The sequence below is a fragment of the Leptinotarsa decemlineata genome, unplaced genomic scaffold, assembly GCF_025532065.1.
Source record: "Leptinotarsa decemlineata unplaced genomic scaffold, Ldec_3_MD MMD2_tig00000008_RagTag_RagTag, whole genome shotgun sequence".
In the NCBI taxonomy this organism is placed as follows: Eukaryota; Metazoa; Arthropoda; class Insecta; order Coleoptera; family Chrysomelidae; genus Leptinotarsa; species Leptinotarsa decemlineata.
In genome coordinates, this window is record NW_027412537.1 from 15,991,678 (window position 1) to 16,063,766 (window position 72,089).

General features: G+C 35.4%; 1 protein-coding gene across 1 annotated transcript; it reads right to left on the bottom strand.

Moving 5' to 3' along the window:
- Window positions 1-1,093: 1,093 nt before the first annotated feature.
- On the bottom strand, window positions 1,094-37,073 carry LOC111510819 (T-box transcription factor TBX20-like). The gene is made up of 3 exons (XM_074171159.1): window positions 36,781-37,073; window positions 14,965-15,200; window positions 1,094-2,771 (listed from the first exon to the last, which is right to left on the bottom strand). Exons 1-3 carry the CDS (start codon window positions 37,048-37,050, stop codon window positions 2,210-2,212), a joined length of 1,068 nt encoding a protein of 355 aa, XP_074027260.1. The 5' UTR covers window positions 37,051-37,073; the 3' UTR covers window positions 1,094-2,209.
- Between the last annotated feature and the right edge of the window lie 35,016 nt (window positions 37,074-72,089).

The window sequence follows — 72,089 nt, forward strand, 5'->3', positions numbered from 1 at the left end:
CCAAATGGGCACCTCCTGCTTCCATGCAAAAATAGAGATTCTGCTGGAAACGTTCGCGAACATTGTGGAGCATTTCTGGAGTGATTTGGCGCCATTCATTTTTGATTCGTTGCCGTAAATCTTCGAGTGATGCAGTTAATTCTGCTTTTCAAATGACCCCACAGAAAGAAATCTAACGGCGAAAGGTCTGGTGATCGTGGTGGCCATTCGATGGTGCCACGCCTCCCAATCCGGTGGTCCGGAAGAGTCTGCCGAACAGGCAGATCATAGTGCGGAAGAGCCCCATCTTGTTGAAATATTAACAGATCCTCCCGATAATTGTGGTCGTTTTCAATAATATCGGTGAAAAGGGGATTAATAGTATCTTCCAGAAGCTCCAGATTCATTTGTTTTCATTTGTTCGGTTAAATTGCCTTCTAAAAACAATGGGCTTACAATACGGTCACCAAAAATACCAGCCCATGCATTTAATTTTTGTGTAAGTTGAGTATGCACTTCATGGAAAATGTGAGGATTTGAATCAGCCCGATAGCGACAATTATGGCGATTAACTGTACCATTTAAAAAAAAGAACATTCATCACTGAATCCTCCAAGTCAAGTTTTCAATGGCCCACCCTGTATATATACATATACACTAAACCGTTATTTTTAACACTTCGACACGTGTTCCGATCACCAGAGGATCATCTTTAAGAGGAAGATTAAACTGTTCATCAGTTATTTTTTTATAGTTTGTTATTCGTTAAGTTCATCATTTATGAATGAATCATTTATATAATAACTATTAAGCAGTTATCCTTTGAGACATGTAGATTATATATCAAGTTACGGCTCGAAAACAAAAAAATCTTGATGTCGAGTAGTAGTGTATTTTATGAATTCAGACAAAGGATACAGAACTTATGGAAAAAATACTTTTGGCAAAAATTCTTTCGGATGATTTGATTAGATATACGTACTTAATTTCAGCTTTGTATATCGTTTTGTTGAATGATGGGTTCATTCAGTATGATTGTTTACATACGTTCAAATTTGAAGCAGGAAACGCAAAATGTATTCAAGGTTTCAAAATAAAAATACTTCGAGTATGAATAGTTTAGTTTATTTACTACATTTTTATTTCACAATCCACGTAGATATATACACAACAACAATTATTTCCAACATAAATAAAGATTAAACATTCTAATGAAGATTGTAAGCCACTTCACAAGTCAATTTACGTAAATAATTTTGTCACACAGTCAAAATTTGAAAAAATCTGTGAATTGAATGGTAACATGAAAATTTGAAAAGTGGGCATTTATAAAATATCAGAAAGGAATCTCAAACTCGGGAATTGCATAGTTATATCTCCTAAACTAATATTGTATTGAACTTGATTTATAGACCATGTATTTATTAATTTCAATGTATATTTTAATATATAAAATTAATTTATGCATGAAAAAATTACAAATTAGGAATTTTAACAATTTAATTTTTGACTGATTTATATTTTTCATGTGGAACCATTAATAACATTTTTGTAGTAGGCAAGTCAAATTACGAGCAACTACATAGTTTATAACTGTTACTACAAAACAGAATATTTTCCATTTATGATTGTCTTCTACCTGAGAAAATTTATGATTTTTATATATAAACACTTTTGAGATGTCTTCATTTTATAGATTTTATGCAAACATCCAAGAAATCACAAAAAAAACAATGAGTTTCTTGAGGATTTCCACAAATACATCTTGTGATACCATTTAAATATTTTATAAAGTAGGTACTTGACCTAGTTTTCCAAAAATTTTCATGTTGCCAAATAATTATCGTTATATGGAATTTTCGATGACTATACCATCAATTCGGTTACGAAAAACAAAATCAGTTATAGGTATATATTACATTTTCCACTTTTCCAGTAAATCTATCATAATCTGTTATCTATAATTACATTTCAACTATTGAAAAAGGAACATCGCTAGTTCTCGTACTTGAGAACCATGAAACACCGATAATGAATATTTACAATCCCGATAATACTGCTCTCGTACAAAATTCTATTAATTACAAGTACATACAAATACATAGCACCCCCCCTCCCTTGTCAATAACTTACTCCCACCATAAATATATATTTACAAGAAAATTACTTTAACGTCTCGTGCGACTCTTTGGTTACTCAAGACGGCAATACCGCCTTTCATGACTCCCCATCAATGATTACCCCTCGAAGGGGGGCTAACAGACGAGCCCGTCGGCCGCCCCATCGAAGCATAGGGGCTAAACCGGTGATGCAAAGCCGAAGGAAACATTGCCTTAGGCAGCCTCAGGTCGGAGGAAGTGCTGATCGACGTGGGGGAGGGGGAGCCCGAAGAACTGGGGGTAGAAGACGGCGGGGGAGTGAGCTGGTGTCTGTGGGCATTGGGAGGCCCCAGCAGACCGGGAGGCAGACCTGCGTGGATACTGGACGGCCACGAGGATCCGCTCTGGGGCCACAGCTGGCCAGGAATGCCCAAGGGCATTGAATGTCGTTGTCCCAGGTACACTTGCTGACTGGGGGAGGTGGTGTTGAGGAGGAAAGCGTGTAGCTCGCTGGGGTTGTACACCGCCCCCGCACGACCCCACATCTGGATCTGGGCTCTAGCTTTTTCTACCATCGCCGACGAGAAAAAGGAGTTAGCGTTGTTATTCTCTGCGTCCAGAGGGTCTCCAGAGTACAGGCGGAGGGAGGATCGGAGGAAGTGTTGGTCCATGAAAAGGCCGTCCATGGGTTCCCTGTAACAGAAGAGAACGGGGTTATTCAATTGTTTGTTTATTGCAACAGTTCATCTACAGTAGAAATTATATCTGCAGGTTGTGATTTAGGATTTTCTAACGAAGAAGGTTAAAGAAGCCTTCGAGGAGGAATTCTGACCTATGTTTGTGCGTGATCAAAGTTAGGAATTACATTTCGAAGGGAATTTATGTTCACTTGGGTGTCCCTCAAAGATCTCACTGTGAGCCAATATCGTTCAACTTCGTGAACGACATATCTGCCATAACGCTGAAGCTGAATTTCTTCTTTTCATTGATGTGTCAAAGTCGGTGATATGCAAAAAATCTTGACTCTACAAACTGATGTCATCAACAATTTATATTACTGAACCACTAACAATCTTCTGGGATCTAAATTCACTTTATAAAACTGGCAACACTGTACTAAATTGTTAGTTGTTCATAATACTAAATTTAAATTCTCTTCAATAATATCTAAGTTCAAATAAACAGTTTTTTTCAAACGGGAATGAATAAAATACTTATTTAAAAGAAACCGCCTTCATTTTATACAAATTACTAGTTATCTCCAGTCGATCATAATATAGGTCGAAGACAAGCCAAAAAGTCTAACGCCAAAGCTTCCCGATATTATTTCTTAACCCAAATTCAAGAACACTACAAATCTTTAGATGCTTCTTCAGAAGAATAATTCTGTGGAATAATATCTGTCATATTCCACTCAAAATTCTGAAAAATCTAAATTAAAGTTTCATGTACTTTCAGTTCGATAAAAATGCTCGTAATTCTCACATACATCATCAGCGTTGGTTATTTTCATCCGCAACCATTTCTAAATGACCCCCGACCACAAAACAGTATCGAAGCTAAAACAATAAATCTAACAGTCAATAATGAAAACGGTGAAACATAATTAAAGTATAGACACGGACGAAAAAACTCCCTGATGCATTCCAAACAAAGAGCAACTTCGCATTAAAATCGTTGTTCTATAATTTGTCCACGACAATTCCTAATTTGTTTCACACCGCAGCGGCAAAGATAATCACAAGGTATTAGACAAACAAATTTGTTTTTATCTCTGACGTATCTGTCGGTCTCGTAGATCAATCGGCCAGCGGCTAGCATTGATCCTCGGAGGACCATTGCCCAAAGAAATGGACCTCGTACAGGACCGTAGTTAGGTTTCGGGCATTGTAAGGGGCGTCGAACAATTTTGAAGTTCCCAGAAACACAAATGACAATAAGTGGTCAATCGGCTTTTAGTATTTCTCTAAATCTATTGAAAAAAGCATCAATTACTTCATTTCTTTGAGGAAGTGGCCAAAATGATTCATAACCCACACCTTCTAACCAACATTGACCAGATTCATGACCCACTACATCTGGAAAAGTCACAGATAAGCAAATGCATAACTTTACAGTTGTCTCATTTGCATGATGTTTCTACATAGGTTACCAAACCATAACATATGTTTCGGCTTCTTCGGATAGGTACTGTGTTAGAGTGGCCTCATTTGGCGTCTCAGGTTTCTATGGTTATTTCTCAGGTTATTTTTTGATCAGTTTGAGAAAAAACATCATATGATCATATGTCACGATGGCCTCAACTCTCAATCTATCAAGTACCAAAGTTTTGAGCATTTTTTTACTATAACTTTGGTACGATCTCAGATATTCATGCATTCAGATGTTTGTTCAGGATTTGGATTTGAGGATTTCAAAGAGAATAGTGACTTGCCACTGTTTTTCAAGTGGAAATTACTCCTGAAATTTTCTGTAAACGAAATAATTTCTTCATTTTTTTCCGGCGTACGATTTTCTAGTTCAAAAAGGAAATTTATTCATTGAGTCTTGCGAAAAAAACAAATCATGTTTGTACACAAATTTTTATATTGTCCTTCAAATTTTTTTCAAATAAGGTTCAAATAACCAAAATTAATTGGAATAAACTGATCCGCATGATATTTTGCTCATGAAGGAGTAAATATGAACTGAGAACCTTTATGGTTTCTTTTTTTCTGAAAGAATGCCTTATTTATAAAAAGGAAAAAAAATCAGTCTCGGATTGATGATATTTGGTAAACGAACATAAATTGGTAAATAACAACGTTTTCGGAAAGACTGTGGAGAAATGATGAATTTTTGAATTTTTTCCGAAAAAATTCACTGAATAACAGTTAATGAAGAATGTTCGTGATATTTTTGACCTCATTCTTAGCACACACATATAAGTCTAATGATTATTGAAGAAAATCCATATGTTGTCGATTTTTAGCATAAACCCTTATCCAATTGAGTACTTTGAATACATTGTAAATGTAATTTGAATGAATATTTTTGAATATATGACAGATTTAAAATTCCGCGGGGTCGGTACCACTGCAGCGATCGCACGCGTTTATATGTATATTCAGTATCAGCATTGCACCCGTGTGGAGCTGGGACGGCTCTCTAGTTTTATATAAGACATCCAGAAATCTCAAACCATACTCAAAACTTATTCCCATAAAAAGACATTTTTAATTTGAATAGATATTTTATTCTGAATCTCAATGAAATCAAAAAGAATACGCGATGTTCTTGTGGCTTTCAAGGAACGATAGATTTGAACAATGAAATGATATTATTGACACAAATACGACTTTGGTCATTTACGTACTCTGTTCAATATATTCCAACAATCAATAATTGTTCTTGCAAACAAATTTCCGTATTTTTTTATTCAGGAAATAAAACTAATTCAATGTGAGCTGAATGCCTAATCATTTGTACTAGTTTGGACTACCATTGTATGAGTGTGAAAACAGGTTTGATTGCCAAGAGAATTAATGAATTAATGTTAATTATAAAAGTATAACATTATTCAGAAGAAGAAAAACACTAACTAGTCAGCACTGAAATTATTTGGAGAGACTGGACTGTATAAGTGAATATAAGTGAGTCACACTTGATTGACTCACAAAGAAAGAAGAAAAGACTGATGGCATTTGAAGTCTGCGACTAAATTGAAGGATAACAGCCCTGAAACTGTTCCTTGTGGTACACATTTCAAAAGAATTCACGTGTGCCACACACCATAAACTTTCGAAACAACCCGTCTCATACTCCCCCTCGTTACAGCCGGTCCTGCTTTGATGTAGATCCAAACGGAGGCAGAAGACAAATCACAGAGCGGATTGATCTGCCGGTTGGCCCGGCGAAAACAATCAATAATATTGAGACGGGCCGAAGTCGCGCGCTGAGGTGATAATGAGAGCGAGATGCCCCGCCTCCCGACTATCGAGCCCCCTCCCCCCGTCTTCCTAATTAGCGGGTAAGAAGGAGAAAATAACTGGGAAAACACGACACAACCTACCTGAGGTGTGAGAAAATGCGGCGGCTTCATTATATCATCAAAGCGGCTCCGAAGACAACGATTGTGTGAAATTACAGGGCGGCGGATTGATGCACGACCTCCGGCAATACTGCCAACGTTTTGAAACACGTAAATTAAATTCTATCACAACAGGAATGAGACTGGTTTGCGGTCGGAGGGACCAGCGGCTTCCTCGAATGTTTGAAAAAATTGAGGAGGGCACTTTGAGACGAATACAACTGTTATCTTCAGCTCCCTGTGGTGATAAATTTGGATTTTACTGTCTGACTTTCAGTGTTAAACGACAAACTGTCAGCTGTCACTCAACAACATCAAGATACGTGCTGAAAGACTAGGAGTACAGTCGAATCCTGGAAATCAAGCCGGAAGTACCTCAAGGATCAACAGTAGGCCCCTTGCTCTTCTTTATTAATTCAAATGATTTTATCAACTATATACTTGCATAGTATTTGGTACATTAATCTCGAACGGTAAATAGAAAGTATTATCTTGAAATTGGGCGCCGCTTTCCGAAAACAATACGATGGAAAAGTCCGGTATTGAACGTGAAAGATTCTTGTCATAATAAAAATACTAATGTTAGTATAGTGCAGGTATGAAGAATCATTTGTAGCATTTCTTAAGTCACAATAGTCTTCAATATTCGATTTCATTAGTTCAATTTGATGTAGGACAGTGATAGCGATTAAAATTGTAAGAATGATGCATATTAGGCCCTGAAAGTCATGGCTGTCAGTTTTATCCGTGTAAAAATCTGTTTTCGTGGTCAAGCCTTCAATGTTTTCATCATTTTATTCGTCTGAAGGAAATAATTGAAGATAAATATTAATGATTCACAGGTGTATTTTGAACTTTGATGATTCAAAAATATAATGTTTACTTTTCTGCAATCTGTGACCGAAAAAGACTCGTCTAGACCCTTATTGTATCGTATAGTGCCGCCACTGTAGTAAAGCCTCAAGATCCGCCGGATTATTACTTATCACTTTCACTACGTGTGTGCGTGCTCAACTCTGAATCATAGAAGGCCTTTCATTATTTTCTTCCCGGCCGTAGCCATCCTTGATTGTTGATGCGGTGTCGACGAAACTTAATGACTTTCAACGTAATTGCTTCATCGGGGTTAGTCGTATTCGATGTGGTTAGGTTTGTCAAACATACATCAAAATCAATATCGATAATAAAGCCAAAGAAATAATAAATGACGTATGCCAAAAACAAACTGTAAGAAGAATATTTTCTATTGTGGAAACTTTCCCGAAAATTTTGGAAGTTGTTCAGGTGATTTCCTTTCTCGTAAAAAACTGCAGACCTCACACAAAACTATGAGGAAAGTTCTGAATATTCAGAGTGTTCAACTCTGTGGATCCAATAATACGGAGTCCGAGGTATACAAGCCTGAAATAGATATCAATCTTCATCAATAATCGTCATAGTATATTCCTTGTTAGGTTGCGGAGTTTCGCAGGGTTCTGTCCTTAGACCCGTCTCATTTTTATTCTAGTTACATAAACTTCATCTGTGGAGCATACTATTGGATTACAGAGACAGGCTTGTAAAAAAACACTCATGAGTCAAGCAGGCTACTCTGGAACCGCCCTCGGGCATTACTTCGGAATAGCAGGCTGTAGTGATGGTTCAGGGCTCTTCCTTTTTCTTCAGTACTCCATTATGATTCAACTTGTTCTTTTATTTTCTTTGTCAGGGTGGTCTTGGAGAGTTTACTAACGGCTCCCCAGTTTTCTATACTTTTGAGCATCTTCCCTATCATGTTCTCTGGTGTTAATTCTCCTGTCGTCATTTCTGCGTTTCGTCTCTGTTCTTCCCAACGTATGAATTCAAAGATTGTATGTTCAACCGTATCTATCATTCCGCAATACTTGCACTCTTCTGTGTCACTCACTTTAAACCTAAATAGATACGCCTGAAAACACCCATGCCCCATTAGTACTTGTGTGAGAAAGTAATTCACCTCTCCCCATTTTCTGTTCATGCATGGTTCTATGTCTCTTATCAGTCTCCTTATCCAGTTGGCCTTTCCATCGTCTATCTCCCAAGATTGTTGCCATTTTTCTATAATTTATAACCTTGCTAGCTCTTTTGATACGTTGTTTTGTACTATTGTTCTCTCTTCCGCCAGCAGATCTATTGGTGGAGGGGTTCTTGCAATCATCATCAGAGCTTTAGTTGATGTTGTTTTATATACACACACTATTTTTATGGCTGCTTTCCGTTGAACACTGAGAATATATTCCTGTATACCTTTTTTTCTATGGCTTTTTCCAAATCGTTGCGCCATATAGCATGATCGACTGGGCGACTGAGCATAGAATTCTTCTGCTACCTTCTCGAGGACCCCCAACGTTGTGCATTATTCTGCTTATGTTGTTTATGGCTTTTCCTGCTTTTTTTGCTATTTTTCTAACATGAGCTCCCATTTTCATATTTCGATCCATGTGGATTCCCAGGTATTTAGTAGATTCTTGGCTACGGATGTTCGTTTCCTCCAATTCAATTGTACTACTTTTCAGTTTTCTGCCTGCTGCAGCCTCTGATTTGTGGGAGGCAAGCTTGATTTGTTTCGCTGTCATCCACTCGGCTATATCCCACAGTTCTATTGGAAGTTCTTACCTGACTTTTTTCATTTTTCCCCACCACCACTACGGCTAGGTCATCTGCGTAGCCTATTAGGTAAACTTCCTTAGGGACCTTAGGATTTAGTACCCCATCATAGTACATGTTCCACAATGTGGGACCAATTATGGAGCCTTGTGAAACACCACAGGTGATGTTCATTTTTCTCTTGTGTGCTACTATTAACTCTCTCTCTCTCTCTCTTTAAGGTAGCTGCCAACCATATTGTACAGTTATGCAGGTACATATCTTCTTTTGATTTCGTTCAAGATCCCTTCCTATGGCACGGAGTTGAAAGCGTTTTGTACATCTAACGTTATCATGGCGCACCTTTTCTCCAAAGTCCTTTAGTTTGCTTGATCTGCGATGTTTTGTACCTTGGCCAGTGCATCTGTTGTTGACCTACCTTTTGGAAACCAAACTGATTTTCATTTAGCTAACAGGCTTTTAAGCTATCAGTGGTGCCATTCGTACCACATCGTCAGGGGTGGTACGAATGGCAGTCTATCCAGATCCAAGATAGAGTAAAACAAAACAAAACCGAAGCGTGATGTTCACGTGATCGCCCAGTGTCAGATGGAAAGGGCAGCGTTCATTGGTGAATTCGCCTTCTTGGTACGAGTTCGGTACCAGCACAGGGTTGTAATCAGTCGTTTGCGTGTTTGTGTGGCGTGCGTTATAGTATATTGTTTAAAATTGTTTTCCAAGATGTCCAGTACAGACACTGCTGATGACACTGTGAGCTATCCTCTGAGTCCAGCCAGGAAACGATCCAAAAAAAGACATTTGAGTGTTGAGATGAAAGAAGTGATTTTAAATGTGTTCAAGAAAGAGATGGAAGAAATTGAGACATCGACTGTCGACGAAGTCGTATCGAAAGTTTCCGATAAAATTGGAGTGTGTTGCGCTTCGATTTACAATGTTTTACGGAAATATAAACAAAATCATACATTTTCCAAACCGAATACAAATCAGAATCGTCAAACCATTATAAAATCAATAGATGATGCTGATAAACATGCAATCAGGAGGAAAGTGCATGAGTACTTTTCCAGAAATGAAATACCCACGATAGGCAAAGTACTCACAGAAATAAATGAAGATGTTTTATTGCCAAGTTTTAAGCGGTCAACATTCCATAAAGTATTGAAACATTTGAATTTTGTATGGGAAAAACGAGGGCGCAATAGTCTATTATTGGATAGAGGGGAAATTGTGCTATGGAGGAGAGAGTATTTGACCAAAATTCAATATTATAGGGAACAACAGAGAACAATTTATTATATGGATGAAACCTGAGTTAATGCTGGTCATACTACCCCTAAAGTATGGGTCGATGAAACTGTGACCTCATCTAGGAGGGCCTTTCTAGATGGACTATCCACCGGATTAACAAATCCATCATGTAAACTTATATCAAGACCTGCCTCAATCTCAATATATAAAAAGTTACCCTCGTATTTGTTTTATTTACTTACATACCTCTCCATAATCACAGGTAAAGGAAAACGGCTCATTATTTGTCACATCGACAATGAGAATGGGTTTGTTGCTGAAGGGCTATGGTGTTTCGAGTCATAGAAAACTGAAGATTATCACGAAGAAATGAACGGTGAATCTTTCGAACAGTGGTTTTCCAAAAGTTCTACCCCATCTGGAGGATAATGCTGTGATTGTAATGGACAATGCACGTTATCATTCGCGACGGTTAGAGAAGATTCCGACAACGTCTTCAAAAAAGGTTGAAATCCAAAATTGGCTGCGATCAAAGAATATTAGCTTTGAAGACTCAATGCTAAGAGTACAGCTACTAAAAATTGTCAAGGAGCGCAAGCTTGAATACAAAAAATATACAGTCGATGAGATGGCAACAGGCCAAAACAAAATTTTCCTTCGCCTGCCTCCATACCACTGCGAGCTCAACCCCATCGAGTTAATATGGGCGGATGCGAAGAATTTTGTAGCTCAGCATAACACCACGTTCAAATTTGCAGATCTCAAAGTACTTTTTGATGAGGCTTTGAAAAGAGTCACAGCGGAGAAATAGGAGAAGTGTGTTCGGCATGTGATATCGGAAGTCGAGACAAAGATGTGGAAGCTTGATAACATAATAGAGGCACAAATCGAGCCACTGATAATTCAGATTGGTGAGGATGACACTACTGATGAAGACACAAATTCATCCAGTTGAATAATTTTGATTAATATTCCTTTTGATTTTACATAAAATAAAAATTATCAATAAAGAAATGATTACGTCTCTTTTCATATAATGCTTGAGTGCGCTGTGAAAAATACAATGAAAATTTTTTATATTACACATATTATCTGCATTTTTCCCGTTAAACTGCAAAACTTGTGCATTTCACTCATTATTATAAAAAAGTTTTCCTAAGTATGACATAGCATTTGCGATCAACAAGATGTTCTGAATACGACCCTGGCCAATTCTTGGGACTTTCAATATCACGTGCGTAGGGCATGTCAATGTTTATATCCACTCTATCTTGGATTTGAATTTGCTTTAGATCTACCTTCTTTACACATTTTTCTGGAGAGAGAGGCTAGATGGACTGCATATAAACAATGACCTCTGACTTTATGCCTCCAACTGTCAACTACGAACTTCCTTATAAAATACTGTTCCCGAGTAGAGAGAATTGGATCCTACGGGAGTTGTTGATTCACAGATGGATCAAAAACACCTTCAGGTTCTGGAGCAGGTGTTTTTAGTCGCAGACCCAGGACAAAGATATCAATCTGCCTGGGAACCTATGCGATTTGAAGAAAACGTACATTTTGATGTTGAATTATGCAGCTTCACGTTGATGTCGCCTTTATTTCCAAAGAGTCACATCCAGGGCTATCCATCGTAATTTTTATAACCCCGGCTACGGCAAACAAACTTAACATTCAGCCTGAGTAAAAAGTAATATCAGCTCGGAACCGGGAAAAAGTAATAAGCAAAATTTACTGTCTGTTTTAATGTCGGTGGATGTTTTTCCCGCACTATAACGTCTATTATCCATCGTCAGACCACAATACCTTAATTAGATTTGGTGAACGCGGTTCGCAACGGCATCGTTAAAAAGATTTTTTCTGACTCTAATTATCTTATTGTTATTAGCGGTTTTTATAACGTCGTAAATGTGCACGGTAGCTGATGATCAAAAGCATCTGTTCGTATGCCGGAAAATGGCAGGTTTTTCGATAAAAATTTCACCGCCTCTTCTGTAGACTGGGTAGATTTAATTATTTTGTTTCATTTGCCCGACTGTCAGGTGTTGAAAGAAAAATTTCAAATATCAGTTTGAGTTGAGGTTTCATTGTTGAAGTTATAGAGTCAAATTTTGTTTGAAACTTGTACTCAACGGATCTGGATTTTCTCATCACAAAAACCAACGAAAAAACTCTAGATCTTTTAAATTCGGGAACCAACAATATTCTGAGTGAAAATAACTGTTTCTGTTGAACACGCAAAATTTGTATGGTAGTTCAACAATTAAATCCTTTTTTACATTACACGCTTCATATTTAAAATCTAATTGGATTATTTGAAAGCAACCCAGAATATGGATTTTAACAATGAAAATTTTATCGTAAATTGTACACCTAAAAAATTCAGTTACTCAAATATTTCAAAAAATCGAAAAATTAGAATTAAGGTGCTTGACATACATATCAAATCAAAAGATTGATTTGTAAAATAAAATTATTCACTAAAAAATATTTTTAGTCCATTAATATTTTGAATGAAACTCCAAATCAAAACATCACGACGGAATTGTTTTTTGAAATTATCACTGCAAATTTTCTCTTTACTTCGAAACAAATTTTACAACTGTCCGCCCTCTGTTGGAGACTTACTGCATCTCAGTATTACTATAGAATTTGAGACCTCAAACTTTATTATGTTGTTTGAGAGGAATTTTACAGTCGTGCGCCGTCTGTTAAAGATTTATGATACTAGTGACTAGAACTTAAAAAAAATATTTTTGACAGTAAATTGGACTGAAAAGTGAAAAATAAATATAGTTTAAAAAAACTAAAAAACACGCTTTTAAAGAACATCGAACTAAAAAGTTAATTTTTTTTTATATTTTCAACTTTTTAATTAATTAAATATATTTTTTTAATAGAACTCTCGTCCTAGTAGAGGAGAAGTAGATCACCCCGTACTCTTCCTGATACCTGGGTAACTACAGTCCACTGGGACCACTCTGTAGAAGATAAAGGTTGTACCACCCTGTAGAAGGTTGCACCACCCTGTAGCATAGGTCAGAAACTAACAGTCTAGCACTCAAAGTCCACTCTGTAAGTACTGCACACTTCCAGTAACTTTCAGAACCAAGGAAAATGGGGAACGAGGAAAAAAATCCCTGGCTGAAAAGGGGTTTTCTCCTCGAACACGACAGTACTAGAGTTGAGAAGAACGATGCAAATAGCCGATCTGCCCTGCGAGAAGATTTTCAGCCTTATTGAACCTGATGGGACTCTATGGAATCGACAATGAACATCACCACAATGGATGAGATCGATGTGGTGTTCAGTTTTCCAAATCCTCCGTAGAGTTCAAGTTCTGATAAATACCGAAACTACACACAAAAGCAACACCAATCTATCATGAACTTGTTGAATTAGGTTCCAAAATATATTCCCAGTAAAGGATGATTTAAGAATCATAAAATTTCACCAACCAAAACCTCAACAGACATCATACAACCTTTCTTATCTACACTTCTCCCCCGCTGCTTACCCTCTTCTTCCAGACTGTTAAAACTCAAATTTGTTGAGTTGCCCAGAGATGTCACTGACATAATCATCAACCGAATCAGAATTGATTTCAATGCTTTGCTAACACGACCTAAATCTCCACTGATGTTAAATAACTTGCCAAATACACATTACCAGCTCAGGAAATACATTATCTTACCAGAAATCATCAAGAAACATCGCGTTCTGCTAAACATTTCCCTCGCATGCCTGGCAATGTCGCATACTTTCGACAGCCGAAACGATTGCGCATCGTCCAAGGTCTTGTTTCTGTCAACCGGCGAACACCAGAATGTAAACAACAAGTAACAAATCAAACCTAGAATCCAATTGGGACAACGGAAATTCTAGATTAAGGGGAAAATACATCAAGATAAGCGATAAGAAGATAATAATATAAGTCGATTTTTGATCGAGACCCAATTGTCGTGAAATTTGAGCATACAGATTGTGTGTACCCAATAATAATGTTGCATAATATTCTTTTTCCAGGTGGAGACGTGGAAAGTCTTTCATGTACCTTACGCTCGGGATTGTTAACTATTGGAACTTCACCCTGGCAAAAGATGGATTGATCTAAAGTAGCGGTGATAAGCATCAGCTGCTTGAAGTTTGATATACGGGGACAAGTAATGTAACCTTCTGACTATTTTTCTATCGGCTAGATCTATCAGAAAGGTCCATTTGGATGTTGGTGTGATACTGTGAATATGTTGGACTTCCACAAGATTACGACTAAAGTTTCACCTCTCTTGATTGAATATAGTGATTTGTAAGTTTACATCGTGAAGTGTAATCATTGTGAGTGAAATAAAGAGTCATAGAAATTTGTTATACCATACGTATATCGACAATTCTTTATAACATGTTTATATATCTGAAGCTAAAATTGAACGCTACAATATGAGCTTTATAAAGCATCAAAAAGTTGTTGAGATGTGTACCGTTTTCTTGTTCGGAACAGTATTCCAAGCTTCTGCGAAGCAGCCATCGATATGATTGTGCCAGATTTATGTAAAGCGCCAATTTTATCTTCTGTTGAATTTGTTGAAAACTCTGGTTCGATAGAGAGTTATGTTTTTTCTGAAACAGAGCTGCAAAATCTCTTGATACATGTATTTTTTCAACCAGTTTCAGTTAATCGTAGGAGTGCTGTCTTCTGCAAAATGAAACTCCTTTCTATAGAGAACCGCGAATCCCATTTCCCGTCTCGCAAATGATTATAGAAGGACTTTTAGATCACATTGTTTATTCGACTAATGAAAAATGTTTTTACTGTCGGATTTATATCACAAAGCCCCCCTTCCTTTCTCTCAACCGACACCTCCATTAAATCACAACCGGCCTATATAACTCTCTAAGATAGAAACTCTAGTCTGGAAGTTGTAAATCGTCAGAAATCCATACCTGTCAAAGTCGGTGAGTCGCGAAGAATCCCTGAAGCCTTTAGCGAAGGGGTTCGAATCGATTTTCAGTTTGGTGATGAGCTGATTTTGATAGGCAGTAACTGCCGTGAAAACGGTCTCTGGAAAAATGAAGGTTCGGTATTGCTCTTGTTCCAGGTCGGTGATAGGGCCGGAGTGCTCTTTCCACTTCACCAGATGGATTCTCGGTTGGTATCTGTGCATTGAGTTCAGGACGATCTGAAACAAAATTGTAGATTAGGTGCTGTGTGAAATACTGACATTATCATAAATCAAAAATATACCGCAAGAAATATTTGACAGAAAAAAGTTGGAGAATAGTTTTTCTCAAAACCAGAAACTGAAACACTACTGGATGTACAATCTAATTTAGTTTACAAAGTGAGCTGTGGAAACTGTCTCAGAAGTTATGTTGGCCAAGTCGGAAGTTATCTTAGAACACGAGTTTTAAAACACATTCATATGAATAGTAAGTAGGTACGTATTGTTATTCATGAAAGAGGGCATATTTTTCAATTGAAACATCCAACGATTGTGAATGTTGAAGAGGCCGCGCAACGACAGTAATGTCGCTGAACCTACCAGAACCTTCGCGGAGGCCATCGTGAGACACCTCAAGGTTGCCAAATAGAGCGTGTGGACGGCGACTCTTGGCCTACACCTGCCAATATAAAGGAGATGTCTCCAGATTGTATCAAAAACTTATATCAGCGACAGCTGATTAACGAAAAAACAGATTTCAAACAGAAACAGATTTTTATATATGGTGTTCGTAAACGCGAAAGATTTTTAATAAACTAATTACTGCTGGATGGTTGAATATGGAGAAGAGAAAACTTCTCCATGCTGCTTGTTTGTTCCTGTAATATATTGAAGAAGAAAGTATTCAATTGGCGCTCCAGGGCGACTTCATTGATTCCAGTGGCGAATTTGCTTTTTCAGCTGCAGGAAAACCCGGAAAATCCTGCAGTACCACATTATGAGAAGATCTTGATCTGCCAATGTCCTCTCTTCCATAGAATAAAATGTAGGGTGTCTCCAGAGGCTCCAATTAATTCAAGACATCGCCAGAACACTTAGTGACACGCCTGTCGTCAAACTTAAACCAGCCCGTTTTGTCTTTGACCAGAATGTAAATGTAAATGTAAGATTCAGAGGTACACTAACACCACCAAAGTTTTAAGCTGCTCTTTCTTCTATACAGGGGTGCGCAAAAATCCGGAATAAAATTAATATATTTTTAACCAGTATTTTAGGAAAAAAACGCTGAAACACGTCAGTTGAATTCACGTTGTACGTTTTTGCAATAAAATGAAATATATTTTTTTTTCAACCCCTTAGCTGCCGTGTTGGTCGGTGGTTCAAGCCCTAGTCTGAACGATCGATCTTCACTTGCTATCGTCCAACCCATGTTAGGAGTCACACGTCAAAAGGTAAGACCTCGGTAATCCTTAGCTCGCACAAGTTTCGACTTCAGAGGGTTGTCGTTCGTAGTCGTTCGTTCATGCGGTTACCACGAAATGAGAAAAAACTCTTTTGAAACCAAAAAAGTTAGAAATACCTACTTAGTGCTATCTAAGGGTGAATTAACGTTGCAAAATACAAATAAGTGGTGATGATGTACATTGCTCAACAATTGCTAAGGATCACCAGTACCTACTTTCTAAAAGTTTACCAATTTTAAGAACAGACCAACCGGGCCAGGCACCACAACAAATTTTATTGATTTATGTGTGAAACTGATAACGTAATGTAGCATCAACATTCTGTGGATTTTATTTTTTCACCAAAAACTTACACATAAAATTAGTTCCATCCCTAGCAATTGTTGACCAGTGTACCTCAAAAAGAGAAAAAGGTTGTTGCATTTTTTGTACCAAAATGAATGCCCTGATAAGAACTATTGTCTTGACGCAGTTTTAAAATTGTGGCATTTGTGGGTGAAATTGAAATTGTATGTATGTTCTTTTTTAATTTGCTAAACAAAAATGGTATTGTCAGAGAGGCAGCGTATCGAAGTCTTGATGTTGTTGGGATGTAGGGATAGAATGCAGAGTCAAAGTGAGGTGTGTACTTTATTTAATGCAAAATATCCGGAAAATCACATTTCCCAGGCTACTATGAGTAAGATTTTACACAAATTTGAAGAACATGGTATAGTGAAGGACTTGCCTAGAAGTGGCCGGCCACATGTTTTAGACGAAGCTCAAAAATTGGACATTGCCGTATCTCTGCAAGAAGATCCACATTTGTCAACGGTTTCATTAGCCCAAAACAATCCTGCGTCTAGACGTACGATTGGGAGGTTTTTGAAAACAGAAAAATACCACCCATATAAGGTATATCTTGTCCAAGTACAACAGAATATTAGGGCCATACTTTTTTGAGGGAAACCTTACAGCTGTACGCTACTTAGACTTTTCACGCTTTGAATTATTCCCTGCTTTAGCTGTTATGTTTCCCAATGAAGCAGATCCAGATATCCCCACTGAAACACTTTGGTTCCAACAGGACGGCGCTCCCCCACATTTTGGTATTGATGTCAGAGAATATCTCGATGACATATTTGCAGGACGCTATGGACGACGTGGTACAATTGAATAGCCGCCAAGATCCCCAGACTTAACGCCATTAGATTCTTTTTATTGGGGATATATGAAAGACAAGGTTTATCAAAATAGGCCGGCTAATATTGAAGATCTAAAAAGCAGAATTAGAGTGGAATCATATAACATACCGGCTGAGGCCATTTGGAATTCCGTAGACGGGTTTTACCATCGCCTAGGAGCCTGCCAAGTAGAGGGTGGAGGCCAATTTCAGCATATGTTACGTTAATTCGCCCGTAGATAGCACTAAGATAGGTGTTTGTGACTTTTCAAATGAGTTTTTTTTTCATTTCGTTGTAACCACAAAAATAAAATGAAGGGTATGGTCAGAATCCATTTTTTACGACCTTTTCAATGAGCCCATACACGACATAGGTTTGCATTTGAAAAAAAAAGTTGGGGAGAGTTGCAACTAAGGGGTTGAAAACAAAATCATTTTATCGCCAAAAAATGCGTACAACGTGAAATCAACTGACGTGTTTCATCGTTTTTTCCTAAAATACTGGTCAAAAAGATATTAATTTTATTCCGGACTTTTGCGCACCCCTGTATATACTTGAAACATCCATTCAAGGAGGGATGTGTAATGATGCTAATACTTTGATACGGTTAAAAAAGTTAAGGCAGTGTTTTTGGGGTTGACTGGAGGTCTTCGTCTCTACATGAAAGGAACTCCGCCCTTTTCTCCTGATTATCAGCTCATAGTCACAAATATGTAGTGCGCAATTCATGTGAGAAACGAAGGCGATTATTATTATTTTTATTATTCATCTGAACGACTTTTGAGTGAAATTATTCATCAATACACCAATAAAAACAGGTTACATCTTATCAAAATCATAGATGACGTATGTTTTATGAAATACGCAGAGCCCTGAAGTAGAATTGAATTGAATTCAAAACGTTGGCAAGAAAACAACTGTTTTTCTAAGATAATTTCTCCCTGTTGCCCAACTAACCTTTCTAGAAAAAAGTTTTCGCCGATGTTTGCTTATTGTAGGTATTGTAGTTTCATTTTTTTGAGTGACTTGTCAATTTCCTGTGAGCTCAAAGAATCAATAAAGACTGACCGCAGATCGAGCAGATCGACTGCAAGGAACGGAAGCACCAAAACGCGCCTATCGAAGCGAAAGTTGCCTTGTCAACAGAGGAAGCGCTTCGAACATTTCCGACTACCGTCGACCGCCGCCACCTCGATTACAATATGTAGATAAACGCGGTTGACGCCGCGTTGAGTGACATTCGCGCGCGCTTGCGTTGCGAAGTTCCCTGTCTAGCGATAGCACAAGCTGGAGAGAGTTGCTAAGCAACACGGTTCCTAACTCTTGCTCCGATAATGATTGGTGGCGTAGAGACTTACAATGGCTGCCATACTGTCTAGTGCTTCGCTTCGCGATAAACACACTATTCCGTTACGGTGGGAGAGGGAGAGGCGCGGAAAACATTTCCATGTCAACGGCGTTTAGGGTGCATGCAGCTAAACGTAGCTTAAATCGGAGGAAGAGTTGACGTCAGCGAATATCTACTAGTAGTGTAGTAGTTTTGTTTCTCTGTGTATTGTAAAGTTTGCGAGCTCAAAAACGGCATATTTGTTGGTTGGTTATTCAGATATCAGTGAAAATACGCCAATTGATGTAAAACTTCGGTTCTGATGCCTAAATAATTCAACTCAATAACTGTATTTCAGAGATACAAACTGCTCGGAATTATCTACAGTCGTTACAGTTGCTGTGGAGAGATCCCAAACTAATCTCTGTCGAAATTTCCCGGAAAAGGTACATCTGTGTTTGAAACATTGTAAGTTTTGATGAATTAGTTGACATAAATTAACTTTCTATTATTGAATGTCTATTATTAAACGATATTAAATCAAAATGATACTTTTGATGGTGACACCATGACAATGGTGACAATGAACAAATTAGTAACATTGTAATATTGATAATAATAATATCTTTATTTGTCTTGAGAAACACAAGGTTTATAGACATGTCAAAACAAATGGCGCAATTAAAATCAGGCTATTTACATCTTAAGATTCCACAACCAATGGTGGTCATGAATTGAGAAATGAAAAATACGAAGACATACTCATTAAAACAAATTACATTACATGATGGAATTAGACGGTAATCATAAGGTTGAAAAAATTATATCGAGATCATCAAGAATATCAAGAACGTTAGGAAGTTCAGTACAAACATTTGATTTGAATTACAATACACATACATATCAGTCAACTGGGCACATACCTATTATTTAGGTGTCCACAATAATAATAAAATATTTGGTTTTTGTCAGATACAATTTTTATACCGAGAGTCAGTCAAAAACACAAAACAAAAACAAACGATTTCATGAAATAGTTTTAAGAGTGAAAAAACGTCATCTACAAGATTTTTTAGGAAAGAATCAAATGCCAGACAGGTAGATCCAAAGGAAGTGAGTCTGTTCGCCAGGTTTTATCATAGTGAAGTCGATTACTTCATTTGGTCAGTGATTTTTCAGGTCAGCTGGCAAAAGTGAGGCTCTTCCAAACAATGGAAACCTGATTCGGAAAGGCATAAAGTATGTGCTTCATTTCCCCACTATCTTCGTCTTAAATTTGAATAACTGCAAGTCAGCAGTCGATGTCAAAGTTTGGCTTTGTAACGATACACCTTGAAGAGCCTCATATAACTTTGATTTCTGAGAATAGAGTCGTCCCAACTATAAGCGAAAAACAACTTTGAGGTCCAACAGAACGTTTTCCCTACAAAACTTTTGTTCAATTCAACGACTGTTTATTCTGGTATCAAAACAACTGATGAGCTGATCCTTATTAATACTAATATTTTACCTGTCAGTTCCTTTACAACGTGGAGTAGATTTCAATATTGATGATTATGGTGGAAGACCCAGGACATAATGTTTATCAAATATACGGAGAACCCTGATTGTTATACCACAAAGTCAGCTATGAGCAGAGTGAAGAAGTTCTGTGAGCAATAACTTCACAAAGAGTCATCATGGAAGTTCAGAAAACATAAAACTAGATATTTGCAGTAAAAAATGATCTCCTTTAAACTACATCAGGAACTCTTGGTAATGCAATGATGTCAATAATCCATTCTTCTTGAATTAAAAAGTTCACCTTCTGATTGACACCTGTACTGTGAATAGGCAAAATTACCAATATTGAGCTCTTGGGAATTTTCGTTGGTAAATGTTAGTGCAGTCCCAATATTCATAGGTATTGGATAACCATGGCATCGTTAGTTCATGTAGTTCCTACAAAAATGTCCAGTACCGCATTACTCCAGGACAGTACATAATTATTAAGAAAGAACGTATTCTTACATAGGCAGATTGGTAGACGCAGAACAATAGAATGGCCAGAAAGATCCCCGGATACCATTACGTTAGATTTTCGATATGGCCGATAGTGATGCCATAGTGCGACCAATAGTTATGCCATCACGACGCTGGTCCTTTGGAAAGATATCCGTCTCAATAACTTGTAACTTCATTTACTCTTTTGAATTGTTCCTAACGAATATAAATAGTCGAAACTATATTTGCTGTTTGTGGCGCCCAACGTGGGGCAAATCGAAATGAGGTAAACACCTGAAATAAATAGCCAAGTTTCTTTTTGCTTAGATAGTTCAGTCAGGACATCGACAGTAGTAGCAAATAGAAAGTCAGTGAGCCACATTGAACTATTCTCCTGAATATCATTTCCAAAAATTTCAAACTTATACTGATACAATTCTACATCGTGCATCATTATTTCGATATCAATGAAGATAAGTGATACAAATTACCAAGGCAGACATCGTGAGCTTACTCTCCTGTTAAGAAACTTGAAATGTCTGTCAAGCGATCTTGTTTGTAATCTCTTATCTTCGTATCGTGCTCCCTAGCAGGAACATTCTTGTCAGAGATATTTCCATCAACTTCCGTGTTTGAACGCATTTCCACCTAATTAAATGATTTTTCCTGCGAATTTTATTGCTGCATCTGATGCGAATCAGAGAGAGTAATAGCAATATCGTTTGATAAGGATTTCTAAATAAATAAGCGAGTAGCTCCGACCGAGTGGACAAGATTGCGTGGATTTGTTCAGGCGTGAGTTATTCATACCTGTTCGTGAGCAGGTATCGTTGGTTCTCGGTGATGTTTGATTCCTAACAAAGCGGAAAAATATTTTTTTTTCATTCGAGAAATCACCTCATTTATTTTGCATTCATTTTGCACCGCGAATGCAAGAAATTCTGCTTTCCAGCATCACTATACACAGTGAGGCTCTGAGAACTCACATTTGGCATGGATTTTAATTAACAGTATTATTGAGAATATGAGTTGATCATCAATGATGATAGGTGGGCTTATATTGGAAGTGGGCCTCAAATAAGTTTTCTAACATGAAATTTGCTTATATTTTCACTATTTCACATCTCCTCCTTATTCAGTTCGTGGACGAGTTTGATAAAATATGTATATGGTACCTTTCTTTTTTAGAACACGCTATACTGACATTTCAATGATATGGTTGCTGACATTGTTGATTTCGAAGCCAACCAAGACGTCTTACTTTTGTCATTTTGTAAGGGAGTTAAGAGGCAAATATGGATATTGACCTAGTGACCACCAAATGAAATTTTAGTCTAAAATAGAGTTCTGAAAGTTTCACAAAAGCTTCAACTGTAACGAAGAAGATTCAGAAGATATGTTGGTTTTAGTTTTTGTAGGGATGTTTCATTGATGGGACCTGGATGTGGACTATTTAGTCTCGTATTTTTATAATAAAGGAAGTCACCAATTGGGATTCAGAATTTTCGATGGTATACCAAATTGTAAATTCGTTGAAAGTAAGTATAAGCAAGTTTTTTGTAACGATGATAAAAATAATAAGATCCCTAGCAAAAATATTCATTGAAGACATATGGTTGATTATCTAGTAGTAGCTTGGGATGTCTCTCATTACAGTAAGTAGATGATCATAAATTTCGATCCCGTTATTGACAATTATATCCTCTATTGGAGAATTGGTGGTCTTAAAACTTACTTTGTATAGGGTTATGATGATTGGGAAATCTTTGTAAGATTTATCAAAAATTGATTTGATTTTATTTAAACATGAGAAAATAATCATCAGCATACAAACAAGAGAGTGACTTTTGCAAAATAGATTGTAACACATTGATATAGGGAATAAAAAGGTTTGGCCCCAAAACTGATTCTTGGGGAATACTTAAGTCATTATTAAACTGATCGGGAAAAAGTTTCGTTAGATTTCTCAATCGAATATTGTATCTTGAAAGCCTAGGTGGGATTTGTAAGAGATCACGAACTATTTACACTGAATACCTCTAATACCCTTAGATTGGAATTAAAAAAAATAATTGCGGTTGTAGTAGATTGATTTGATCGAAATCCCTGCTGGTTCGGAGTTGGAATACTATTTATATTCAGAAAGTTTAGTAGAAATTCTGGCATTATGTAGTCGAATAATTTTGAGTGTGCTGGGTAAACAGCAATAGGATGATACTTTTCCAAATTATGAGAGTTTCCCTTTTTCAGGATTAGAGAAAGTATAGAATGTTTCAGTCTCGAAAATTGTATGATTATTATCACGGATGATGTATAATTTTTGACGAAATGTTCAGTTTTATGTCATTATTATAGAGTAAAAGTAGTAATGGTCCAATAGCCGAACCCTGTGGCACTCCATACCTAATATATCTTATATTAAATACAAAGCGGTAACGAACAATTTTTTGTTGAATAATTCGGATTGATCCAAATTCAGTAATCCTAATTTATTTATTCATACACTGTTCTACAGGTTACACACAACTACAGGACAGGGATATAAGTCAAAGCTTCACAATACAGTACAATTACAATAAGTTTTAAGATAAAAATAATACATATAGAGATGGAACAGTAAAAATTGTCGAGCTAACAACTTGCAGAATTGCATTCGCGACACACATGGGAACACAGAGATGAAAGTTTCAGAATATTTGTACGTGGTGGTGGCAGGATTAACCACTCTAGAGGTTGGTAGGTACATTGAAATTCAGTTTTTGCAGAATATGTGGGTCAATAACTAAATTATTAATCAGTTCAAAAAGAAAAATTGTGGGGTGACAATCACGACGGCAACTCAAGCTATTCATAGCATGTCTAGCTCACAATGCATCATGGAGAAATCCAACTGGAGGATAGATATCGTCTGATCTATAGGAGAGAAGTTTTAGCAAACGACGTTGTACTGAAGACAGTCCTTGATGTCATTGATCTCACAATATAATTTCAGGTCATCCACGTATATTAAACAGTTGACGTCAATGACCTCAACTATGTCGTTTATGGAGGCGTTAAAGAGAAGTGGACCTAGGTTGCTTCCTTGTGGAACACCCGAAGAAGCTGCATAGTCCACGGACTTGAAGCCATTGAGTATAACTTACTGACGCCTGTCAGTGAAGTATGATATAAAAAGTTGAATCAGGGTCAGAGAGAAGCCGTATACCTGTACAATTTTGATAGCAATAATCCGTGATCAAGTCTATCAAACGCCTTAGAGAAGTCCGTAATAATCACTAATAACTTTCCGAAATTCCTGCAATCGTCGTTTTTGTTCCGTAATAGTTTAAATAATGACAGTGTGACTCCGCGTGGTGGATGGAACAAGAAACCTCCAGCATTAATCGGAGCTGCAACCGCAAGAAGACCACGTATATTAAATCCAGAAGTTATGATTATGTGACAAAATAAACTGAAAACCGGAGAAACGCGACGTCGCAGTCTTGCATTAGCCTCTCGCTGTGATCCCGACTTGGTTATTTACAAAGCCTTCTCCTCGGACCGATTATGTAGAGACTCCTCGATTGTGCCTTCCAAAGATACGACCCGGTGTGATGTTCCCCGCCGGGGAGTCCAAACGACAACAAATTTCTCACCTAGAACCTAACAAGGCATCTCGTTTAAAATCCATTCGAAAAGATTGAAATACGAGCGGTCGTGGCGGGCTTATCCATAGGCGCGACAATGATTTTTTAGGGGGCTGAACTTTGAGAGTGGGACACAAACATTATTTCGAGAAATGAAGATGTGGCAACCAAGGTGCCACTCGAGTGAATATGTACATAATTCTATTCTTCTGATTTTTTTTATGGAGATAAATATTACTGGAGATTATCCCAACACCAAACCATTATTTTTTTTGATCACCAATGTTGATCTTCCTCTTGAAGATTATCACTTGGTGTCAAGAAAAAATGCATCACTATCGGCCATATTGAAAATCTAACGTAATGGTATCCGGGGATCTTTCTGGCCATTCTATTGTTCTGCGTCTACCAATCTGCCTGTGTAAGAATACGTTCTTTCTTAATAATTATGTACTGTCCTGGAGTAATGCGGTACTGGACATTTTTGTAGGAACTACATGAACTAACGATGCTATGGTTATTAATTACTACACCATCTATGTAGATTCATTTTTCTGATATTTTTGTAGGTGCTCAAGACCATGGTCAATGCCGTTACGGTTATTGTTGAGTTTCCATCTATGTAGAATCATTTGGAAGAATAATTTCAGTGAAACGAATTCTAGAGGCTAGTGTGGATAGTAATCAATTGTTTCTGGGCCGATTGTGTTAATTTATTATTCAGCTTACTCGAAATATAGGGCTCTGAGCCCTAATATTCATTGAAAAATCATCTTCAGCGATGAGGATGGATGAATAGGTACATGAACGAACAAAATTGTCGAATTCGAGACAATATCACTCAACATGAGATCCAAAAGCATTGAATGCATCCCAAAAAAGTCACTGTTTAGTGTGGATTTAGGGCTGACGGCATGATTGGTCTATATTTGTTTGAGAACGACGTTGGCCAGGTCGTCACTATCAACGGCTAGCACTATAGATCGCTGATTACCAATTTCTTCTGGCCTGAATTTAATGGTCTGGAAACCAACAAAATGTAGTTTCAACTGAAGATGAAAGACCATACAATAGATCGTTGATATAAAGTAGAAAAAATGTATTGGGTAACAATATGTATTGTTATTTCCAAATTATTCCATGGAAAGAATTATTGTTGTAAAATTTTAAAAGGACTAGAATCTTGATACCCCTTCGGTACGCCCCTGAGTCCGCCGGCATCAGGGGGGCCGATTCATACCCTCGACGGGAGGATATCAAAAATACACGTAATTAAATAAATACGTCGTTGAATTCAATTTGATTTCGTGATGATCGGCAGTTCTGTGGAATTTATGATTATGAGGGAGTGAATTCTCCAGACCGAATAGTCAGTGAAAAACAAATGCGTTGAATGAAGTTTCATTTTTCGATTCCAAAAATTTGAGAATATAAATATCTCTTTCAACAACATAAAACCAGGAAGTGTAGCTATGTTTGTGAAAAGTTACAAGATAGCTGCTTCATTGGTTAATACCATGACGATTACTTGTTAGTTGTGGAACTCGAAGTCTGGCCATACTAAAACGGCCAGTGTTTCTAGGTCAGTTTCAGGCTTATCCTTAGATTTTGTGACTATTCGTTAATTGTTAATATTTTAATATCAAAAAGGATTTGAAGCTTCGATAATCTCTAATTGATATATGGCTCTACAAGCTGAACGTTTTATCTTCTTGTTTGTTCTTTTATACGGTTAGCACGTCTTAGTGCAAGTATTTGTCTTCTCGTTTCATCCGGGTATCTCTTTGAATTTGCCTGTACACCAGGTTATATCATTTGTGTTAGTGTTTCTCTAGGTTCATTGTTTCTAGGAATATTTATTCAATTGGGTAGTATATTGAATATTAGGTCTTGTTGTGTTTTGATTTGTATTTGTTCCTCGATAAGTGAATTATGACTTTTGAATTTATTGATGTTTAGGTTTTCCAGATGTCCATAGGGTTTACTTTATCGACTTGTTTTATGAGTTTGATGTTATCTGGTGGGGGAAAGTTATGTTTGTTTTGTATGGCGTGTGTTGCGAGGTTTGATTTATATGTTATCGGGATTATGTATGCTTTTTTGTACAAATCCTTTTTGTGAACAAATGTTATTATTAAAATACTGAAAATAAAGGAAAACTATATGTATTTATGTAAATTCCCAATCCAAGTGAAAACATAGGAAATCAATACAATATATTGTTTATTTACCATACCACAGTGTATTATTCTATCTTTGGTGACAACTACCATGAAAATGGTACTCTGTAAAATTTGGAAGGAATATGATAACCTCATCAAGTAAGTCTCGTTGAAATCTCTTTACTGTCGTAATCCACATCTTGTATAGGAAATTAATAGATCAATAAACTACGTAAGTGGCCTCCAAAGTACCTGGCACAACAAAGATAACACAAAAATTTTGGAAAAATTCGTTTAAAATGTTGATTTAACTGATTACATTGGCTGCATTAATGATCTGCGATATCAGTAGTAGTCAACAAAACACTGATCTGTAATAAATGAAACTGATACAATTCAGCATAACTGAAAACAAATTGTAAGTGTTATTTTGATTGATTGCGACGGTTGAATTCATTACATGCAACTCAAAAAACTGGACTGTAATAAATGAATTCAATACTTCATCAAACTATTGGAATAAACATAACCCAGTGAACTAGTGTCTTGACGATTACTGTAAGAAATTTTTCTGAAGGCTTCTAGTACTATTTATCTATTAAACGTAGTACGTTCATTGCCTAAATTGAACTCAGGTTTTTGTTTAATAAACTTTAATAAATTCGGATTCAGAAGAGAGAGATCAACGTCGAAAGTTGTTCTGAAGGTGGTGAGTAATGTGATCGAGGGCCTTGAGGAGGGCAAGATAACCGTCATCACACTCTGCGACCTATCTAAGGCGTTTGATTGCATCTCTCACTCTATTCTTCTGGATAAGCTGCAGTTCTATGGAATAAGAGGTGTAGCTTTATCGCTCATTGCCTCATATTTAACAAATTGTTTACAAGCTGTCACATATAACAGCTGTACATCTAATTATAAACCTATCAAACATGGAGTGCCCCAGGGATCAGTCCTCGGCCCACTATTGTTCATCATTTACATCAATGATCTACCTAATTTTTTGCATCCCTATAAGTCAGTTTTATTTGCTGACGATACTATGCTCATCTTTTCAGGTGACACCTTGCCGGATTTGCAACAGTCTGTAAAAATTTCACTCTCAAGTGCTGAAACGTGGTTTTCATTAAATAAACTAAAACTGAATAATAAAAAAAACAAAGAATCTCACCTTTTGTTTGTCTAGCACTGTGTCGAGTGATAACAGTGTGAAATTGTTAGGCATAAACATAGATATTAAATTATCTGGGCAAAATCATACGGATGAACTACGAGGTAAATTGGCCAGCTCAATTTTTTTGCTCCGTTAACTGAAGCCAATTACAAGTTTTCCAACACTCAAAAATGTATATTTTTCATTATTTCACTCTGTCATTACTTATGGGATTCTACTCTGGGGGAACGCCTCTAGTGCTGTAGATATTTTCCGACTTCAAAAAAAAGCAATCAGGATACTTGCCAATGTGAGTTTTCGTGGTCACTGCCAGCCCCTTTTTGCACAATTACGCATATTGCCTTTGCCTTCATTACTCGTTTTCTCGGTTCTGCTCGAGATCCACAAAAATCGAATGTGTCTGCGCAAACAATCCGGTATACATAATCATTATACCAGAGCTGCAGGCAATATTCGTACTGATTGTTTTCGCTTAACCAAATCACAGAAAAACTCTCTAAATTATAATATTTACAACGTGTTACCGCAGGAATACAAAATCCTATCAAAAGATAAATTCAAGAAGCGCTTAAAAGAATGTTTACTAACTAATTGTTTTTATTCTTAATCCAGTCATTTAAGCTTACAATTAGGTAAGAATCTCGGAATTCGAGATACCCAGCTGTAAGTCTGTAAATACTTGTATATTGACACCCTAGAAGTTGTCTCAAAACCTACATATGGTAGGGTGTAAGCAACTATTAAATTTCAAGGTCAAAGGTCACAAAAATCGGTTTTTTGTGCTTTTTTGGAAATATCTCATTTCCTATGGGTTTTTTTGCTATTTGTATTTATCATCAATATTGTAGAATACAAAATTCTCTACAAATTTTGTTTATACAAATTTTTTATACGGTGAACCGTTTTCGAGATAGAGGGCGGAGAGCGCGCGGTCACAGCATCACTGCAGGTCAACCGGTACCTCCGGTCGAAAACGCGCCATATATAGTTGATGAACTATCGATAAATCAATGATTATAAATATTTGTCAATTTTATTAACTATTATATTATATTTTATCATTTTCTTCATGCATTAAATCTATATCTATTCAATAATACTGATAACCGTTGTATGGATCAGAGAAGATACTTTTTCTATTATTTTTGATAAATACATGAATTATTTACAAAGGCATTACAGTTCCAAAATAATTGTTGTATTTGACGGATATTCAGACTACAGTAAGAACGTAAAAGCTATGGAGCAGCAGACCTGCTGCACTTTCAAAAACGTATGAAGTTTGTTTCGATGAAACAATGGTTGTACCAGTTACTCAATAAAAATTCTTATCAAATCGAAATAACAAAGATAAGTTCATTAATATGTTAATTGAAAAATTACAAGCTGCAAATATTACTACTAAACAAGCCAGAGATGATGCGGATGTTCTTATTGTTGAAACTGCAATTGAAGAATCAAAGTCTAAAAAAACTGCAGATATAATAGGACAAGATATTGATTTACTTGTCATTTTAATTTTGGGCGTACACTGTCTTAGGAACAAGAAATTTTCTTTAAAAAAGTTGGGAAAGGTAATGTATAAACGGAGATATACTCGACTAAAAGTTTTGATAATTATCCTCATTCTAAAAAACATATTTCATTTCTGCACGCATTAAGTGGCTGTGACACTTCTGCGCTTTTAAAAAGGTAAAAAAATCATTTTTAAAAGTTTTTGAGAAACTGACAAATTTGGATGAACTAGCTGCAGCATTTGAGGAAGAAAATTGTTCGGCCCAGAGATTATTAGAGAGTGGAACTCAAACCTTATTGGCAGTCTATAATGCTCCGAAATCTGTGAAAAGTCTCGATCATCTTCGTTATATGCATTACGTCAAGTCTATCAAACTTAATAAACCTGTGCAGCTTTCAAATATTCCACCAACAAGTGCAGCTGCTCATCAACATTTCAACCGTGTATATTATCAAGTTCAAACTTGGTTAGGACATGATTTGGAACCCCAGGTATGGGGTTGGGCAATGCGAAACGATTTTCTGGAACCTATCATGACAATTTTACCACCTGCTCCAGAAGATTTGCTAAATACAATTTTCTGCAACTGCAAGAGTAGTTGTGGTTCGCGATGCGGATGCAGGAAAGCGGGCTTGCAATGCTCTTTAGCTTGTGGCCAATGTAATGAGCAAGCTTGTCTCAATGCTCTACCATATCAGAGCGACATTAACGAAGATTGAACCTTTGACCCCGAAATCACGGAAGAACTTGAGACAAATGTCGTTGAAGACGATAATGAAGACCAGTTTAAAATTTACCAGCAGCCAGAAGACGACGATGAAGAGGAAGAAGATGATTAAAATTATAAATTGTAGTTTTTGTACCCTTTATTCCATTTCTTTACTTTCAATAAAAATAAATGTATTCAATGATATTTTTTAATAAAAAGATTAATTCATAATTTATTTGTTTTTTTTTCATCATGTAAGAAGTTATAAATATTAATTAGGTTAAAATTCAAATTTAATTCCTATATTTTCATTAACAATTCTGCAATTACATGGGCAGGTAGTGTTGTTAAATAAATTAATACTGAATAAAAAGTGGATAAGTTAGGAAAAAAATGATAAAATATATTATAATAGTTAATAAAAATTGACAAGTATTTATAATCATTGATTTATCGATAGTTCATCAACTATATATGGCGCGTTTTCGACCGGAGGTACCGGTTGACCTGAAGTGATGCTGTGACCGCGTGCTCTCCGCCCTCTATCTCGAGAACGGTTCACCGTATAAAAAATTTTTTCAAACAAAATTTGTAGAGAATTTTGTATTCTACAATATTGATGATGAATACAAATAGCAAAAAACTCATAGGAAATGAGATATTTTCAAAAAAAGCGCATAAAAACTATTTTTGTGACCTTTGACCTTGAAATTTAATAGTTGCTTACACCCTACCATATGTAGGTTTTGAGACAACTTTTAGGGTGTCAATATACAAGTATTTACAGACTTACAGCTGGGTATCTCGAATTCCGAGGTGAACTTACTATAATGACTGGACTATCTGTTAGTGATTTCATGGAGCATTTTCGACATCGCTAGTGTATTTCTATGGAGTGCACTCGCCACTGCGACATTTTACAATAGCTAGTAGCAGTGTACTATATTTTAAAATTTTATTTTATCTTATTTTTGTTTCTCTATGTGTTGTACTCTTTTTAGATATTATTTGGACTTTCTACAAATATTATGTAATGTAAGGTAGTCAATAAACTTTCATTCATTCATTCATTCATTCATTTTACAAAATACAAGTGAAACAGAACACAGAGTCAGATGCTACAAATGTAATACGCATATATACAGACGGCTCAAAAACCAAAGAAGGCTCAGGATGTGGAGTGTACTCCAGATCACTAAGCCTAAGGATCAAGTTGGGAATGGGTAAAAATACCAGCGTGGTTCAACCAGAACTGGCTGGTATCTCAATCGCCACAAAAGAAATAACCAGGAAAGGAATCTCTGGCAAAAACATAACAATTTGCACTGGTAGCAGACAAGCCCTATTAGCCTTGAACAGACAAAGTGTTACCTCAGGGCTGGTACTATAGTGCTACTAAGATTTAGTCAAAGCCTCGGTAGATAATAACATTATCCTGAGGAGGATTGAAGGGCACGACAGGAGTAGAGGTAATCGCATTGCCGACTTGTTAGTCAAGAAAGAGGCTGGACTAAGAATTTCAGGATGCAGTGGCACCTACGGCTGTGGGCCTACACTCGCCCTTCCTACTTTACAGATACGTTCATTGCCTTCATCGAACAATTTAGGTGAAAAATGCTACTATTTATCCTGGTCCGCTATCGCAAGAAACCACCCGATTAATCCATGGCCAACTTTGAAGAATTATGATGCCGATCAATCACAAGTAACTTAAACAGTTGACGTGAAAACATGAAATTACGAAACGCAATTTTTCAAAATGGGAAAATTATTTTCGTGCTCGCGCTTGTGAACTCGCGCTAATGGAGTATGATTATAAAGAACCCCGCCGAGATAGGCCAGTGAAAGTATGTCAATTGCATAATTTGGAAGCTAATGGTTATGGACGCCATTATCATAAACAAATCCATGCGAGATAATGTGTGGAATCGAGAAATGCGACGAGAAATAGGGAGTGTTATTTAATATAATCTCCCAAATATATTTTATGATCTGTAAGACTCGGGTCATTATAAAATTTAATCGCAGGTTATTGGCCGATATGTGATAACCCAGTTACAATGAATCTTTGAGTTTATAATGAGTATTTATAACTTTTTACTATCAAGAAACAGAGTATAACGCATCATCATACGGCTCGATACTTGGCCCGATCCTATTCTTTCTGCGATCAACTATGACTATTGTGATCATCAATAACTTGCCAGCCATTGATGATCACAGTGAAAATCCACTTCACCACATTCAGGATGCTACCATATTTTAGTATAAAAACGATGAAATTGAACTACACATATGCACCATATTGGAACTTATTTATTAAGGGTTTTTCGACAAAAAGTTATTCTTGATAAAAGTTTGTGCATCACTCAAAACTAAACATGCACTCACGAAATACAGTAAAACAAACGTAATATACGAGGAGCCTTCAAATATTTGATTTTGAGATAAGAATAAAGTACTCTTATTTGGTTATCTGAGTGAAGTTTAATTTTTTTACCCATTTTTTTGAGGGCGACTACGGAAAAAAAATTGCTAAAACGATAAATAGACATCATCCTGTATATGATGGTTTACTTTAAAAGTCTGTAATATTATGAATCACTCAACTATGGTGTTAACCACGGCCAATTTTTTTGAAGAGTTAAATAATTTCAAAGTCTATTGCAAAGTTATACAGTATAGTAACAAAAACTCAAATATACAATTCTGTATAATCTTGAGTATTTTTTGGTGTTAAGAAAAAATAAAAATAACTTTCCACCAAAAACTTTGAAAATCATTTTTCTCTTCAAAAAAATTTACCATGGTTAACACCATAGTTGTGTAATTCGTAATATTACAGGCTTCTGAAATAAACCGTCGTATTCAGGATGCTGTCTATTTATTGTTTTCGTAGTTCCTATTTTAAAAAATGGGTAAAAATATAAAACTATACTGAGATGGCCATGACTTCAAATCTAGATGTATTTTTTATTGCTGAACAACTTTTCTCACTAACATTTTGCGAGATTTTTCAAGGTAAAGGTACTTTACTCTTGTCTCAAAATCAAATATATGAAGGCTCCTCGTATATTACGTGTGTTTTACTGTATTTTGTTGTTGCATATTCAGTTTCGGAAAATTCACAAACTTTTATCAAGAATAACTTTTTGTCGAAAAACCCTTAATAAATAAGTTTCCCATATGGTGCATACTTTGGGGATGACACTGTATACTAATGTCAAACCTTTTGTTTATATCTTTCAACACAATAGTTACGCCAGAAAAAAGCACTTCGTTTGTATATTTCAAAGGCTTAGTCAGTTCGATTGCTATACAATTTGTTAATTAAACAAATGAGTGTAATGAAAAAACGCTTTTTTCGATTAATTTTCAACATGCTACATTTCGTATAAAACACTCCTGTTCAATCGAACAGATGTTTCAATTGAGATCTTCTACCACTACACTGCCAAATTCAAACAAAGAATATTCCAGAATCAACCTACTTGAAATTCACCCCTTTCTGGACCTTTCAGTACCGCAACCATCGTTTCATTCGCGTCTCAATTCAAAATTTTTAATTACTTAATTCATGTAATCGCTTCTTAGAATCTCGCGCTGGAAATTACACAACCCCTGTTGTATTATCAGCCGTTGGAACGGCTTCCGATATCGATTTGATTTACAGCGCCAATTTAAAACATTATCCTTATCTCAATGGGTACATTAATTCATTCATCAAAAACCACGGCCGACAACTCTTCATTAGCCTCACAAAAGAACACCTTGTACCCTCATAAAATACGAGAAACGGAGTCATGTTAATTTAAGTAGGAGCTTGTTCGCTCTCAGATCTGAACAGAGATTAAAATTCACTTGGTCATGGCCATCTTTGGCCGAACAATTTCTTCTGGGACAGAATTCACCATATCGGGTAAGCATTTGGATTGGAGCACATGTATTTTTCTTCCAAGTTGGCTACTCTGTGTAAATGACATAAGTGTCAACTGTCACTGTAATTGACGTTCATATTGTCCATTTTTTGGCGTTTTTATTGTATCAGTTTGCCGTTTTGTTTCCTTGATATTTATTTGAATTGACGTCTTGAATAATCAACGTGACAAATGACACCAATACCTAACAAATACACAGAGTTGCCAACTCAGAGAAATGAATTGAAAGAGTTCGTTGACAGGAGAAAGTCATGACTGTTTTGTTCACTTGTGGTTTTTCTCAAAGAGGTATCTGCTTTCACTGTGATTATGTATTTCGGAATGTCCAAAGTACTGATGTTTATTTTCATAAATTTCTAGAAGCCTTTTATAAATGTACGCGTAAACCAAACGCCTAGCAGCTAAATAGAAAACTAATGTACCGGGTCTGATAAATTCACTAATTAATAATATGAAACTTTCCACATAAAAATAATAAATGGAGAGAAAAAAAATTATACCACGCCGCCCATGCCATAGAAAGAAACTGCCGACGTTCGGTGACTATTTAGTGGTTATGCCATTCGAGTTGACTTTATATATATTATAAAGGCAATATTTTCTATTCCTAGTGAACTCTAAAACTGATTCATAGACGGCGGAAAAGGAAAAATCTGGAATCAACAAAACAAACTCTGGGCATTGTGATGAAGAGTATGTTGGTCAAACTGAGCGGAGTATAATAACTCGCTAAAAGAAACATGTTTTACATATTTAGTTCGATAGACCAGAGAAATCTAGTGTAGTTCAATATGACATAGAAAACGGCAGAACTTTTTGATTTTATGTAGACCAGTACATGATAACAGGGTCTCGGATGCATTCGAAAGTTTGGAAATTGAAATATATGGAATTGGATCCATTAACGGCGACAAACTAACATTAGTTTACTTTAATTAATTGACCCTCTTCATCTAAGGTGATGAATTTTCTAGGAGCATATAAAAACATTAATATAGCCGTAGGATTGAATCTTAGTCTCCTGATGATGATTACTTGGTTAGCGAAACTCGAGTCGAGATACGGTTTTATATGTTCTGGTGTGGAAAAAGTGCAATAGATTCATTTAAAGCTGGAGGTTCGAACTTCTACCCACAAAGATTTGTTCCAAATCATGAAGTAAATTCAAAAAGTTTCTTAATAGTATCAAAAAATGTTTTCAAAGAGATGAAAAAACACTGGAATTCTCCATATCTTTCATTTCTATTTCTATGCAGTGTATATTTCCACGCTGATTGAAGACACTTCCAGTGACAAATCGATTTTAGAATCGATAAATATTTCCGTAATGTTTAGAAACGTTAAAAAGTCTCTAAATGATGAAGAATTAATTTTATTAGCCATAATTATTATTTTTATCGTTATATGACTGAGGGCTGTATGAAATACAATATTTACGAGCAAACGGTCACCTGTTCTGAACCTTTATGAATGGTATAATCCACGGGCAAGTGGGTAGCCACTATCTTTCAAGCATGTATTAGTACGCAGTGGCGGAGTATTGGGTAAAAAACTAAAACTGGATTTGATTAGGAGGACGAAACAAAAATTGAATAATCTGTTATTTATATGAACGGGTTCAACAGTATGGTCCTTTGAGCCGGATATAAACAGATTCTCTCTTACTTTCACAGTATTCAAATGAAAGATCAATGGTTTTGATCATTGATCTACATCGCAACCCAAAATTGGATGATGTGTTTGTTCTACATCAGCCAGAATGGCATTAACTTTCCTCCAAACATCTGGTAGAACTCTATTTTTACTCGTTTTCAATTTCTTGTGTAAAACTCAATAATTTTTCATTTATTCACGAGTTTTCATGCAGACTAAACATGATTTGTTCCAATCAATATGAATTGATAAGCATATAAAACATTCAAAATCCATTCTAGACCAAAACACAAATAAAAAATATGTCAAGCATATTTATAGTGTTTTATATCTTTTAATAAATGTACTTAGAAAATGAAATATAAATATCCTGTGTTAATTCTACATTGACTAAATCTTGTACGCCACTGGTAGAGTACACACCTGACGAAAGTCGTTTACCACCAACAATTTGTGTATGTTATTCCACAACTATTTAATAAATAATAAGTACTGAATAAGCCTTAAAATGGGATCACCGGATTTATAAATTATCATTTGTCAGCGGCTTTTATTATCATTTCTGTCATTCGGGATAACATTTTGAGCGCGCGAATCATTTTGCTAAAAAGTGCTACTATTTGGTCAGAATGACGATGTGTCTTTAATATTCTACATTATGTAGTATACAGGGTGTTTTTTTTAACGAATTTACGGATTAATTTACTTTAAGCCATAAAAGTTTACATATCCTTTACATATTCCACATATTCTACATATTCTTTACATATTCTTTATATATTCTACAATATGTAGTGTACAGGGTGTATTTTTTGACCGAACCGAATCAGTTTTCCCAATATACATAATACCAATCAAGTTGATGCAAATCTATTCACTGTTTTTGTTGGATCCATATTTCAAGCTGGGGGTTCCTACTCTATCTTTTGATAAACTCAAGTGTTCTGAGACTGTCTGAAAAGCAAAGATACAAAAAATCTACAAGGTTCCCAAAGAAACAGACAAAGATATCCAACATAATCTAAAAGAGATCCAATCTCTTCTCCACACTAAGGAAAAGTTATTTTAGCGATTCAACGAAAGCTCTTCGACCCTAGACTCACCTGACCATTCTTATCCATCTCGTTGTTGGTGAGCTTGACCTTCTCGAAGGACACTACCTGCTTCCTCAGCTGTTCTCCTGAGTAAGGCGAGTCTGGATGAGCGTAGAGTCTGTTGGGAGCAGGAGGATCTGCTTTTCCTGCAACCAGCCAGGATGACCGATGGTAGGCGTACCTGTAGCGTTTATTGTCGACAGGTACCACATCTAAGAGTACGGCGTATCTTTGATCGCTACGAATGCCGGTAAAAGACACCCTCAGGGTCGGAAACATCCTCCTGAAATGGAAAAGGTTATAGTTAGTTCATTGAATCAACTAAATGAATCCTAGTGTGTCATATTAAGTGGATATTAGGCTTTTTATCTGGAGGCTGCTGAGATAGTCCTAGGTATTTCTCAAGGAAACATTCTTGGCCCGTTACTTTCCAAGATATTTGCCAATTTGGTAGGCAGATTTGGAAGGTCATCACTTCAAAACTAAAATACTGTTTCTGATCGCGCGTTTGAATAAAAAAAGTTAGCATGATCAGAATCTCAACATTAACTTATATATGTCTAAGCGAATGAATGTCATCTGTTGTTGATCTATTCGATTGATTTCAACGTAGTTCTGCTGCTCGACTATTCTTTGTGAGGTATTGTATGTTTGTCCATTGTATTGTATATCAAATATTATTTGATAGTGGATTGCAAACTTTATTAGCTGTTTATAATGCTCCAAAGTCTGTAGATACTATCGATCATCTTCGTTATGCACAATATGTCAAGCTAACAAAGCTCAATAAACCTGTGCAGTTATCAAATATCCCACCAACAAGTGGAGCAGCTCACCAATATTTTAATCGTGTTTATTACCAAGTTCAAACTTGGTTAGGACATGATTTGGAACCCCAGGAATGGGGTTGGACAATGCGTAACAAATTGCTAGAACTTATCATGACTATTTTACCAGATGAGTTACTCAATACGATATTCTGTAACTGCAAAAGTGATTGTGGTTCAAGATGTGGATGCAGGAAAGCGGCATTGCAATGCTCTTTAGCTGTGGCCAGTGTAATGGACAAGCTTGTCTCAATGCTGTACCATATGAGACCGATGAATTTTATTACTTTTCTCTTCATTTTGATTTATTAAAGAATAATTACTATAGATTAGATTTGAATTAAAATGTAATATATATTTTTCCCTCTACAAATTTATAACTACACGGGCAGGTAGGTGTTATTAAATAAATTGATACTCAATTGAAAATAAATAATTACTTAATGAAAAAAATATTTAAATATAATGTATTTGTTAATGAAAAATGAAAATTATTTATGATTATTTATTAAGTAATAATTTATAAACCTTAAATGAGCTGATTTCTATCGGGACAACCAGTTGATTTCAAATAATATTCAATCTGCGCCCGCACTGCCCTCTATCTCAAAAACGATTCAACGTATGAAAAAATGTTTGAAACAAAAGTTGTAGAGAATTTAATTCTCTATAATATTTATAATGAATACAATTGGCATAAAACCCATTGGAAACGAGATATTGGCAAAAAACGTGCAAAAAGTCGGTTTTTTTTGACTTTCGACCCCCAATTTTTCAAGTTGCGGCCGTTGAATCATATGTGAATTTTTATGATGCCAAAATACAAAGTTTATACAAATTTGCAGCTGGGTATGTCCACTTTCCTATGCAATCCCCCTAAAATGACTGGACTATGTATATATTGTTTTCGTTTACTGAAGTGTGAATTGGTATGTCTTCGGCTTGAGGAAGTAAATGTCACAGGAATAGGTAATACTAAAGAATTAAGGAAAGCCCCATCAATCGCACAGATCAACCCCTAAGAAAGATGGACAGAAATACTCTTTTCCTCTCAAAGAAGAGAAGAATATTGCAATTTTGGTGTTTGGGAAAAGGGTTTGTTTTGAATAATTTACTCTTATCTATTTATTCAGCAAAACTTACTGCTTACGAGTTTCCTTCCAATCTTGCACCTCAAAAATACTAATGAAAATGCGAAAAACAGGAAAAAAAACTAATTGAACATTCAACTAACCGTACCAGTCAATAATGGTTTCTTTTTCATTCACCTTTTCGTCATACATTATGATTCGTTGCCAACACTGCAATAAAATGAATAATAAAACCACCACAGACTTTTACATTAAAAAATAATGGAGTTTCGTGCAACTTGCAATATCTGTCGCCATGTATTTTATTGGCTTATAAATTACACCCATGGCTTTATGTGACTCTCTCTTGTGATGTTGACAGGTTTTTTCTGTTATAAACAAAAAACATATTGAGTTTCAATCAACAATTTTTGATTTTGTTTCAATTTGGAGTGATGATAGATCTATGATCATCATATGTAGATAGCAAGAATAGCGTAAGCCAAACTCAGCCAAGATAAAAGTAAAGACAATTATTATTATTATAATATCATAAAACAAAATCTCTTCTCTGTGTTTTTCTGAATAAAATAAACCCCAACGGATTTTTATCCCACTGTTTCTATCCCATAAACGGCGTGATTTTTCAAGAAGAACATTCATGTGTATAATTCATCATTGTTTTGTGTAAATTTGATCAAATATGTTATCTGCCTCGACATATAGTGAGAAGTAAAATGTAAATTCACAGTAATAATCATTGGTTGTGTTGGGCCAGTACGAAAGATAGCAAAGCCCCATGAGGATTTTGATTTCTCAATGAAAATGCAAGAATGTATGTGTTTTACTGTATTTTGTACGTGATAATTCAATGCTATCCAGAATTGAATGGAAATTTGTGGCCATGAATAAATTATTGAATTTTCATCTTTTACAAAATTATCTGTAATTTTACATGAAATTATTGTGATTTCCCTTAGCTGACATAGACGTGGGGAGTTGTATTTTTCAATTCATTACAGACTTGAGTGAAAAATTGTTGGTATGAATAGTGAATTTTCATGATTTTAGTTTTTCTCAAGGAAGATTTTGTTTGTTTTACAAAATTATCTGTAATTTTACATGACTTATCAAAACATTTTTTGTTTTTTGCAAAATGACATAGACAATTTGTTCTTCATATTCATTTGAATAACTACTAATTTTAATTCTAGTAAAATTCTACCCGGATTATGACTTTTCAATAGAGTTTGTTGATGTATTTCTGCGAAATTTGTTTTGTTTTCACCATAATTTTGGATGAATATCTCAATGCGTAACAAAATAGAATACGGAATTGTTGCCATGAATAGTATTTTTTCGTGATTTTACAGTTTGTCTGTGATTTTACATGAATTATAATGGAAATTTTTCATTTTTTTCTGGAATGACATAAATTTGAGGGATTTATTTCCATTTCTGTACCATTTGTTTTGAATATCAACCTAAATTTCTTCTAATTATTTATCGAATGGCAGTAACTTAGAGTGTCGATTCACTTTCTCTTCACAGTTTATTCAGTAATTCCATAAAAATTTTGAGTATTTTAACATGATCAGGTTATTCACCACAAAACTTGAGATTTTAATCAAAAACAAAACTTCTTAAATTTTGGTTTAAAAAAAATGCACGAAAATATAAGTTTACAGAATTAATTTTCAAGCTCCTCAATACCGATAATGAAATTTAGGCAAAAACGTAGACTGAACAAATCCATAAATATGCCTCTCCTGTTTTTATTCGATACAATTTTTTTTATCATAATGAGGTTTTCAAATTTTTGAAAATTTTTGTAACTTCGTGTGATTTTATGTAAATCTCTACAGGATATCACAAATATTACACACCTAATTGAATTACCTATCATAGTTTGTGTAATTACTCTGGAAACCTGTGTGAATTATTTATAGTTTTTTGTGATTATTCCACTTATTTTCACAGTTCAATTCAGTACATTTTATTTTTCTTTTATAGTTCTACAGATAAGTTCGCTATGGCATATCTCTATCTTTCAAGGATAGCTTGCAATACCCATTTTAATTATTCAAAAATAGTCACATAATTGTTGATCATTCCTCACTCATTTTAATGGTCCTTCAATGAATTAAAGTTGATATCTTGTGAGTTATTATAAAACTGAAACTATAAACGACAAAATATATTCAAGTGGCCTCACAACTGATGCAGTCCGCGTAATGAAAAAAGATTGCAATTGCGTTTTGTTTCGCATTGTGAGTCACTTTGAAGGTTAAGGTCATGATTCAAAGGTACTTACTTATTTCAAAATTCAAATTATTATTTGTAAATATACCTTTGTTCGAGTTGGTTTTAGCAGAGATCATTATTTTTAGTTACAATTTGACTCTGTGACAGAAAAAAATCAATAGGCATATGCAAAGCCTCAATGGCTCACTAGTTTTTAATAAAATTATCGAATATTCTTAGTCCATTATTTAACTTTTCAAGAAAACTCAAAATCGTTCGTTTTTTTGACAATCAATTCCAGTAAATAAATCTCTTGTATCGTATTTCATATTCGTAACAATGAACAAGCGTTTTGCGATAAGTATTCAAGAATTCCCTCTATCAGTAATTTAGAATCTGATACACGAAGATTCTTATCGAATTCCCTGTAATTCAAATTGGCTTTTTCTCTGTGCAAAAAGGCGACCGAATGCACTTCTCTGGTTTTCTTTTGTTTGCTTTGAATTTGCATATTCGAGTCATTTCTCATTTGGATATTATTAATTATGAGTGTGTAAATGAATTTTAGTTAACAGCGTTGTATTTTAGATGTTGAATTTATAATAGGCTGGCAGGCCGGAAGTCTGGTAAAGACCCGGTAACCGTAATGGAAGTTGGATTAGCAATCTCGACGTGGAGCTGTTAACTAATTTTATTTTTCGAAAAACTTGCCTAATCATCATTAACGTATGCATTTTTAAGTTCTCATTAATGTAGAGTTTCCATGCGACCGTTATTCTGTTGATAATTCCCAGTACACAGAAAGTGCTAGTCATTTTCGCTTGCTTCGTCGGGAATAATGATAGAAACATTATAATTATCATTCAAAGTTCACGGCAAATTTGTTTTAGAAGAAAGACAATGCTGATAGCTTATCAAATTGTCTGTGAAATATAAAATAAGACAATGAATTATGAAAATTAAAAGACGCGTTAAATTTCCACCTCATAGAAGATGGATTTAATGACATCATTCGGATTACGTCCCTTTTGGGGTAAATCCAAATTTTCGAACATATTCTGAATCATATATACGTATCGAAAAGTACGTTTGTAATGAGAATGAAATTTCGAATAGAGCGACAGCGTGATTCTTTTGCCAAAAACACCACCGTAGTCATGCCTTAGCCACTGTACTCACCATATTTGCCCCCTTGCGATTTTTTCCTGTTCCTAACGTCGTAGAGGCCCACGGAAGGTTAGCGGTTTGTGACGATTGGGGAAATAAAACTGAGTCTGAGAGAGCTGAACGACATACCAAAAATAAATAGATTTTTGAGAAAAATAAAAATTCACCTTATTTTTTCAACAGACAACGAACATAATTGATCAATAAGTCTTCAAAACGTATTCGAACTGTCATTTTGGATTACCGATAATTTTCATCTCTGAGTATTTGTTCATTTTCTAAGGATGATTATTATTTCTGCTTTGATAATTATTCATTTCAAATAATGGTGGACGAGCGGGTTTGATGTCGTCGAGTGAAACTACATTTTTATCAAGACTCGTTGCTCCGATCGACTTTCCACACGAGTACTTTTATTCATAAAATTGTCCAAGTAACCTTAATTTGTTGAAAAATATTGAAAAATATCTGTCATTTCAAAGTTTTGGGGTGTGGACCATCGGGGGTAGTCCGTTCCTGACTTTGTAGCAAAACAACTGACTCCTGCATGAAAGCTCATCGAAGGAATTCATTTGTTTAGTCAATTACCAAAATTTGGATGATTTTGAATATTCACTTGAAAAGTTATCAAAGAAAAACATTTTTCATTTTGTAACTTCGAGGGCCCGTTACTTGGTAACGAAGGATTTTAGGAAAAAAAGTTATATGAAGTACTGGTGATATTTTGACCCCATCTATACATTCCCGAGAGGAAAAGAGGAAGTCCAGGGACACCCTGTATATACATATAACTCATGAGTTAGTTTTATGATCTCATTTCGATCGTGATTGTTTGGTTTTTTACTGTTTTGTTCGATTTACAGGCAACGATCTATATTACAATATTCGCATTTCCCGAACAAATCAATCATTGACGAAATTTTGTAGGCATTTGCTACATAATAAAATGATTACTCGTTTATTTGATACAATTGTCAACAGCATTTGTTCTTTATTCTCGAATTGCAATTCTATGTTGTTAATTTTGGAACAAAACTCTTCTTCTATCACATCGTGTATCATGCATGATTAACACCGTCTTCGTTTACCTAATAAAACATTCGTTAAAATCGAATGAGCTTGTAATAAATTCATATCTCGGGTCTGTCCGAATATTAATAATATTCCAGCATATGCCTTATCACCTTGACTATATAATTAAAAGTTTATATCCCAGATGCTAGTAAAAGCCGGATATGTGGTCATATAAAATTAAGACGGCATAAAATCGTAAGCAAATTTATTGGTGGGACGAATGATGTTGTGTCCAAGCGTTTACAAAAATGTTTTTGATGTACAGTTCTGGTTGGAATAGTGCTGGTGGATGATAACAATAATAATAAGTTAATTCATTCAATAATAGTCGCCGGTAGATTATCCTGGAACATTTATATGTTGACAAATATGGCATTTGAAAAATTATCTATGATGATACAGACGATAAAATGACAACACGATATACGAGCAGAGGTAGAGAATGTATATGGGGCACCTCAAGGTAGTGTAGTGGGTTGTCTTTTCAATAAACTTCACCAATGAATTTCAACTTCCAGGAGTGATAAGTCAAATTCAGCAGAACCACTTTTTCAAAATGTTTTCCAGAAATTCCCAACTGTCTTTGATTTTGTAGCAAGTTTTCTACAAATTACACCATGTCCATTGAAATTTTTTCTTTACTTTACGACAGATATCACCCAGTTCGAACAGAAGTCACGAACGGTTAGCAGCAAAGTCGAAAACATTTTTGGAAAACACCGTATTTGGGCATTTTGAATTTTTAAAGGAAATGAAAATGAAAAATCGATTGAGGTTCCATTGATTGCAAAAAGCCTGATGCTTTAAATTGTAACCAAATGTATCTATGAGGTTGAGAATCATTTTGACAATTCATCTCAGGTTTTGGGATACCTCTAGGACTAATTTACAACTTATTCTTGAGGAAGAGAAGTTTTGACTTTCTACTTTCCCATCTTCAAACAAAAAAATGTGGGAATCTTGCAAAAAAATGGAAAAAGAATCAACTGATTTCAAATTTCAAACTGGAAAAAAGCCATCTAGAAACAAATGGTTTCAGTAAATTATCCTTTTCGCATTTTTAATTCAACTAGTTCTTGTTCTGGAATAGCAACAAATTCAAATAACGTCAAAAATTTCACATTGTCCAAATATTTGTTTATTATACAGAAAAGATGAATGCAAACAATTGAATATTTGAATACTTTTTTATTATGGAAATATTCATAGCTATAAACCAGATATCTCTTTAGTTTTAATGTTCGCAAATGAATTACAGAAATTCCGGAAATTCACAATTATTGATCGACTTGAAACATTGTAGTCAATTGGATAATGACAGGTGTTGAAATCAGTCAGAATATTTACGAAATGAACGTAATGAAAAAGACAATATACATTCAGACAATCACTGATTTGGCTTGGTTATAACTGAGGATGCTCAATTACTCCGAAACCGGTTTCCAGATGTTGAGCTCTTGGGGCTAAGCTAAGGTAAATTGCCATTTCTACTTGGTAGGAAATCATCATGAAAAGTGAAAAATAAAACTTTCTTTGTTAATTTACCACTTGCACAAGTGGTATTATTTCTCATTTTTCAATAAGCGAATATCAAATTTATATTTAGATTGATCTCGCTACTGTATACCTACCAAAGACGTAATAGTTTATTGAAATAGGTTTATCCTAGGCAGAGATTTTCAATATATTTCTGAGAATTATGTAGATTTTGATGATTTCATAGACACATCATTCACAAAACCCATTAAAAAAAATGTGACTTTCTTCCAATGTAACGAAACTAATGTGCTTTGGCTTTCGTTGAAAATATTTTTATTAGAATTGAAATGTTCCAAGTTCCAAGAATCATTTAGAATGCTTCTGATACTCGAGCCACTTCACTTGTTGATGTGTCTTCTGCGTACATGTGTAATCTTCATTTCAGTCCCAGTATGTAAAGTTAGTAAAGAAAAAAGTAATGGACCTAGAATTGAACCTTGTGGAACTGCAAGGTCAACCTCATAACAATAAGGCTGGTTTCTTAGACTTACATACATATTTTCTTCACCAAGAGGACCAGAATAACGAGACCAGGGCCAGGAAAAACAGCAAGGTGCAGACATACAACTATCGAAGAAAAATTAATATCTAGAAACACACAGGAATAAACCTTTATAAAGGGATCATCGAAGAAAAACACCGAAAAACAACGCGGGGACTGAGTCAGAATGATTAGTTGGCTCTTCTCTGGACACCTTCTATTCAGAAGACAACAGAACAAAATAGGGTTGTATAAAGGAGACCTCAACTGCAGGAAGTGCGATGACAGGATATAGGCAGCTCGTCAGGTTTTATGCGATGTGGGATAACAGATCACAGAGGCAACCAATTTATAAACGACTCGAATTATTACAGAAAAATATGTGAAAACCTTCAACAAAGGATCTTCACAAAGTTGTAGAGAGCTGTTGGAATGGATGTTGTATAAAGCGCTTCAACTTTTCTGTGTGTTATGTGAAGGTGGTAGGTGATATACAATAAGTCCATGGGTTATCAGTATTTTCCTCAGATTTGGAAGAAATAGCAATTTAGAACACTCCCAAATAGCAGAAAAAAGTGCTTCAACTTTTCTGGTGTGCCTGGGGAAATATTTACATCAATTTTCAGCTGCCTCGTATTCGTCATATCTGTCTAATTCAACCAATCACCCATCTGGGATGTGCTGACAGACCTTTGTTATATCTACGTAAAAATATATTCGTGTGTTATTCATCCCAGACGAGCTGACAGGCGTGCTCTGCTCCAAAAACAGTTTGAGAGACACGTACGCCTAGAGAAAGGCATAGGAAAAATCTTCGGAACTATTATCGCCGGGCAAAAAATCGAAGGAAACTAAATAATTTTTACACCTCCAATCACGCGATCGTTCGCCAACACGTCCTGACGAGGCAGAGTTGCCAGCTCGATCGAAAAGCGAGACACATATAGGGTCTGTCATTAAAGGTTTTGTATCTTTGAATGAAACAAAGTGTCTGTGAGATATAATCGAAACTTTTCATTCGTTTGGAAGACCTGTTGATGCCATTATATGTGTTATATGACGCATCACTCAGTATCGATCAACAGTGACTTCTTCAGGATGCACGCTCTTGGATTTCATGTGGATTGATATCGTCTTAAGACGGGTGTCTAAAAGTTCTGTCTGTTTTCGAGTTTATTTATTTATTCATTTGATCCATACAAACTTATTAGTTTTATTACATGGATTCTTATTATTAAAATTATAGATAATGTGAATGTAACTTGGAAAATATGTGTTTTATTTACATAAATACTAAATGCTATCATTTATCATTATCATTTATCAAATGTTTGTTGGGTTACAGATTCAGGTAGATTCACTTCCAGGAAGATATATTCAGTATATTATTCAGCATTGTGTTATAAATTTTGGAATGTGGTAGAGACCAATCAATATCTGCGTTATTTCAATAAATTCATTAGCTAACATCAACATGGTTGCGATAAGTGCTCTAGTTGTAGATATTGACGTAAAAATAATAAACATAGTTGTATGTCGAGTAAGGCGCGAAAAAACATGAAACGGAATCAAGCCTAGGATTTCAAGGGAATCAATACGATTATTGATTATTTTATATATGAATATCAGTGATGATAAATTGCGTCTTTGATCTAATGATAACAGGTTGAATCCGTTTTGTAATCAGACCATTTATGATATTTTTTAAAGTAAAGATATCGAAAAAATCTGTTTTGAACCTTTTCGATTTCTTTTAAATTAGTTTTGTATTCTCCTGTTGAAGTTATTGAAGCAAACTCCAGTTTCGGTCTAACTGGAGCATAATAGAGTAATTTGAGTGTATTTATGTTGATGTAAAAATACATATTACTACAATGTGTAAATGTCTGTAGAAGATGTATGTGATTAGAGTTGTGTAATCTGTAGGTCAACTTCTCCATGGTTTGTTTATTTGTTTCTTTTTTAAAAAAATAGGGTATTTGTTTGATTGATGTGTGATTTATGTTCGATGTAATGTACCTATTGCGATTGTTTCATTATATAACCTAAATATTTTCATTTAAATTAACTATATGTAATTTTAATGTGAAATCTGTATACAAATTTTATGTTGCTTTTTTTTGTTCATGCTGAATTTTTTTATTCATATTGACTATAAATGATTTTAATGTAATATCTGTATACAATTTTCCCAGTGCTTTTTTTGTTCATACTAAAAAAACTTTATTTTTATATTTCGTTCATTATAATCCATTGTATATTAAATTGACATAGCCCACGCATAGATTTATCCTTCTGTGGGAGCTATATTTATTTGTCGTTAACTAAGATTATTGTGTATTTCAAATTGAATGGCAAAAAAATATTATTATATTATTTATATGATGGAATCGGCCGATACTTGATTAAAATCCATAACTAACGTATTCTAAAAACACTTCATTGTGTGATTTTCACTAGACAGTGTAACAAAAACGCAATACGTGTTTCGCCATACAATGGCTTCCTCGGGCGTATCTTAATGACACGCCCGAGGAAGCCATTGTATGACAGATATCATTAAGGGCGATGCGACAAATATCTGTTAGATCGAATGATATTAAATTCTCTGCTTAGAGGGCATAGAAAGATCAGATTTTCGAGCAAAATATATAGAATAGTGCATAGATCGTTTGGTAGATGGAACATAAAAGAGCAGAAGACCGTTGTGTTTGGACCGTTTCCGACAAAAATTTCACATGTACCTGAGGCACTCTGAAGTGAAACTGATGTTCTGAGACAAGATGGTAGGGTGTGAAAGGCTCAGAAAATCTGGAAACACCAGAAAGCGTAACAAATGCGAGAAGATTGTGAAAATACGCAGTTTCCGCGTAATTTGCACTCTGTTGGCAACACTGCATGAGATCGAGTCGACCGAGAAAGCCGAAATTACAGGCTGTCGACATTGAATGGAGGTAATTCAGGCATTTTAACACCACGTATTTTGAAAATACATATTAACAGGTACCTATCCGGATACGTAAAACGTCTGTTGGACGAGTTTTAATATTGGTTATTATGCGTTATTAGGCTCTTATGAAATTATATACACAACCGAGTTGGCTTTTTCAACGCGGCGCTCATTTCAAATTTATCATTTCGTTTTAATTACCTTGGTAATTGGCGCTTCCTGAATCCGTTCATGCTCGCCAGCTTCTGGATCAATTTTCTATTCGACACTGTGTGATTGCTGCCAAGTCTATGCCGTCGACATGTAAATCAACATAACTTTTGAATGGCAACGACTTTCTGAATCCCCACAAAATACTTTGGATTTATTTGAATGTTTGAAATATTTTCAAGCAGAAAAAATTCAGAAACTGCGAAAAAAAAACGGACCAAAATCGGTTGCAGCCTATCCTTATTGATTACATTCTATACAAAACTAAAGAGTAACAATGATCTTCCATTCATGACGTTTCTACTCTACGAAATCTGTAATGTGACACGTCATCCTTAATCCTACTTTCAGCACATCATTTAGACTGACCAACATACCCTTTCTCGCACTCCTCACAGCCTAATTACTGAATTCTACAGACTTCTTCGTATACGTATTTTTGTTTTTTAAGTTGATGTCCATCTTTTATAAGTTTTTTATTCGAATATCATATTTCATCAGAAAATCACACAGTACTTCTCATTTATAATAGTATAACCAAAGTTCAGTCTCTTCAAAATAATATATCAGGCATTTAACTGAAAATTCCATTGAATATTATTTTCCACTGAATAAATACTATTTCAACAAAATATTCCCAAATTATTCTTCAAGTATCAATCCATATACAAATGGCAAGAGATCTTTATTCTATAGTAATTTTTTTCTTTGCCCTCCATTCGATCTTGATATATTGGAATCTCTGACGCAAAATTAATTCAAGAAAACTCAATAAATACACTGTCTCCCGACGCGCGTTTCGCTAATCAAGTTAATATCATCAGGACATGTCTAAAAACTGTCAATAGTCAAATCCAAATGATGCTTACATGTTTGGCAAAACTCACGTCAAGAATCGGTGTCTTCGTTCTGGTGTGTAAGTTTGATAAAAAAAACTCATATTCCGTCATCAACTGAGCAAACTGAGCAAACGAGTGTCATCCAACCGGCTGAAATATGGAAGAGGATGTCAAGAGACTTGGAAAGATGATGTTTGTCTCTGAGACTCCCATCGTTTGTCTCACAGAAAACCAGCTCCGTTATTTTCTAACCACAATAGCCCAATCTAAGTGTGGAAAATTCATTAATTACGTCCCTGTTCAATACCAATTCTCCTGTTCCTTCAAGCCTGTTATTTATTATTGTTATAAAGTCATATTTTCCCCGTACATGTACATATCAAATGTAAGGATGAATTTTGCTTATTTATACATTTGATGAGTATTTTTCTTTTATAGTTTTTATTGTGTTCCCATTGAGTACAGGAAAATGTGTATTTTTTGTGCAGACTGGCCATGAAAATTCTCATCACAAGGAAAGGTTGATTTATGTTCTATATCACAGATTACTTAATGTTTGATACAGAAAAGAGTCAGAAGTTTAGTGTTGGAGATCCCATATTTTCCCTCTATTTGATTTCCTGAACCCGACCTATCCCTAACCAATGTAATAATAATAATAATTTATTCTCTTCTTGTTTTACATTATTGTACATAAATATGACACGGTGCAAAAGAAAAGCAGGGGAGGGGCACACAAAATAGCGGAGATACACATACAATTCGTGAAAGACTATAAATATGCTTACAGTGGCCCATGAATAGAGCCCTATGGCGCACCCGACCAGCGAAATAAAATGACTTCATGAAACGATTATTTTGTTGTTCAGGCGTAAATGTACCGAGAGTATCACAAAACACCCACAGAAATAATCGCAAAGTTCCGTAAAGTTGATTACAAGTCGACTATAACGACCGCTCTTTCTTCGCTTCTCGGCTATACCTGGAAGCTAAATTGCACTTGATTGATGATTCCACAGGTGCAAAAACGCTCTCGAAAAGTTGATGATCGTCGGAGAGCAGATTATTCCCGTAAGCAAATGCAGCGATTAAGAGTCATTTAATTATTTTTAAGAGCTTAATCGAGTTGTTTAATTAATAGTTTGTCTACGGCGTGTCCCGGGGATATTGGTGGGTTGCCACCGGAGTCATTAATCAGGACGATGCCGACGTCCCCCGGAACCTTCTGCGATCACGTTCAATCTCTGCGATCATTTCACGCACTCTTCAGACGTTCACCAGATTGGGGTTGAGATTGTTTTTTGAAAAAGGTGGTGTAGGAAGCTCGACGGAATTTGTCAACTAGAAGTGTTTTTGATAAGGTTTGGAAGCCGATGGCGAAAAAATTTAAGGGGGATTTAAGTATGGTGAGCGAGGTGGCTACTTAATTTTGGTAAGTGGTCGAGATGACCACTCCAAATATTATAGCAGACAACTATGTGATAATCTGACTAATGTGTCGTTTACTTCGGAAAAAATTAAAAATCATTTATCGAACATTAAATCGAATTCATCTCCTGGTTTGGATGGAATGAGTCCCTTTTTTTCTCAAAAAGTTTGCCGAAACTCTCTGCTCTCCGTTGTCAACAATTATGTTAGTCTCTTTCGCAAAATCTCGCATCCCACGGGCTTAGAAGAAGGCATCTGTCACCGCTATTTTCAAAAATGACGATAAACTCAATCCAATTAACTACAGGCCCATTAGTCTTTTATCTGTACCTTCCAAAGTAATGGAATCCATCATCGTAGAAGATATGTCAGAATTTTCAACAAAAAACGCAACCATACCACCAGAATAACATGATTTCGTCAAAGGTAGATCAACCACCAGCAATCTACTACAATGCATGAACGATTGGACGACAGCTTACGATAGGAAAATACCGACAGATTTCGTTTATCTTGACTTTGCCAAGGCTTTCCACAGGGCCCCAGTGAGGAGGCTAATGCACAAACTTGTATATTTGTCTGTGTGTAATTTTGTTAGCTAAAATAGTTCTGCCTTTAAACTATCTTTGTTATATTGGATGTTCTTATTAATAAACCATTCTTGAATTGCTGCTTTTTTCCATGATTGTTTCGGTAATGGTTCTAAATGTCGACTATGGTATGGGGCATTGTCCATGACGATGACAGACCCAGGTTCCACAAGTTGAATGATGCTTTCAAACCATTTTCCAAACCCCTCCGCATTCATCTCTTCATGATAGTCGCCTGTTTTCTTAGATTTAAATATTAATTCACCATTTGGTAAAAATCCACGGTCGCTTCCTATATGCGTAACTATCAGACGACTACCTTTTCCAGATGGCTGTTTTAACCCAACTGACAAACCTTCAATAAAGGCTTGTCGTGCACTTGTTATATTACCATCCTGCCATACTTTTTTGACCGTATGTCCTTGGTTAACCCATGTCTCGTCCATGAAGTACAATTTGTTTTTTGAGCTTCCGAAATTCGTCAATTTTTCTTAGATAGTTTCTTCTCCATGCTATTATTTCTTGACGTTCAATGAGAATGCTTTCCCTGTCAACTTTTCCGTACGTAAATTTCATTTCGTGTACAAGTTTCCTAAAAGTTTCTTTATCCATTTTTGGGACCAATTCATGATCGCTAAGTGCCTCCAGAACTATTTGTAGTGTGGGCAGCTCATTTCTGAAAAAGTTCTGCGTATACTGGTTTTGGCTTCTTCATCAACTGTGATTTTTTTTCGTCCGCTACTAGTTTTTGGCGTTTGTACGTCCCCATGAATTTCTGCTTCTCTTAGTATTTTGTAAATCGATGATTTTGGTACACCGGTATAATCAGAGCACATATCAACTAATTTATCTTTTGTAATTGTGGAACTTAATGATGTAGAAATGCCCGGTTGGTTATTCGGAGGTACACACGTACAATTACAGCACATATGCACAAAGTCATCTTTTGGTGGCTGATGATCTCTTCCAAGACAGTGAAATACTCGCAGTACAATTTGTTTTTCTCTTACTGACCGAGACTCCGATCGTTTTACCTTTTTCGACGTGGAAGGCCTGACCATGTCTCCCATTTTTTGAGTAGTTTGAGAACGGTGTAGAAATATAATTATGTAACGCTCAAACACTTATTAGCAGTATTATTTTCACCAATTGTTATCACAACATGTCGATTGCTGACTAACTTAACTGTAAAACGTACAATTCACGCTGTATAATTCACAAACCAATGATACGCTCATGGCTGCAAGTACATTAGTGAGGACTGCAACGATGAGATGGAAGTTACGGTAAAGTGACAAAGACAGAAATATCGTTGCGTACAGCGTTGCCACTAGTTGTAATAAATATCTAACACTATACAGAAAATAATGAATTTTAACTGATCAGTAATCGGGAAATGTATGAGTATTACTCATTACAAGCTCATTACTGATTTTTGTCATAAATAATACCTTTTGATCGAACTAGTATTGTGTATTATCTGTAATTTGCCACAACCTACAACTCTACTGCTTACTATATTTTGATTCTGCTATAAACTGGTAACGTAAAATTTAGATATGACAACGCGCTTTACCCTCAATCATTATTGATTTTACTATAATTTAATGAACCATCGATAGTTTATTGCATAAGTTGCAGTAACGTTAGTTACAAATAAAAGTGGTAAAAAACGTATAAAGTTTAATTTCTCTTTTCTTCAAACAGAACTCGCTTTTTGAATACACTAGGATATGACGTTTTATAACAGACAAGTAACGAAAAATAATGTGAGTTTACAGTTTTTGAACTGTACGTTTGTTGAAAAACGTTTAAGATAGCAGCAAATTAGTTTTCCACTTATGGAAATACTAACTCATGTAATTGTAACACCTACGTCAACCCATTCATTTGAAAGTCATATAAGTACATCATGCATTATATTCGGTAATTACATTGACATTTTCTGTCGATAGTAACTAAAAGCCCCGTCAGAACGTGTGGTGGATAACTTCGGTACTTCATGAAAGTCTTCATCAATTTTTTTAAAAAAGATGCACATGATTTTGATTAATCACCTGCAAGATACGATCCTGCAATAATTATGGCGTTTATGACAAATCGGAGGTACAAACTGCTAAACATTCTTGCGAATGAAAACAAATTTAAATACAAGACAATAGTATTCAAGTTGACGTTTCTGCAAAAAAACCCCTTCAATAAATACCAAACTTTCGAAATTTTTCCCAACCTCTCGGACATATTAATCACGAAATGCGGCGCTTTATTGAAAAAATCCATACCCCGCGATCGTGGCGGATGGAATAAAAACGAAGTGCCGCCCCCCACTCACACACACATACCCGGCCATAATAATTGACGGCAGGTCGCGCATTGCCATTATCATGGAATTATCGTTTCAGTTTAGACCGCCGGCTCATTCATTATTAGGGAGTTTGGTGACAGGAGGGTGGGGGCGGCAGCGGGGGCGGTAAGCGTTGCCAGCTTCCCGGGGGCGTGGTGCGATCCGCCGTCCGCAGAGAGAGGCATCTGCCAACGTATCGATCCAGCGAGCAATGGCGCGACGCATCTGGTTTTGACGTCGCCGCCGCCGTCGAAAATGTCGACGCGAGCGTCGAAAACAACTGCCTTTTTTGAGAAACAGTGCGGATCTTGTTTTGTATTTCTTTCATTTTAGATTTGAGTCAGAATAGGAAATATTCTAGGAACAATGACATTGCATAATTATAATGTTACATTTTCACACTAGTAGGGGTTCTGGAACTGTAGCCATACAAGTCAGAAAAAACCACAGAAATTATTCACAAAGCGTCAAAACACGTCTAGAAAGCGTTGAAAACATGTTTAGAAAGCATAATAAAGTGTTTACAAATCGTCAAAAATGTCTATAAAGCTTCAAAAAAGTCTATAATGCTTCAAAAACGACTATAATGCGTCAATAAGTGTCCATAAACGGCAAAACTCATCTACTAAGCGTCAACGGAACTATAGTCATACAAGTGACGTCACGAAACGGATCTAGAAACCGTCAGAAATGTATATGAAACCTCAAAAATAATTCACGAAGCGTCAAAACACGTCTGAAAAGCGCCGAAAACACGTTTACAAAGCATCAAAAAGCGTTTACAAAGCATAAAAAATGTCTATAAAGCATCAAAAAAAACTATAATGCGTCGTAAAGTGTCCATAAACGGCAGAAAGGATAAACTGAGCGTCAACGGAACTATAGTCATATAAGTGACGTCACGAAACGGATCTAGGAACCGTCAGAAATGTATATGAAACCACAAAATAATGTACAAAGCGTCAAAACACGTCTAAAAAGCGTCGAAAACACATTTACAAAGCGATCAAAAAGCGTTTACAAATCGTCAAAAATGTCTATAAAGCATCAATAAAAATCTATAATGCGTCAAAAACGTCTATGATGCGTCGGAAAGTGTCAATAACGGCAGAAAGCATCTACTTAGAGTCAACGGAACTATAGTCATACAAGTGCCGTCACGAAACGGATCTAGAAACCGTCAAAATGTCTATAAAGCGTCAAAAAAAAGTCTATAATGCGTCAAAAAGTCTATAATGCGTCGAAAAGTGTTCACAACCGGCAAAAAGCGTCAAATCGCTATGTTGACATTTCTAGACACTTGTAAATTGCGTTTTTGAAAAAGATTTCCGTATTCATTAATTTTTCAAGATGTTTCCCGACATATTTGTATTCGAAAGAATGGTTTGCAGATATTAAGACACAAAACACTTCTTTTTAATCATCACTTTGCTAAGTTGAATGTATTGAGGAATCTCAACTTTCAAATAGACACCATGTTTACAATGAAAAATGGTATTGAATTGTGATTTAAAAAAAAATGAGTAACGTAATATTTTCTTTTCGAATGAACTTCATATCAACAACAAAAAGTTTAATGTGTTGTATTTTCAACAAATGTATTAAATGCAAAAATATAATATAAAATTACTCTCATTTCAAATCTTCAGGACTCGCCCTAGAACCAAATTCGAACAATCAATTCCTGCCAACACAATTGAAATATAATAGAAATAATTCTTCAGAAATTATATTGAAAGAAACGTTGAAAAATTGACGCATAATGCTTTCAAAAGCATTAGGCGTAAAGTGTATATTATCATTGTCAGTCAATGCATTAAAAGATTTTAAAGTGTCAGCAGTAAGGACTCAGCGATGACAACCCTGAATTCCTGTCATTGAGCCAAAGTAATTATAGAATGAAATTCTGGCAGACAATACTTATTTCATTCATCACCCAAGCGCGAAACTTTTATCTGAAACACAAATCAAAAGATAGAACGAAAAATGAAACATTTCTTTTGTTAATCAAACAACTATTTATTTTTGTTAGGAAAATCCATTTGAAATGAAAATTTTGTCGAGAATAAAAAATTATATACCGGGTGGCAACAAAATCACTGTACACGTCGCCATTCAGTTATTTGAGAGGTGCGAAATTTTGATCGAAGATATAGTTCATTACAACCCATATTTTTTCGAATCATTTGAAAGGTTACGTAATTATTCTTTTTTAAATATATAAAACAAGTAACCAATTTTCTTCAGGATAGCGATGAAGACAACTTGAGTAGTTAGAGACACAGGACCAAGTTTAGGAACTTAGTTTTTGACAAACAATTCAAAAATTGAAAACTTTCACCAGGTAATACAAGGTGGTATATTTTGGACTTTCAATATGGTTATAAGGTTCATTTCCCTTTGCCATGTGAAGAGCGAAAGTTTCAATGCTGTTTTACTTCATTGTGAGTTAATAAACACCTGAAAAATAACACATTCCCGAGTATTCGTACTTCTTTACCATTACTTGAGTTTAAAAAAATTACTCAGTCAAATTCTTCATTCGTTGACCTCTTCGAATTAATTCGTATTTTTCTTTCAACAAAGTTTCCTGAATGGTTCTTCTGAATTGAAGAAATGACCTACCTTACTTCTCTAGTATCTTTAAGGTTGGTGATGAATTGACGCCAACCTTGTCTCTTGAATTTTTCAGGGGCTTTTATATTCTATCAAATGATTCAATACAAACGAATTATTTGGTCCTTTCTTTTTTGAGGAAAACATTAATGCGCAGAGATTTCTAGAGTTTTTAAACACAGAGTTTTGGGATGCTATTCACGAGCTGCTAATCAATGAACGATCAAATTTAATTGTCCAGTTAGATGGGTGTTCAGTTCATTATGCCAGAGCTGCCAGGAAATGGCTCAACGAACATTTCCAAACCGATGGATAGGCCGTGGTAGTCCGTTTATAGAGTGGCCACCCAGATCTCCAGACCTCACAGTTTTGGACTTTTTTCTCTGGGGACTTCTCACACAAAAGGTTTACAAAAACCGCTCAAGAGATAGAAATGAACTTTGTGCAAGAATTCGACAGGTATGTGCAGATATTAGCCCTCAAGAACTAAGGAACGTAATCAGAAACATTCGTAAGCGCTACGACACATGTATCGAAATACGTGGTGGATTAGCAGAGGCTACAAGAATATGAGTTAGAATTAATTGTTGCACTGAATCGAAACATTTCAATAATTAGTTATTAGTTACGTTTATTAATTTTTTTTTCTTCATTGTTAGTTGAATTGTGTGAATGTTATTCCGTTATTTTTAATAAAAATATTAACGCTATTTGTTTTTTTTTTATCTGGCGGCACTTTATTGTTGAAATCATAAAAAAATGATATATTGTGACTGTTAGCTGCGTGAGTTTTTGAATTTTTGAGTTATCATAACTTTGTTAATAATGAATATTTTTTCATGAAATTTTGGTCACACCTATTCAGATGCACTCTGAATCCAGTGGCGTAGTGATGTTTTCAATAAAAAATCGCTAATAAAAAATCCCGATTTTCGACTAAGAAAAAATATCGTAGTATGCCCTGAAACTTCAATGAACATTTCAAATTTTTTCCAAGGTAGACCTTTTAGTACTTGACATTCAAAAAAAAATATTAAAATCGATTTACAACTTCAAATTTTAGGGAGGTGTTTCCATTAAAAATGGGTCACACTGTATTCTCCTGATCTATCCGACCTCGAAGTTTTGTCTTCATCGTTTTTAATAATTCTACTTAGATTATTATTCGTTCTGTTAGCTACGTTTGAAAAATCTTTCTTCAAAAAACGGGTAAGTATCGGTCAATTCCTTCTTATATATTACATTGTTTCAAAAGTTTGGTCTGTTTTTATGATATTTAAAAAAAATTCGTATCAACATGACGCCTAGTACGAAGATTTCGTTGTGACTTAGACGCAAACCTGCCATTATCCGCCGGGTTAAAATCCTTCCAGTCATTTTTATAGCCTTTGTTCAGCCATTATAAAACAATTTCGGCACCGCATAATCGTCTAGAAAACCCCTTTTCACAACATTATATACACCGAAGATGCGCCTCAAACTATAACTGGCACCAACTCCTCGATGCATAATACGTCTTTGAAGACTTATTGGTGGTGTGTTCAGTGTTAAAGTGGCTAATTACAAAGCAATCATTAATATATGAACCCAGCTGACACACATCTGCCCGTCAAGAGGCACCCTTTTGAAACAAAAAGAGGATATTATGATAAATATCTACTTATAATATTATTTATTTATGTTCTCGCATTACTTTGCATGTGAATATTAGTTTTCACTGTGGTGGATATTATGTCCCGACAGTTTAAGAAGTGGGCAGCTGTCTTTTCGGATATCGCATTATTTTAGAGAAACTAGGAACTAGGGGGGTTTGATAGAATTCGGAATCGCTGACATTAAATAAATCATTTACATCAAGACAACTACAAAATTGTCTCTCAACGCTCGTTTTGCTAGCCGAAATAGCATTATCAGAAGATGCTGATGTGTCACACTATCACAGTATCATGTCCCTCGTCACACTTGCACCATTCGTCAATAATTGTTCCATGTTTTATCCTTGACAGACATGAAAATCTTAAATTCTATGACATACTTCATATGTCATGTTTCTGTTTCGGTGGTTTGAGGTTAATAAGCACATGTAATTTCACCTGTCGAATATTTTAAAATGTTTCAGTACGTTTCATTATTATTTCATATAAAATTGTGAACCATGTTTCAAATCAACTGTTTTATCTCAAGGACATATCTTCATCTCCACTAACAATTATTATTCGTAGCTATTCCCTGAAGAAGATGATAAAGATTGTTGCTGTTCACCCAAATAATCGTCAAGTTTTGAAAGTAAATGGAACAAGGGAAACTTTTACACTCAGGAATAAACATGCCCGAAAGAATTTTTCTTGAAATATAATAAAAATAATTTTATTTGTACCTAGTGAAATATTTTTACAAAAATTGTATCTAGGAAATACAAATACAAATGGATATAAAACCATGAAGCATCATATGCTGTATGTGGTGAAAAACATATGCCTAAATATAAACTCTGAAATATAAAATATACTCAACATCGGAAATATTGAATGAAGTCTATAAATCTGATAAAGAATATAAAACCTAAAAGCTAATCAAAATTTACATATAACTAAAATCTAATATTGAAAATGTCCATAACAACAAAAGGTCTGATAATACGAACAAAAAAGAGTCATATTTGGATAGCCGTATTTTGGAAAATAATAGAATTCATATCCTGAAAATTGGCAATTCGAATATAACACCCTGTATATTTTTAACATTTTTTGAATAGCTCGCATAATTCTAATGCGAGTTTATGCGATACACCCTGTACAAAAAAGGCTCTCGATTGATTCCTTCATGAGATTAAAAAGTTAAATTGAATAATGGGCTGAAACTCAGTGTTTTCAAATGGAACCCTCTGTATTTTAGGATATTTTTAAAATTCCGAGATGATTTGTTCATTTTTATGAAATATTTCAGAAATCAATAGTTCAGTATTTCTTGAAAAAAAAAAAACATGCGCATATCCAGCATAACTACGGTCTACGAAATCTTCATTTCAAAAAGTTACAGATAGTTTATTATAGCTATTAATTTGCCGTCATGGTTTTTATCAAAACAGGAATTCAGATGAATAAATAGTTAATTAAAATAATATTATTCCACTTATTTCATGAAAGAGCGAAAATTCAAAAATTTTCATTGTCTTTTCACACAAAATGAAAAAACTTTTTCAAAACATTATCGAAGACATTTCCTTTAACTTTCAAGCATTCATTTACTCTCTTCATCAAATTGTTATTTGCAGCAGGACTCTTGGAAAAACGCCATTATTCTCATCCTATGAAGCATATTGGGAAACTGGCAATTTTCAGGATATGAATCCTATCATTTCCCGAAAAACGGTTAACCGACGGTCACTGCACCCTGTATATGAAGGGTGAAACTATTTGGAAAAAGCAGCAAGCAAGAATATCTACTCTTTTGAAGAAAATGGAGCCATTTTTAGAATTAGTTTCTCACCCGAAATCCGTGAACTCAAATTCAGAATAATCGCATCACCCTATACTTGAAATTTCATGAACAAAATGTTCTCTGGTAGCCTCTGCAATCACAAACACATTATCGAGTATCTGATGTCGCCGTGAAGACCAGAAGAATGCTGGATGATAGATCCATCTCTGGTACTACCGTTATATCTTCACCAAGAGATCAAATAACACTTTGTGTATGTATCATAAACAGTTTTAGGAGCGTAACGTCTTTCTTAGAAATTAATGGACTTGTTCGAAAAGTTACAACACACGAAAATAATAAGATCGTTCAACATCCACTTGACATGTCTTATCCCCAATCCCTCGAAATTTGAGACTGTAAGTATATACACAGATATACCGAATTGATATTTTAAACCTTAATGACGGAATCAGTATCTAGGTCATCCACAGATATTGAAGTAAATTATGGTGGACTATTTGTAGCTGAAATTCCAAGTCCCTATTCAGTATACATTGAAATTTGTACACATGATAGATCTAGTAATAATTAACTTTCAATGACAGTTCTGATGAATCAGAATCAGAATCATTTTATTTATCACAAAAGAATACACATTGTGTGGTGAAAACTACAGAATATGTAGAATATATATATATATATATATATATATATATATATATATATATAATAAAAAATAGGGATTATAAAGTGGGAATATGGTACAACTGCATCAAAAAGAGTATAATAAGAATGTACAATTATAACAATTACACAACGAATTTAGTTGAGGTTTGTACAATTATAATTTTAAAATATAATCAGGAGCCCAGAAACTCTTCTACGCTATAGAAAGCTTTATCGCTGAGATATGTTGATATTCTAGTCTTAACTGCTGACTTGCTACCGCTCATATCTATTAGATTTTTCATCTTATTGAAACATTTTACACCAACATATTTTGGGGAATTTTGACCAATGAGAAGCCTGGACAAGGGCAGATGAATATTTTCCTTATTCCTTGTATCATGTGCATGTATTTGATCATTTTTCAGAAACGTATTTTCATTGTCCTTTATAAACAATATCAAGTTCAAGATGTAGAGACAAGGTAACGTTAGTATTTTAGAATTTCGGAATAGTGGCTTACAAGATTCTGAAGGGTGAGTTTTATTCATAGCTCTGATGATTTTTTTCTGAGAACGAAAAGCCCCTAGTATGTGAGTTGAGGATCCCCAAAATATTATTCCATATTGCATAGCTGACTGTGCCAGTCCGAAATAAAGAATTCTCAGTACATCAGCTGATACTGTATCCCTCAGATTCCTAATAATGTATGTGATTGAACATAAAGTGGTGATATGGTTTTCCCATGAAAGTTTCCTATCAAGCACCACAACTAAGAACTTCATACTCTCTTTGCTTTCTATCGATTTTCCATTGACTGTTAAGTAGAGATCATTATCAGGATTCATATTTTTTGGTAAGAATCTAATATGATAGGTCTTAGCGGTGTTTAGTGCTAGTCCATTTTTACTACAATAGTCACTGATTTCCTTTGATGCCTTATTACCATTCTTTACTAGTTGTTCATTTTTTGTTCTGGACATTGAAATATTCGTATCATCTGCATAGAGAATGATTTGATCTGCAGCAACACAGGTGTTCTTTATGTCGCTCGTGAATATTATAAAGAAAAGAGGTCCCAGAATGGAGCCTTGAGGTACACCTTTATGATAACTTTCTCTTGTCTTTGATTTTATGGAATCTAGTACAACAGTTTGTTTTCGATTGATTGATATCGATTATAACAAAATTTACATGTTTACACTGTGGTTTATATTGTTCGAAATCTCTAGTCAAAATTAAATTCAGCATATTAAGTCTGTAAATATTATACCTACTTGTACGATAGTGGTTCAAGAAATAATTAACGGAGGCATAACGGTATTGGGCCACCTCTTACCTCCGTATAAATGTAGTCAATTCGTATCGAAGTTCAGGTGGTCTTTCTGCAATTACCCGTTCTTGGAATGTGTCAATGCTATCAATAATAATAAATATAAAATTTATGTTGACAAGGTGTTTGACTTCGGCTGAAATTAATCGAGGTTCTTTGATTTATCGCTGGCAACCGGGAGGCAGGTTTTTTCAAATAAATTACTTTCGGTTTCTTTCTCCGTGTAAAAGTGTGGAAGCGACGGTTCGTGGGATTCGTAACTTTGATTGAGTAAATCTCCAACAAAAGTTTATTTCAAGTCAAGTATCTTTAAAAATTCGGACAGTCTTTGCCGATGGTATAATGATGAAAGTATGAAATAACGATTTATTTTAAGGGTTTACATAGTCTACAAAACAAAACGAAAACATTTGTTAATGTATATCTTTAGTAAGTTGGAAGTAATAAGTAACCAAGTACAAATAAAACAGAACACAGAGTGAGATGCTGCAAATGCAATACGCATATATACAGACGGTTCAGGATGTGGAGATTATTCCAGATCACTGAGCCTAAAGATTAAGTGGGGAATGGGAAAAAATACCAGATTTAGCCAAAGCCTCGGTGGATAATAACATTATCCTGAGGTGGGTTAAAGGGCACGACAGGAGTACAGGTGATCGCATTGCCGACTATTTAGCCAAGGAAGCGGCTGGACTAAGAATTTCGGGACCCAGTGGCATCTACGGCCTGATGACTTCGACAATTGCGGAACTACTCAAGTGTTACACCCATGCTCAATCCCTACAGAGATGGGATGGACTCAAAGAATGCAGCCATGCTAGGATCATCCTGAACGACCCTGGGAAGCTGGCGCCGAAGAAATATCGGGCGATGACCAGGAAAAATCTACGCCTAACAGTAGGATTTCTGTCTGGCCACTGTCAACTAAGGAAACACCTCCATAGTATGGGGCTAGTGGACACACCTCTATGCAGGATGTGTGAACAGAGTAGTTGTTTACAGCTGATTCTCGGCCTCCCCCCACCACTATGACGTATTAATTGCTTTTTTTATTGGTTGTTGTTTGGTGAAGTTTTTTTGTTGTGCAGTGAAGTCAAGGCGTTGTGACCTTGAAGTGTCTGGTGCATGGATCGTTCAGATTTTTTTTTCATATGAGATTTTGTGTGTTTATGTGTGTGTGTAGGAGAATGCACGGTACAGGGTTTCATCATGTGCTTGTTTGTCTATGTACAAACATACGTCTGCATACTTCGAAGATCCTCCAAGTAATAAATGCTCCATCGGTGTTAGGGCACCAAGTTAGTAGTGGAGTGACGTCACAGCAATAACCGTTCAACGGCTAGAGAGCGACATGTTCACTCCACGACGTGTGGCAGAGTAATGCGTATTCATCGGTCTGCCCTCACCTCTCCTGAAGCGATGAAGGTTCGCTCTAGCCCCGCTATCCATGGTGACACAACGGCAGCCGAGGACTGTTTGCCTAGCGTCTACCCTCTCCGAGACCGCAACGACCACTGCTTGCTCGTACCGGCAACTGTTATCGCATCAAGTTGGGAGATGGGCTTGGCTGTGACGTCAGGCATCTCTAGTGGATAGCAACTAGCAATGTGAATCTTTCACGGTTTCATGGTGGGGGTGACTCACACTGTTTAATATAAAAGAAATGCCTGGCACACTATGAAATCAGTAGACGAATATATCTGCAGCAGTTAGCAATTGGTAGAGTGTTATTCAGTTCGTAATAGAAGGAAGACGGTGAGTGTATTTGTCTGTTGGAAATTGTTTATATTTTCATATATATTTTCATCATGTCCGTTTCAAAAGTAGACTTGAATAAAATTAATAATTTGATTGTACAGGAGGTTGAAATACTAGAGCAAAAGGCCTTATCATCATTGCCAATTGATGAAGTGTACATAATTAAAAATATGTCAACTTATTCTACACGATTTGGTAAATCAATTTTATTAACTTTGCAAGATGTGAGCAATGATAAATTATTTAAAACATGGCTACCAAAACGTATTTCGTTGCAATTCAGTGATGACGATATATCTTGTATCAACTCATCAGGTGGTAAATATACGATGATGTATTTAGGACAGAGCCAACAAAGTTTTGCTGGCATGAAAACGCGATCTCTAGTCAAATTCAATATGATTGAATAATAGTAATAATTTATAGTGAATTTCTTTAGGTCATAGCTTACAAAGTTTTTTTTGGTGTGAAAACGATAACTCTAGTCAAATTCAATATGATTGAATAATAATAGTAATTATAATGAATTTCTTATTGTTTTATTAATATTCATATATTAGATGATAATTATATGGAAATATAAACATTACTAACTTAGTTGAATACACTCACTTTGTAACTACAAGTAAAATGGGAATGTGAGTATTATATCACTGAAAAATTGGAGGTTGCTTATTGTTTTTTTTTTTGTTCGATTTCAGTTCCACCATTTAAAGATGTGGATGCAGTACGCAAGTCAAGATTGGGTCGATATTGTAGATCTCAAATCATCGGTTCAACATTTGTCGTCTAAATTGAAGGTGTTGGGTGATGGAGCCGAACATGCAAGCGTTTATGATATGAGTGTATGCTATGATGAAAAACAAATCGAATTATGCCTTCGTGATGCTGAGAACTATTGGAGTGGTGCAGAAGTTTGCAACAAATTTTTGGATAATGAATTGGAATTGTGGCAACTTTGTGAGGTTATGATTGAACTGAACCTAAGAAGATTCCTGTATAGCCTCCAACCATACTTGCCAGAATGGATTATTCATCACTTTGAATTGAATGATGAAAATCGAGAGGAAATTGAAGATGGTCGCGAAAATGATGATTATGAGGAAGAAGTTATTTTAGATAGTCTGTATGTTCCTGTGAATCATAAATAATGTCAAATAAAAAACTTTGTATTATTTTCATGTTTTATTTATTTAAATCTGATGAAATACAATAGAAAATGATTACAAAACAATAAATATGATATAAAATACAATACATGATATAAGTCAGTTACAAATAAAAAAAAAAAAAGATCATAAAACAGTACATGATAGAGTGAAAAAAAAGTGTCAATATCTGCTATGAACTGAACCATCCAATGCATTGTATGTTAAAACTGTATCATGCAAAATTAATGCATATACTTTAGTGTTGTCTGGAAACTTGGTCTTCCTCGTCTCAAACTCAATCTTTATATCAATAGTTGATGATTTTGTTGCATTCGGTTGATGGGAACAATCGATGACGAATAGTGGATTCTCTCTAAATTGTCCAATGTCCATCAGAGGTTCACTCATATCTTTATCATAATAACTTCGCTGGAAACTCTCAAAAGCATAATAAGCAGGAGCATCAAGTTTTTTATCGAAATTCAAATTCCAACGCTCATATGGATAAACTTCAGAATTCAAGTATACTCGAATACTATTGATATCAGCAGTTGTGAATTTTGTAATATCTTGTGTTCTATCTTCAGATGTGGTAGTACTTTGGAATGCGATGATGACAAAACGAGGAGTTTCCAATGCGTTAGTTGTTTTGATGGCCCATATGTCTGAAGAAGTCCCACGTAATGATGGTAGTTCATAGAGGTCCCACATACGATACGCCAACTTGATTTTGGCATTCAGACCGCTTTTGTTTATTCTACTCAAAAGTTTGAGCTTGTGTTTATCATCTGGTACAATATGCCTTATTTTCCATTCGATTTTATTTATTTCCAAATCAGCATCAACCTCACCTATATATGAGTTTTTGAATGATCGAGCGATAATCAAAATCAATTCCTGTTTGGCATTCAAGATACTTTTGTTGTAATCTTCAGCAAAACCCATCAAATATTTCAGTGGTAGTTTTCCACTAAAAACATGACTGTTTGTATCCAAGATATCTTGCTTCAATTGTGAAAGTCCCCAACCAGATGTCAATAATGTGTTAGCATGAGATTGTCCAAATGATATCATGGTTTTCATTGTAGATGTTATCCCAGGTTTTCTAACAACAGCCACTTGTTCACCTCCCATTTCATAACGAATTTCGTCAAAGAGAAATGCAATTGCATTATTCGAGAGATAGCATGTTTTCGCTACATCTTTGGGGGTGAATTTACCTTCTATGTAAATGAAGCTCTCGGCAATATCTAGTATAACATCTTGATTATTGATTGCAATTCTGATTTCATCCGAATTCCTGAATAGCGGTGATCCATAGGGCTTATATGTGTGCTCATGTAAACTTATGAGAGAATGATCGAGCACTGGTTCATTGAATATATTCAACTTTTCATTGTTTGTTTCGAGCACCATTGTTATTTTCTCACTTTCAATCCAATCGATTTCAAAAATTTAAGATCACTCACAGACAGAGCGTTATGTGCTAACTGTTTAGCATACACTTGTGGAATGAGCTTCTTTTTATGCACACCTTTCTTTTTGATAGTGCAACTCGTTTGGGATTGTTCAATGCGATTTTGTCTATTATAAATGAAACCCATAACAACAGTTATTCGATTTTCTTCAATTCCAAAATAATGAAAATCTCTTCTTCACTTCCAAAATCGATAAGGTTATTTTTTTCATCCAAAATACGCACTGTAATGTTGTGAATCAATTGACGACCTTCTGGACTGACAGGCATATATATAATACTGTGTGGTTCTTTAGTAAGATTGTAGCCAGGTTCAACATCAATATCGAATGAGAAAAGAATGTGGGATTCTTCACCATTTATATATGAACCAGATATTATATTGCAATCTAAGCGGATAAGTCTCACAGTTGTAATGTTTATTGGTAATGATGATTCATGTATCTGATTTGGTGGAAATATTTCATGAGCGAACCCCATCATTTCTGCTATTGAATTTGGATGTGTCAGATCAATTTCATATTTGGATCGCATTTCACATTTGAATGTATTATTATTGGCGTGTAGATAGAAAATATCATCTGCAACGACATCATTTGGTTTTTTATCATGAAACAATCTGAACATGATATGTTTCTGTATGACGGCATTGATCTCTTCTATTTCATAAGCACCACATGGAATTTCAATTGTCAACTTTTGGGGTATCGATGAGTTGTCATTACTGATTCTAAAACTAACTAAGTTATTAGCTTCAGTTATATTATTGATTGTATTGCATCCATAGAATCCCAAAAGTCCTAATCCATAACGACTGTTCCTATCCAATTCAATTGGTGGAAAAAAATCCGCACTCAAGACACTTGTCCCGACAGCTTGTAGCTCGAACTTTCGTGACATGACTGATGAATATTTTGAAACACATTTCAATTTATTATTGTACACAGCAACAGCACATTTGAGACAATTTACACTTTTTGGAAGGTGTTGTATTGTAATAAGTATCATTTTTATTGATACCAATATTCACATCCTCTATATTACAAATACAACACATAGATTTCCGAGGTATAGGACCGTCATTAACATCCGATTCTGAATTTTGATCGTGGTGGTGGTGCTCATAACAATATCTATGTTTCATTATATCGATGTCATCTTGCAGATGCTTAGGCAACTTTTCCCAAACATATGCAATCTCATGTGCAACACATGCAAGTATCACTTCCTTAGGCATATTTGCAAGCATCACTTTATCCATTTTTTTCAAGGTACCATATTTTGAAAACATTCTAAGTGAAAACCCCATTCCCTTGATAGCCTCCCGATCCAGTTTTGGTGTTGAATCCATTTTTATTTGGAAAATTATTTAGAGAGAAACTGCAAGCACAAGTGACCACAGAGAACTGTATTAAATTTCTGTTGTCGATCATAGTTATATTTGATTTTTACATTCGAACATTTTCGAAAGAATCGAGTCAATTCCAATGGTGGGGGTAGATCTCCAAAACTATCGAAATATGTGACTTCTTTCCCACATTTTTTATATGCCACCCAATGTGTTCCTGGTCCACTTATTCCATCTAAATTAACAATAGCTGTCTCGTTTTGTTTTGGACCTGAAGATGGTAATCTATCACGCATAAAAACACCACGAAAATGTGGAATTTTCATTTTTTGTGCATAATAACTGAGATCGAGATCAGTAAGAGGCCTCTGAGGTAGGGGTTCAATTAGTTTTTTGTTTTGTTTGTGGCTTTGTATGGTTTTAAATATAGTCCTAAACCTTTACGGTATGGTTTGAGATATATTCCACTTCCGCGTTTGCCTAATGCTACAGCCTCCATGGTTTTATTGTGACGATTGGCTTCCATTAAAGCCGCTCTGCTGGCTTTTGCCGAATTCACGGCCTTGGTAATACCAGCAGCAGCTCCCGCCAAACTTCCTAGTGCGGATAGTCCAGCAAAAATTGGTATCAATGGTAAAAGTCCACCGATCTTGGGAACAGGAATTATGCGTGGTGTGCGGATTTTCTTCTTTCCACCGGCAGCTTTAAGGTATTTACGTGCCGCCTGCAATGCCACAGTGATAGCTTTTTTGCTATTATTCGTCACAAATTGATTCCCACCAGCTTTCTTCAATACATTTCGCACTTTATGGACTATCCCAGCACCAAATGCAACTTTTTTAATTTTATTTTTCTTCGTTTGTTTCCTCTTACATTTTTTCTTATTGGTACTACAACCCATGCCCATATGTCTTTTCGCTTTCATAATGTTGGTGACAAGTAATGCAGCTGCTCTTTCCCCAATACTCGCGTCCTTCGATTTAACCCTATCCCAAGCGCTGTATTCAAGTTCTTTGTCGGCTAAATGTCTTGCTGCAAGATCGGATGGATGCTTAGAATATTGAATATCGTGTTTTTTGCATTCAATATCTAATTTATTGATTCCAGGGTCGTTACGAGCTAAACGTTGTTTCAATTTTGTACCCGGTCCACAGTATTGATAACCTCCGGTAGATGTAATTCGAAAGGAAGTTTGTTTATTAAATCATTAACAAAACCACAACCTCTTTTAATTTTACGATCACTTTCAATACGTCCGTATCGTTTGATGGTACACATTGAAATGAATAAGCTAATAACATTTATATAGTCTCCAACCACGGCACGATGCGCATTGTAAAACAGAAAGAAAAGTTTGCTGTAGATAATCTAGATGAGAAATTTGGTTGTGGATTGAATGGACAAAGGGTATTCAGACATGGTCCACTACTTCCATCATCAGTTCGAGGACTCATTATAGGACCTTCAAATTGTGGAAAGACGAATGCAATGATATCACTATTAACACATCCACAAGGACTGAGATTTAGAAATGTGTATCTCTATTCGAAATCACTCAATCAACCTAAATATCAGTACTTGCGAAGTGTTTTGGAACCTATAAAAGGATTAGGTTTTTATACATTCAGCAATAATGCAGAAATAGTGGAACCCTCCGACGCTAAGCCTAATTCTGTTTTCATTTTCGATGATGTAATATGTGAAAAGCAAGATATTATTAGATCATATTTCTGTATGGGACGTCATAAGGATGTTGATTGTTTTTATCTAGCACAGACATATTCACGGGTACCCAAACAGTTAGTGCGTGACAATACCAATTTCATTATAATGTTCAAACAAGATGAGACGAATTTACATCACATTTATTCAGATCATGTTTCACCCGATGTAACATTCAAACAATTCCAATTGATGTGTGTTAAATGCTGGGAGGACCAATATGGATTTCTAGTCATTGATAAGGATAGAAAAATAGATGAAGGTAGATATCGCAAAGGATTCGATAGTTTTATATACCCATGATCTTGTTTTTGGAACTTATTCGATCACTGAATATTGTAGTGGTCACTTCACCAACGAATTAAGCTTTAATTCAAAAAAAAGGGCATTATGAATACAAAAAAAGATCCTGAAAATAAAAACAATGAAATAAATTTGAAACGTCAACTAGTAGAGACAACAGAAGCTGTCAGGCAGAAATTCAACTCTATCAAGAATGATAATATTGAAAATCGTACGACACTTGAAAGATTGTATGAGCCCATAATGAAACCATTGAATGTTTTATCATCAAACGCTACTTCTAAATCACCAGTGTTATCACCAAATCATGGAACTGTTCAATCTACTTCAAATTATCCCATGAGTACTCCAATAGGAAGAAAACAATCTTTTGGTAGTGTATCATCTGTGAATAGTGACACGAGCACACTTCAAGACGATATGAGAACAACTCTATTCGAAACACCATCATCGTCCCACATCGATTCCTCGGATCCTGACATCTCACCTGTTATGAATGAAAGTGGTGAAGATGTTTTGATGAAACATTTGAATAATATAAAATCTAGAAATCCAGCATATGATGGAACATTTGGCGTACGTATGGATCCAATTACACAAAAGCTGAAAATGGGAAGTCTAGTGGTAAATTTCAAAGATGGAAACATTTCATTTTGGGATGCTAATAAAGTGAAAAAATATGAATGCGCAGGTAGTCCAGAATTGTATGATATGATTTTTTTGAAGAATCCACAAGATGTTGATAATGAAGAAACTCGTCAAGTATATTCCAAAATATTGAAAATAACGAATGCTCCATATAAACAATATCATCTGAAGAATGGTTTTAAAAATACAAATTCTAAAAAATTTCGTGAAGTTATCAAACCTCTATTAGACTCACGACAATATCCAATAAGAAGTAGAAGTAAAATTGGTGGAGCACTCAAACGAGTGAAAATGGAGAAAATATATAATTCTAAACCTGTGAATTATGTGTACTGGAATTCACCGAAAGAGTTAGTTGCTCGCCTACGACTATTGGTAGCTTCAAAGTCAGCCGGACATACCGGACATGATAATGAAATAATTTCAATAATTGAAGAATTACGTGAAGAAGGTATAATATATTAACATATTCACATGTAATGATCACTGTCACATCATCATTCAATGCAGTAACATTATCACCTTTTCTCTTTAATCATATTGAAATAGAATGACTAATGAAATAAGTGATGTCAAACGACAAGTTGTTAATGAATTACATAAACCTGCAAGACGTAATTTTCGTAGAAGAATAACCACCATCAAAGGTTTTGCAGATCTATGGCAAATAGATTTAGCTGAACTGCAACCTTATGCAAAAAGTAATGAAGGATACCGATATATACTTGTAGTGATAGATTGTTACTCCAAATATCTGTGGACTGTAGCAGTTAAAGATAAAACAGGTAGTACAGTAACTAATGCAATGAAACATGTACTGAAAGAAGCCAAATACTCCCCCAAACACATACAAAGCGATCAAGGGAAAGAATTTTTCAATAAAGCTTCTCATCTCTCATGCGAGAATATAATATCAATCATTATTCAACATTTAGCACAAAGAAGGCAGCTATAGCAGAAAGAGTGATTCGTACAATAAAGGCATGGCTCTACAAGGAATTTTCGATGAGAGGTCACCACAAATGGCTTGATATTCTTCCAATTATAACTAGTAGATATAATAATAAAGTTCATCGTACAATAGGTATGGCACCCATCAATGTTGATTCAACAACAAAATTAAAATTCAAGGGTATCAATGGAATTGGAGGAAGACAAAGTAAACCCAAATTCCAATTAAATGATATTGTACGTATAAGTAAATACAAACATATTTTTGAAAAGTCTTACACTGCGAATTTTACCACGGAGCTATTCAAGATTGTTAAAATTAATAAAACCATCCCAACGACTTATAATCTTGAAGATATGAATGAACAGCCGATTAGAGGATGTTTTTACGAAGAAGAGTTATTACGAACCGAGAATCCTGACGTATATCTGATTGAGAAGGTGTTGAAGAGAAGAAAAAATAAAGTATATGTAAAGTGGTTAGGCTTCCTAGCGAACAAAATTCTTGGATTGATGAATCAAATATGGTTTAAATGTATATAATAGTGACTTTTATGAATAAAGTAATATTAAAGTTCATTATTGTTTTCATTTCAATTATAAGTATGTGAACTGAAAAATATTGCAGCGGTAAACATTGCCCCAGCCATTCGCAATGTTCTGTGTATACCAAACCAAATTAATTGTATACTCCATTCCCGCTTATATTTTTCAACTCACGATATTGAAAACACATTATCATTCCCAAAACTAATCGCCGTCACTTTGAAATGCATATCCAACTCTTTTTGCCAATTATCTCTCACTGATAATGCTGTCTCATAAAGCTTAGTCGACTCCTCAAGCTCAGCCTGAGCTTGCATTCTCGAACGTTGATGGAATTGCTTATCTTTACCAATTTTTGAACGGAGTTCATCAGCATCTTTAGACATTCTAGCCAATTCAACCTTCGCTAATGCAATCTTGGCATCTAATGCTTCAAGAGTTTCATTATTAGCATTAATAGCTCGCTCATCTTTTCAAGTTCAGCAATAGTCATCTGTGCCTTTACAAGACGGCATTTTGCTTTCCTTTTCATTTCCCCAAACCGATGGAGGGGGCTGAAAGAAGATAGCGGTTCAGCTTTCAAATCACTCTTCATTTCTTTTGGAGTAGT

What these genes read in the sequence shown, in the direction of transcription:
- LOC111510819 (XM_074171159.1), bottom strand. Translation starts at nt 37,050, where the DNA reads ATGTTTCCGACCCTGAGGGTGTCTTTTACCGGCATTCGTAGCGATCAA. An exon ending in AGATGGATAAGAATGGTCAG is followed by an intron (nt 15,201 to 36,780) that starts GTGAGTCTAGGG and finishes ATTTTGTTTCAG; the next exon opens with ATCGTCCTGAACTCAATGCA. An exon ending in CGACTCACCGACTTTGACAG is followed by an intron (nt 2,772 to 14,964) that starts GTATGGATTTCT and finishes CTTCTGTTACAG; the next exon opens with GGAACCCATGGACGGCCTTT.